Below are 72,089 nucleotides of genomic sequence, written 5' to 3'. Positions count from 1 at the left end.
TGTTGGGCATTGTGCTTGAGGCTTTCCACATGTTTCATTTCTCCCTCTCTGCAGATGACGAATGTGAGGTCAGCAGAGGTTAAGTGACTAAGGACATTCAAAACAGAATGACAGAATTACCCTAAATCCTCTTATCAGACTAATGGGTTATTTTCCACCAGACCACGCTGCTTTTGCTGCCATGCATAGATGACAGTCTTGGCTAATTCCCCTGTTCCATCTCTCACTCTATCTTCCCGTTTCAGCAGCTGAGGAGGCACTCGGCTGGTTGCCCGTTCTACATCCTGATACAGGGATGGAGTTGGGTGTCTGCACCCCTCTTGCCTTTGCTGAGGCCCCCTTACCACGATGGAGGAAGGGTAGCTCCAGGAGGAGCAAGGAGAAAGAGTCATACTGACCACCAGGAGGGGGTTAGTGCAAATACTTTTCACTCCAACACCTGTCCAATCTGTTCCAGAGCAAACATATCGTGTCTAATATAACTTATTACCAGCGCATATTAAGTGTTTGATATAAATTATTACCAGAATGCATTATTGCATTCTGTTGCCCACCATGCTGTGTGCATCACTTTCACTGTTGCCATCCCTGCAGGTCCCACCAGAACTATAACACCTGGAGGATTTAGGTAAAGATAGGTGATCGATAGCACTGCTTCAGGGAATAGCATCTGACCTTCTCCCCTGACAGGGTCTTCTCAGAGTCTGGGCACGGGAACCCCTGTTTTCTTCATTGTAAGTATGATTCTTCCTTCCTACTTCTAAGTAACAACCACATTTTCCTTCTTCCACCGCCCTTCCCATCGCCTTTTCTGGGACCACATATATGCCTCAAACTGCAAATGAGCTTTCTACAATTGCTGTTGTTTTCAATTTCCATGTCATCTGCTATTGACATGGTTACTGTTTTTGAGTTATTGATTAAACTTATATCCTCATCTTCCCTCTCCTTTCTTCTAGATAGAAAACCACTTAACATTATGAAAATATTAACTTCATATAGTCAACATTCAAATACTAAGACAATTATTTTATGTGTAAAGCTGTTCATAGCCCACTAATTTGCAATGGGACTTGAGGCTGCCTACAAAGAAACGTGAGTGAAGGAGGAAAATATGCAAACTGATGTACAAATGAGTAGAAAAGATACAATTTGAGGTTCATATCTTCCACTCATAGAATAAGGTCTTGGTTGCATTTCCTAACCACTGTTAAATACGGTTTGGGGCATCCTGATAGCCTACTCAAAAAGAGAAACATCAGTTATGTGACACATAGTATCCATAAAACCATGTTTCTCACAGAACACACTGCCCTCCGCCACTGGTTGGTTGAGAGAGGTTAATCCCTTTGGTCTTCACAAAAAGTATACCTTGGGTTATGTGGGAAATACTCAAGTTAATTTTTGTAATAATACTAGAGGCCTTGGGCACGAAACTCATGCACGGGTAGGGTCCCTAGGCCTGGCCAGCGACCAGGGCCAATCTGTGGGGCGACCGGCAGGGCAAATGAGGGCCCCACTAACACCTGCTTTGGCTGGCCTGGTGCCACCGGTGCATCAGCCCCGCCACTCACCACCACTGTCGCCTCCCTCTGCAGGGAGACCAGGGGGGCCCCAATGGCACCCACCTTGGCTGGCCTGGGGCCTGTGGGCTGGGGGCAGCTCCTGTGTTGAGCATCTGCCCCCTGGTGGTCAGTGCACTTCATAGCAACCAGTCGTTCCACTGGTCGTTCCACCGTTCAGTCGATTTGCATATTGGGCATTTATTATATAGGATGTGGTAAGGATTTCAATAGCATAGCTTATTATTTTGTTAAATAGATATGTAGGCTTCACTTAAACACAAAATATAGGGGGGACTGATCAGACAATTTCTTGCAGCATTTCTTCACTCAGTTTCCTCCACAACTGAACTTTTGAGAAGGATTTGGGAAGGTGTTCAATTACTGTGTGTTTCTGGGACAGCCTGCTTCTTGCCTCCCATTGCTGCCAGTCTATAGTCTGTATATCTCTCTGCCCAAAAGGAATGGAGTTAAAGATAACTGGGAGTTATGCATGACCAGCATATCAATAATCTAGTGCAAGTAATAAAATCAACATTTGACTAATGTTCAAATTAGATGGAAGGGAACGAACTATGGCAATAATGGTTGGTGGCAATGTTACAATTGCCAGGACTATGCAAACACGAGAAGCGATTCATTTTGGATTCCCTCTCTTGGAAATACATGTTCACTGGCAGCCACGGCTGATCCAGCCCTGTATGATTCAGTAACTCTAACCAGATCATTAATTCTCTTCTTTGCTCTCACTGTTTTACAGATTCAGAAGCTATCTCTAAATGTTTAGAATACTCCCTTCTATATTCTGGCATTGAGAAGATAAAGTTTAAGTGAAAACTAAAAGAAAAATCTTAGGGAATGATAAATCATAAGCAATGGTTAATGCCTCTTAATTGAACCAGTTAATCTAATTTTGCTAACTTTAAATTATTGGACACTTAGCCAAAGAGGATGCAGTTTTGTGAGTGTGAACGACTAACTGGTGGAAATAACAATGATTTATTGCCTAATAAGGAAAAATTAGAAACAACCAAAATACTTAAGAATAGGGGCTAGTTTAAAATTTCAAGGAATCCATGCAATGGATTTTTATAAAACTACTCAGAACATTCGATTCCATATACTACAGCACACACATAAAGAGGCTCGCAATCTACTATGGCAGCCAGTGTTGTGTGCTGTGAACATAGGTTTTTGACTGCCTGGGGTTCAACTCTGGGCTCTGCCACCCAGGACTGTCACAGGACCTTGAACAAGTTATCTCACCTTCCTAAGCCTGATTTTATCGTCTATAAATGGGGGTAATAAAACAATTAAGTGAAATAATGCTGTTTCACCAAAACATTAAAAATAATGCTAACAATGGCGATGATGATACACACACACATATTTAGATATTGACACGTATATAGAAAACATCCAGATGTAAACTATCGATATTATCCAGATATCAAAGTACTGATATTAAAAGCATTTGTAATGTATATTATTTATTTCTATTTTCTATGTTTTCCAAAAGGATATACATATTTGTTTAAAGGGAGTTAATAAAAGTAGGTAATAAAACATGCATCCTTCTGAAATGTGTTTTAAAATAATTCCAGTAAATTTGATTTGTAAGAATGTATTTTAAATTAAAAGGCAGTATGGTGACTTGCAAAGAACAGACCTGCAAGAGAGAAAAACCACCTTTTCAGCATGCACGCTTCCCTAAGGATTTGTCATAAATCTCAGATCTCCTTTTTTCCCCCATTTCATTACAATCCTCGAAGTTCATCAGCTTTTTAGAGTTACTGATATAATTACAAATGATATAAAAGATGCAAAAGCCTTTCCCTACTCTTGAGTTTTAAGCTATCATATATACTAAGCCATCTTAGAGGAATTAGCTTTCTGAACATTCATTTTCATAATTTTAAAGAACTGTTTTCACTTAGGAGCTTCTCAGCTATAATAATGAAAAGGCAATGTTTCCTTTTATTTTTCAAAAAGCCCTTATATCCCTAACCAGTTTTGCTCAGTGGATAGAGCATCAGCCCCACAGACTGAAGGGTCCCGGATTCGATTCTGGTCATGGGCATGTACCTTAGTTTCAGGCTTGATCCCCAGTAGGGGTTGTACAGCAGGCAGCTGATTGATGCTTCTCTCTCATCGATATTACTAACTCTCTATCCCTCTCTCTTCCTCTCTGTAAAAATCAATAAATTTTAAAAAATAAAAAGCCCCCTATAGCTTTTGATTTATATTTGCCTTTGGCATATAGTCTATAATGTGCCTAGTAGGGTGTTCAGTAAATACTGCATCTGCAAATGACTTTGCCTACTTTTTAATTTGAAAACTATAATTATTAACTCTAACCTAATGTAAGTGCCCTACTCTCAAGATTTTGTGTTTTGATTTTTGGTTTTGTTTTGTATAGTTTCCTATCCCTTCCTTCATTTTCCTCTCTCCCTTACTGTTTCTTCTTTCTCAAAAAAAAGTCTCCTTGCTCCTTTTTGGTACTAACTTCTCTACATACACCTTGAATTTAATTCACTATAATTTCTTCTAGGTCCTTATGTTAACAATTACTTTCTCCCCTTTCTCTTCCTCTTTAACTTGAAAATGTTGGTAATACATGAGGAAGTTAATTTTGTGAGACATGACCCTCTCATTCGGCACATATCCACAATTCTTGTTGCACAGATATAGGAATTATTATCTAATTAAAGTGGAACTATTTTGAAGACAACACCATCATTTTAGGTGATAGAACATAAAATTTGTTTCAGAAAATCTAGACTTAATAATAGAGGAATATGCAAATTGTTTGGGATGTCCTCACGCAACAACTGACCAGCAGGCTGCGTGGGGTGACCAGGCTGGCAGGGGGCAGGGAGGGTGACCAAACAACCAAGTCGCAGGTTGTGTGGGGTGACCAGGCCAGCAGTGGTGGCAGTGAGGGGAGACCAGGCTGGCAGGGGGGTGGGGGGGCGGTAGTTAAGAGCGACCAGGACAGCAGGGAAGGCAGCAGTTATAGGCTATCAGGCCAGCAGGCAAAGGCAGTTAGGGGTGATCAGGCAGACAGGTGAGCAGTTAGGAGCCAGCAGTCCCAAACTGTGAGAGGGATGTCCTAGATCGGGCCTAAACCAATAGTCAGACATCCCCTGAGGTGTCCCAAATTGGAGAGGGTGCAGGCTGGGCTGAGGGCACCCCCCCCCTCATGAATTTTGTGCACTGGGCCTCTAGTATTCTAATAACTACATATGGTGTCAGATGGGCAAGAGATTTATCAGGATGGTCACTTAGTAAGTTACAGAATGTCTGATCACTGGGGTATACAGTTGAAACTCACATGATAATGTATGTCAACTGAAATTGAAAAATATTAAATGCTTTTTAAAAAAGAAAGCATAATGGGCTTTGTCCCAACTCAAAATATTCTGGGAATATTCAAGTAATATCATTCTAGTGTAAAATTCACACTAAGTCTTGGGTTTGTCAAATGCAAAAAAAAAAACAACAAAAAAAAAAACACAACTGCCTAATGAGGAAACAAATTCACTATTATGTTAGGGAAAGACCTGAAACGTGGTAGGGTGAAGGCTGTAGGGTTAAATACTCTGACTTTACCACTTAGTAGCCTTGTGTTTTGTTCCAGGGCAAGCCACTTAAACGTGCTATACACTCATTTTGATATTTAATATATTTATATAGTATATGATATTTAATATAGAGTTTTTAGAAAATATCTGGCACATAGTCACAACCCAATGGATGCCATACTTGTATTTTATTATAACTATAAATATTGATAACAATCTTATGTTGAGAAGTAGAAAGTGAGCTACCAGCCTTTTAATAAACTCACATCAAACATTAGAAAATAGCTTTTTTAAGTTCATATATCCAAATCACTGACAACATTTGATTTATATGAATATGAACAAGTTTACTTGAAATTTAGCTATCTTTTGTTCCTAATTTCTCAGTAGGTTCTCCTCACCATGAGATCTCAGCACCTTTTTCTTACTCCTCCACTCTCTTTAATTCCATTTAGTCATTCTCTTGTGATCTGAATCGTGAAAGTTCATTTCTCTTCCTTTTAAGGAGAAGACTACCACCTGGACCTTCAGCAATTTCTCTAAGTCAATCTCACTGACTAGGGTGATTGACATTCTTGCCCAAGCCCCACCTCAACCTCCCTTCAGGCAGGAAAGTCCATGGCCAGGGAAAAATGTGGCTTTCAAATCATGTCCCCTTTTGTGAAGAAGTGTCTCCGACAGCCCTTACCCAGCTCTCTCAGTTTCCCATCCCTTGGACGGCTGTGGAGTCCTGCGGGTGGTGCAGGTCAATCACTGAATGAAGTACACTTATGAGTTTCCATTCACTAAAGGTCCATTGACCCATGAGCCTCCCATGTCAGCACAAATGAGGCGGTCCTGCCGCAATGCAGCAGATGGAAATAGAAATCATATACTCTGGTAACACTGACTTCATTACAGCTAAACGATTTGCATATTAATAGATGGGAGTTCTTACAAAAGCTAAAGAGAAACAGCCCAGCTGGTGTGGCGCAGTGATGAGCATGGAGCCAGGAACCAGGAGGTCACAGGTTTGATTCCTGGTCAGGGCACATGCCCTGGTTGTGGTCTCAATCCCCCGTAGATGGGTGGAGGAGGCAGCTGATGGATGTTTCTCTCTCATTGATGTTTCTATCTCTCTATCCCTCCCCCTTCCTTTCTCTCTGAAAAAAAAATCAATTAACAGATTAAAAAGAAAACTAAAGGGAAAGAAAGAGTACTGGCTATTACTTAGGTGCAGGTGCCAGCTACCAGTAAGGTAATTGCAAGCCCTGGTGCCAATCATTGAACCCGCCTGAGCCTCAGTGTCCCTTAACTGTAGCATTTGTACGACATCAATGCCTGTTTGAGTTCACGCCTTCCTAGGACTGTTGCCCGAACTGAATGACATAACAGACATGAAAGCACTTCTCAAATTAGAGTATTTCATAAATACAATAATAATCTACTACATGTATAACCCCTACACGCTTTTCTGTCTCCATCCTCATCTCGGCCTCTAAGTTCCCATCATAACCAATAGCTCCGAGATCCTTTCTTCAGATGAAAATGAGTGTGATTTAACCCATAAGCAGTGATGTAGCGGGTTTCAGAAAGATTCTTAAATATGTTTTAACATTTTACATGTAAATCGATGACAAATAAATTCTAGTTTCCGTTTCTGTTCGCTTCTTCTGGGACAGAATCTATAAAGGGATGCTGTGTAATCGTATTGAGAAGAGATTAGGCAACAAAAACAGTTTGTTAACCTCAGCTTTTTGTGGTTTGTGTCATTTGTACACAGCTTTTCAATAAGCCAGTTTGTCTTCTTGTCTACATCGGCTGTGCTAGAGCCATTTCAAGTTCAAAATTACTGCAAAAAAAGTAATTGATCCTCTATCTCAATATCCCTGCTGTTTCACGAGCTCTCTCACAATTCCGAAGGAATCTATTTCTCACTGATGCTGAAAAACATAATAAGGCCACAGCGGGGAAGCTCTAGCTTCATTAAAGAACATTGTTATACGAAGAAAATGATCGAGGGCAAATTGTTTTTGTCCTTGTGGTACCGCTTCTGCAGAGTCCCATAAATCTGGGTGCTTAAAGCTACCACAAATGTGTGATCTTCTCTTTGTCATTCACTTCCCTCTGGTAGCCCCTAGTGGTAGAAGGAGATGTCAATCCCTTGCCTTCCAGGAGATTCCTCCCCCCACCCCCCGCCCCTCAGTCTGTTGAATAAGAAGGAAATAAGCCTCTCTGGAAATAAGAGCTGCAAGCCTGTCAATAACTAAGTTTATTTCTGCTTTTAAAATATCACAGAGAATGCTGGTGTCCGGCAAATTTAGATGCCAGGATTACCGAAAAAGTGACTGAGCAGGGAAATGAATTGAAATTTTGACCCACTCAGGCTTCCATCTATCATGAGAGCCTATACTAGGGGAAGGAGGGAGAAGGATTTAAGATAGAGAATCGGCAATTGCTCTATTAATCTAGTTTAACTGATACTAAAACCTGACAGAGCGCATTACAAGTTGCAGGCTGAAGGGCTTCGCAATTCATTATTACTTTCAAGGCTCTCCCTCCCTTGCTTTCCTTTCGCCTTCGCTCCTGGCAAAGGACAGCTTTCTCCAGTTCAATTTCTCAGTTTATTTTCTGACGGCTTTTAATTAAATGTGATGGCCTGCTCCGGCACCACTGAAGTCACTGGAGTTGAAAAGCATTTGCTGTGATAATGACAGCTCCCTGATGTCTGTTCATTATTAACTGCTTTTCAAAAGTGCTGCTCTCAACTCTCATTTCATAAATATTTAAATAACTGAATTTCTATAACAAATATCTGCACGCCGGAGATAGGGATTCTATTGCCTGTTTAATAGGTTACACGCAGCAAAATAAGATCCCCCCTTTTTTGGGTAAAGTTTTTATTACAATATTAATTGGATGTGTCCTTAAATCATCCTGTACATAAGTTCTCACACCAATGGCAATGTCTCAAAATAATAGTCCATGACCTAAGCAGAGGTTATGAGATTTCACACATATACTTCTAAATAAAGTATCTTGGAAAACAGAATGAGTGTTTTTTTCATGTAGATAAATAAAACCCTGAAATTAACCTGGGTGTTTTAAAAATTATTATTGTTTGTTCTCAAGATGAAATTAAGGAGTATGCCAAAAAGAGAATGTATTAATTACACAAAAATGTGATTGTCCAGGAAAGGAAATTGGCAGGGGAACGAGAAGAATAAAATTAAAAGCCTTAATAATTTTTATTTTTTTAAAAAACGGATGATTTGGCCACCGGTATTAATCTCTTCTCTTTCCCCAAACCTCAGGCAAATGACAGCAAAATAATTTTTTAAAAAAATCAACTTATAAAGGCTTAGAATTGAAAGTGGAAATGCGAGTGAAAGAGAGATGACAACAACAGCAAAGTTGACAAGCAGCCAACGGTATGTCAGGCACTGTTCTAACTCATCTAGTGTTTGTAACATCCCTATCATTATCTCCATTTTACAGATGAGGCAATGGAGGCACAGAACCACTAAGCAACTTGCAAATCATTCCAATTTCAGTAAGTGGTAAAGCTACGATTAGAACCCTGGCAGTCTGGTTTCAGAGCCATACTCTCAATCGGGGTGCTACGTCCCATGAATTGTGGAGAGTAAGAAGGAGAGAAATGATGAGTGACGTAGCAGAGCTGAGAAAGGACTGCCCGTGTGCCCACAGGGTGATGTCCACACTAGAAGTGAGGCAGTCACCACAGAAGAGTCCAAGCAGCCCAGTACATACTTGGAAGAACTAAAAGCTTCAGAAGACAGGGGTGAGGTGCAGTCCTGAAATGGGAAAAATTCATAAAATTCTGACGTGGTTGCTCTCTCAGCCCCCACAGCTAGCAAATTACCTCTCCACTTCCTATCACCTCCCACCCCGAACACGGTATTTTAAGTCTTTTTTTCTCTGGAGAAAATAAACCTGGTACACTTTAGACTCTGGACAGAGCTATTACATGACGTTGGCATACTTCACCAAGGAACATGTAACCCCCTCCCCCTGCGTGGTTTCCAGAACACCAGCAGGCAATTAAATTACCCGGCTCCTCCTCTAAAACCCCACTATGACAGACAAATGGGGAACAAATGATCAGTTATTTGATCAAAACTGCAACATGACTGAGACCTGTAGCTAAGACCTACAATAACAACCTAAGATAAAATACAGAAAATTAAAGAACAACAACAAAAACATTGGGATATGTGCTATGATTATAAGACAAAAACAGCGTGCTGTAATAACACAAATGTTACTGGAAATTAAAAGTAGGATAAATAAAATTTAAAACCCAATAGAACATATTAGATAGAGTGAAGAGAGAATCTACCCAGCCCCCAAATATGTCACTTTGGCATATTGATTATTTTGAATTAAAACTGCATGAGAGACAGCTAGTGCAAAAACACTCTGACCACCCCACTCTCCCATGTGAAAGCACCCTCCCTATGCCAATACTGAGTAGTACTACCTCTGACTCTAGAAAAAAATATTTATAAGTGTTGTACTTGTGACGTTCTTGGGGTCCAGCACAATGTGAAGTCTACAGATCAGTGGAGGAGGATCCTGAAATAAAGAGCAAACTCCTTGGGCAAATATGCAAGATCACCAAAATCAATCTCCACCCCTTTCTCTTCATCACTACTACCCTTTCCTAAAGCAGAATCCCTAGCTGTTCTGTTCTGTCTCCTCACATTTGAAGTCATTTTTCTATACATATTGTTTCCTCCATCCACAATGCCACCCCCAACCTGCACATCATTTCTGTTGAATTGACATTAAATTCTGCTTCATTTAAGAGGCCTTTTCCATTGTTTTAACACAAATGAAGTGTTGTCTGTCTTTTGGAAAACAATTTGCTCTTGATCTCCCTTTATTTTCTGGCATCCAACACTAATAAGTAGTTATCTGAATATACATATGAATATATGTATATACATATGAGATATTCATATATGTATATCAGATATACATATATGCATAAAATACTATGCCAGTACTACTTAATAGTACTATTTAATATACCATCTCTCTATACAGCATATCTCCTCTTGTAGATGATAATTACTCAAAGATAGAAATACTTTATTAATATATATATTCCTACAGGTCCAGGGATATTTCTATAGGTATGTAGAAAATGCTTAAATTTTTTGAATGATTGCATCTTTTAGTTATTGAATACCATACTTCTGAAAGTCAGTCTCATTTTATTTTATTTATTTACTTATTTATTTTAGCTCTGGTCACTTTTCATGTCACTGGAATGAAATGTAAATCAAGAACAGAAAACACACACACACACACACACATAAAACAGCTGAGCGTTTGGATTGGTGATGATCTAATTTTCCAGATTTTACTACATATTATTTGGAACTCAGTGCGACCAGTATGAAATATATTTTTATTTATTCTAGGCACACATTTTCAAATGACTACTGAATACTGATTTGTATGAACAAATTCTCATCTTTTATAATTTCCAATATTTTATTATAGTTTGCAATATATCCTCATTATAGTAATTCAAGTACATGTAAATTCAATTGTTAAATTCAATTATTACTAGAGTTGTTGGCAATCTTAAATTATTTTTGTTGTGTGATATAGCTGCAGCTTAAATTTCAGGTCACGAGTGTTATTAATATTATATGGTTAGAAATAGTTTTCAGATCAATGAATCAATGCCACCTTAATATTCTGTCTTAATTTTCATACCACATTTAGTTTGTGAGTGGACTTTTCATAAAAGGAAGCGGCTCTGTGTTGCCAAGCTCATTATCTTGGGATTTTGTCCAGAGTTGAATTCCCTTTGTGATCAAAGGGCAGAGAGAACACCTCCAGGACTATTGACCCAGGCCGATTTGATGGGCAAGCCCCATACATTAAAGTGAAAAGGCGGTGGTTTTCTCTACAAGTACTTGAGCATTCGTTACTAAAAAGCAAAAGTGATTTCATTACAGGAACAACTACTTCCACTTTTAGTATAAACAGTCTCTCTCTAGATGCATACACACGCATATACGCACACATGTGTGGTTTGGTAAGTCGTGTGTATTATTTATGGTCAGTCACACCAGTCACTACTCACAACTGCAAAGTGCTTAAACATTTCCAAAAGGCTTCCACAAACATTTGTATTAGTTGACTTATAGAATCGGGACAACTTGGAACTAGTAATTAAGCCTGAGGCTTGAAAAGAATAGTATGCTCTGAGCTTCTTAACTCATTCATGGCAGGATAAATATTTGAGCCCAACTCTTCCCACCCACACCCATGTTGGCATGCTGACACCTCTAAACTACCATTGTACACACTGTTTTCTGCCATGCTTCTAGTTTCCACTTCACGTTAGCTCACACAATTATAAGGTACATACTGGGATGGAAAATGCAAGAAGAAGAATTACGAAGAATATATAGTAAGACTAAAAAGGGCAAAAGATGGACTTAGAAGCTCACAGTTGATGGGGAAGATAGATACCAAGAAATTAAGAGTCATTTCTTCTATGATTTTCAGATAAGTAAATGTACAACATATTCATGTATCACTAAAGTCAGAAAAATTTAAAATTGCAGAATGTGGAAATGAAGCATAAGTAATTTCAAAGATTTGATGAATATTTTCTTATTGCAATTACTTACACAATGATGTAATTTTTGTTTTAAATGCAGCAATATTTACAAAGAGTAAGTGTATAATAAAAGATAGCACTTAGTATATCAAATTGATTTAGTTTAAGCTTTAAAGAAGTACAATAATATTCAAATTTCTGCAATGTGTAGCACTTATGCTATGACTGTCTACAAAATGAAAAGTAGAACGACGTAAGTGAGCATAATATGTACGTTTATCCACCTCAACAGATCAACATTGGTTATTATCCATAAAAGTGAAAGCCCATTTCTGTATATTTAGCCTTCAAAACCTTACTCAAATGCCATTCTTTCTTTGGGGCCTTTATACACTTACTAAACAGAAATATCTCCACTCTCCCAAACTCTCATTTACTTAAACAAAAGTTTTATATTTTTCCTTATAAATAAAAACTACATAAATATGCTTTTACTTTTACACACATACAGGGCTTTACTCCAATTCTATTTTATAACCTTACTAGAGGCCCGATGCACAAAATTCATGCAAGAGTAGGCCTTCCTTCCCCCAGCTGCCGGGACTAGCTTCTCTCTGGCACCTGGGACCTGGGCTTCCCTCGCAGCCCCAGCTTCATCCAGAAGGTCGTCTGGAAGGACGTCCCATCTAATTAACATATTATGCTTTTATTATTATAGATTTGTCTATAACCTTTTTATCTTATAAATATTAATTATTTAATGTTCACAATTAAGTTTTATTTTATTCTGATTATAGTAAAATACTTATTGAAAAATATCAGGGAAAAACAGAAAGTTAAAAGTAAAAATGGTAAAAACCATCATGTACGTTTCTTTCCTTCTAGGTTCTCTATAAACATATCAATGTTGTCCTATAAACATACTTTTCACCCTGCTATTTTAAATTAAGAAATGTGGCCCAGCCAGTGTGGCTCAGTGGTTGAGTATCAATCTATGAACCAGGAGGACACTGTTCAATTCCAGATCAGAGCAAGTGCCCGCATTGCCAGCTCTATCCCCAGTGGGGAGCATGCAGGAGGCCATTCATCGATGATTCTCCCATCACTGATGTTTCTATCTCTCTCTCTCCCCCCATCTCCCTTCTGCTCTGAAATCAATAAAAATATATTTTTAAAAAATGTGCCTACTCCTTTTTCCATGTCATAAGTATTATTCTAAAGCATCTGTTTTGATAGTTCTATAGAAATTTACTATTTGAAAAATAGATATATATTCATATTCTACACAATTAAATATTTGGGCTGATTATCATTTCCACCACTATTAAAACAGGCTATGAGAAACATCTTTTGTTTAAATCTTTTTAGACACCCTAATGATTGTCTTACATTAAATCACTACATATAGAATTGCTGTGTCAAAGGAGGGATTAACATATTTGATAAATAGACTAAAACTCATTGCACGTTCCGTGTATCTTTTTATAGCACTTGACCTATTTGTCTTGATCAGCTTTCCTTCTCTATTAATCTTTGAAACTATGTGAATTGCAATGACATGCATGTAGACCTATGTAAGCCTTGCAAAGTATAAAAAATGATTTTTAAAAAGTTGTATAACTATCTTTCATTTCCTAAACCTATAGCCTATTACTCTCTTCAGCCCAAGAAGTTTCATATTAATGTCCCTAGTGATACATACATTCTGACAACAGATTCCTGAAGGAACAAACTCAAGAAGGATCATAATCAGAATCTGTGCAGCAAAGGATATATTTGGCCATTACTTCTGATCTCTTATAATTTGAAAACCATAAATCAAAGAGTCTTTTGAGTTATGGAATTATCTGTCTGCTCTAATTGTGTAACTCAGTGATGAAGTTTTAGGTCCTCAAGAGAAACAGCCCGCAGTGCCTGCTGTTAAAAAGACTGTGAGCCCGGCCTGTGTGCTTCAGTGGTTGAGTGTCAACCCATGAACCAGGAGGTCACTGGTTCAATTCCCGGTCAGGGTATGTGCTCAGGTTTGGGGCTTGATCCCCAGTGTGCAGCATGCGGGAGGCAGCTGACCGATGTTTCTCTTTCATCGATGTTTCTATCTATCCCTTCCCTTCCTCTCTCTCTCAAATCAATAAAAACATATTTTTAAAAAAGATATTTAAAAGGCTATGAAACAATCTATAATTTCAAAATCCTAATGACGCTGGGTTCCTCTAGGGAGCGGCTATAGGGTTAAGCCTCTGACTGACCTGTTGGCAAAACCACAAACAAGTCCCAGCTTAGAGGGCACAGTCCTCTTAGCATAATTAGGCTTGACCTTATGACACTCCCTAGATCTTATCTGGTAACTAATGGGCTGTGGGAGGTGCAGCAAGTGCTGCCAAAGCAAGTGAAACTCACAAGAACAATGTAACTATAGTGACCACTACCTTGTTTACCTCTGGCTATAAAATAAAGGATCAGCTTGCTGTCTGGATTTCTCTCTGTGGCCTCAGCCAGGCACAGGAGATCCACCTATCCAGCTTATTCTCTCTGTCTGTCTTTTCTACATTCTTCGCCACCCCCCCCCCCCCCTCCTGAGGCTCACCTAACCTTTGGCTGAGCTGCCCCACCACAGGTTCCCACTCTGGTCCCTTCTATAAATAGCCTTCCCTCATTACCCCCAAATAACTGTGTGATGTTTTATCTTTCACTCTACTTGCAGTTCAGGCATAGGAAACTCGGTCATAGTTACCTGTTCGCACTTAAAGTCAAAAGCAGAAAGAAGAGAATACGCGTTGACTTTAAAGCACCATAGAATTGAAAGAAACCTACAATCTTTTAAAAAATGCAGAAGCCTGATATTTTAAAAGGGTGGAAGGCTGGATGGAGATACTTTATGAGCTCTGTGGGTAAGGGTTCTCTCAGCACCTGCTGTGTCTGGGAGAACTGAACTCACCTGGAGCTGAAGCCCATCGCGTCCCTTGATGCTGGTGCCAACATGCTGTCAGCCAGACACCCTCAACTGGAGTATGGCAGGCCAGGGACTTCTGCCTTTTTATTCTCCCTGGAACAGAATACAGCGTCAGGATTTTATTTTTTCATGTTCCTTCAAGCACAATAAGATATTCATTATGTTATCTTTCCCTGTCACATTAGACACTCATTTATCAGAATGCTCAACACAAAGGAAAGAAGCGTAAACTCTTCACCTCTATAATTTACACCCCAATGATTAATATAGCACCTGTATAAGTCAAAGAAGCCATCTATATTTTATCTCCTATAAAGTGTTCCTTATAAAAGTTATTTATTATTTCAGTGCAATCATTCTTATCCATAAGTAATTGATGTGTTAATTTAAGAAGTCATTTTCTATGTATGGACTCTAGAGACTGTAAGTCTAAATATATTTTTAAACCCTAGAAAGAAGCCAATGTTGAATATATTTCATTTTCTGAACTCCCCCCACCTTTTATTTTATTTTTTTTATCATGAAAAGGAATCTCATAGGAAATGGAATTTAATAATGTAATGCCATTGGTTTTATGCCTGCCCTGTTTTACGTCCCACAACTTGAGAGACACACATGAAGATAGCAGAGTTTCCTTAAACGCACCAGAATGCTGCTGCTTTGGAACATAAGGGGGAATAGACATGTTGGCCACATGATGAAAGCATAGGCGTGGCAGAAACTCACAGCTGGCTGCCTGTGTGGATGGATGTGTTAGGGACTCTCACTCCCTGCAGTTAGAGCCACCTGACCTTCAGTGCTCTCAGCCTTGCTCCAGGCTGCTGCACAGCGGGGTGGTTTAGGCAAACATTCCAGAGATGCAGCAACATGCCAGCTTGTCATTTGTCCCGCCAGCACCTCTTTTGCCTTTGCCTCTGTCCTCTTCCAGAACCTGGAGTTGGACTCTGAACTGAACTCCAAAGCAGGGATCCTGCTAGTTGCTGCCATTCTTCCTGAGGCCGACTGCCTCCCTGAGCCCCCCCCCCCCAGGCTGACTGCCTCCCTGAGCGCCCCCCCCAGGCTGACTGCCTCCCTGAGCCCCCACCCCCCCAGGCCGACTGCCTCCCTGAGCCCCCACCCCCCCGGCTGACTGCCTCCCTGAGCGCCCCCCCCCCAGGCCGACTGCCTCCCTGAGCCCCCCCACCCAGGCTGACTGCCTCCCTGAGCCCCCACCCCCCCAGGCTGACTGCCTCCCTGAGCGCCCCCCCCCCAGGCCGACTGCCTCCCTGAGCGCCCCCCCCCCCAGGCCGACTGCCTCCCTGAGCCCCCCCCCCCAGGCTGACTGCCTCCCTGAGCCCCCACCCCCCCAGGCTGACTGCCTCCCTGAGCCCCCCCCCCAAGGCTGACTGCCTCCCTGAGCGCCCCCCCCCACCCCCCAGGCCGACTGCCTCCCTGAGCCCCCCCCCAGGCTGACTGCCTCCCTGAGCGCCCCCCCCCCACCCCCCAGGCCGACTGCCTCCCTGAGCCCCCCCCCCAGGCTGACTGCCTCCCTGAGCGCCCCCCCCCAGGCTGACTGCCTCCCTGAGCGCCCCCCCCCAGGCTGACTGCCTCCCTGAGCCCCCCCCCCCCCAGGCCGACTGCCTCCCTGAGCCCCCCCCCCCCAGGCCGACTGCCTCCCTGAGCCCCCCCCCCCCCAGGCTGACTGCCTCCCTGAGCCCCCCCCCCAGGCCGACTGCCTCCCTGAGCCGCCCCCCCCAGGCTGACTGCCTCCCTGAGCGCCCCCCCCCAGGCCGACTGCCTCCCTGAGCCCCCCCCCCCCCCAGGCTGACTGCCTTCCTGAGCCCCCACCCCCACCCCCCAGGCTGACTGCCTTCCTGAGCCCCCACCCCCACCCCCCAGGCTGACTGCCTCCCTGAATCCTCAGAACGAAGAAGATGGGGCAGGCTGATACACCCCACTGCATGAGCCACCTGCCAGGATATGCTCTTACTTCTTGTCATAACTACTTGATATTCATCACGTGTTGATGAATCACCATCAGATACTTGGCACCAACTCCCCTCCCCACCTCCATGAATGAGTAATGTGCTCCATGTACATCGACGTATGTAGACCTTAACTGTGTTTTAATGTCGGTTGGGAACTATTGTAATAATGTGAATAATTTAGTCTGTTTTCCTCTGTGCAGTATAATGTGAAAGGTGCAATGTAGGTCCACTTGAACTCCTTTACAGAACTGAAACCTTAGGAATATTTTTCTTGCCCTGGTTGATGGCTCAGTTGGCTGGAGTGTTCTCCCGTACACCAAAAGGCTGCAGGTTCAGTTCCTGGTCATGGCACATGCAGGAGGTAACCCAATTGATGTTCCTCTCTCACATCATTGTTTCTTTCTTTCTCTCTCTCTCTCTCTCTCTCTCTCTCTCTCTCTCTCTCTCTCTCTCTCTCTCTCCAAACAAACAAAAAACCGACAATAAAAAATATCCTTGTGTGAGGAATTAAAATAAAAAAGAATACTGAAGAATATTGTTCTTTCCTTGTAGCTCTCTCCTATAATTCGGATTCCTCTCATCATTTTGGGATCCAATTTATCCCCTTCATTTCTGTGTCACACTCAACTTTCATCAACTCTCACTTAGATAATAACAATGATGATTTCTTAAATACTGATCCAGTGCCAACTCAAGTCAGATGGTGCTTTCAAATAAAGATAAATTGAAAAAGGTGTAATAAAGAGCCTATTTATAAAATGGTGGGATGTATGTTAGGGAAATCACAAGGGAAGGTATAGTAGAGACGTTATCACCCTTATGCCTGCGAGGACAAGGACAGGAAGCAGAGGCTGCCTTCCAGGACTCAGGTTGACAGGCCTAGAGATTAGCAGGGGTCCATGCATGGGAGTCCCAGGCAGCACTAGATGACAGGATGGAAGGAAGCCCAGGACCTGACACTCCAATCTCCTCCTTTCCCTCTGCCTGCACTACCTCTGGGACAAACCACACTGGAATCCCAGGTGCAAGGGAGACTGTTGATGAGCTACATCCAGGCTCAAGTCCAGTGTTAGAGATTAGGATAGAGAAAGGTAAAATATGAATCTGAAAGGAGCACAGAAGCGACATAGCAAACACTCTCATTCACACTTTGGAGCACAGGGTTGGAAATCAGATGTTAATCTGAGTGCTAGCTCTACCTCTATGTGCAACTCTAGACAAATCACTTAACTTTTCTATTTCTCAGTATCATTATCTCCACCATGGAGATAACAATAAGTACTTCCATTCTATTGTTATGATTAAATAGCATAATGTACCTAGAACACATACTACTAGGAAGTACTTAATTATAGTAGCAATAAAGGCAGTAATTCCTCTCAAAATGCAAAAGTAAGTCAACAAACATACACTAGTCACACTAAACTCTCCAGCACTTTTTCTAATGGGCCATGTTTCTTTTTTTTCCAAATCTCTGACTTCTGTGTTTTTCCCCTCTGCTTAAGAATAATTCGCCCCTCCCCCCATCCCAACCTGTTTCCTTAGATAATTCCTACTCATCTTTTAAAATCTATGAAATGGTTCCATCTTCACCCTCTCTCGGGAAAAGGAGAGCATCCCCTGGTTGGCTTTCCAAGGCAAACATCACTGTTCCAAGCAATTACACGCTGCCATCTTCCCATCTGACTGTGAGCTCTTTGAAGGCGGGAAAGGTTATGTCTGAGAGATTTGTATCCTCCGCAGGTGGTTCAGTGCCAGATTCATAGTGGACACTCAATAATTATTACGTGAAGAAATGAATATGTATTACTAGAATACCTTCATTACTAAGTAAGGGAAAAGTTCAATAACTTATTTCCTCTTTGCCCAAAGGGCAGATCAAGCTGTGGTAAACAGTATGAGGTGGGAAATAAGACTATCATGGACAGTCAAGATGCTGAAAAAGAAAAAGAGGTCCCAGAGGAAAATCTAGGCACCCCTGCAACTTTTCCCGGGGACAACCTGGCTGGAGAAGTCACCCGATTCACTTCAAGGCTGCCAGGACTCCTCCTAATTGATTTCAAGCAATTGGGAACTTTCGAACTAACTTGGTAACGATGACTACAACCCCCTTTCTATAACTGATGCATTTGAATGATACACCAGATGATTGCCAATATTTTCTCAAGGACTAACCAAAAGTTTTCCCCGTGGAAATTTCTATCTATGTAGTTTTGTGAATAGGTAATGAACTTGCATGAATCTATGCCTCACAAAATGGCATATAGGATAAAGTCTTACTCTCTCCATTTGTCACCCTCAATAAGACCACATTTACTGGCATCTGTGTGTCCTGGTAAAACTTCTGCATAGACAAATATATAATTATCCTTTACTCCTAAAACATAATTAAAAAGAGAGAGAGAGATGGCGTGTTTTGTCCATTATTATGGGCCTTTCTTTTATTCACCTAAAGTAATTTAAAGGACTTTTTATATTAGTAAATAAACAGCATCTTGTTTATATTCCGCTTCCTGTTTTTCTATTGTTCTGATATACCATGAGTTATTTAACCAGACTCCCCCAACATTTATATTTTCAAACTTTAGCTATTATTAAGATGCTTTAATGAAAAACAAAAACAAAACGACAACAACCCCTTGCTTACGTAACCTAGTATGTAAGCGGTACATCAGTGAGGTGCATTCTTTTGACTATGAGGGAAGTCGAAGGTAAATGAACTTACAACTTTCAAATATATTACCAAATTTCCCTCCTTGAGAATCAAACCAAATTAGTGCTCCTCCCAACAATCTGTAAGACTGCTTGGACAGGCAGAGTTTTAGATTCTTAAAAACATGATAGGTGAAAAATTGTATCTCAGAGTCATTTTTATGAGCAGTTTCAAAATCATGAGGCAGGGTTAGTATATTTGCATGACACTTAAAGGATATTGTGTATCTTTTACCTGTGAAATTTCAATTGATATCCTTTGCGATTTTTTATTCCAAATACAACACATCCTTTCTTACCCTATGTATTTTCAAAGTAAAGTAAAATTATTAACATCAGCAAACTATTCCTCCATGTTTAGGTTTTTTAAAACTTGTCCCCAAGCCTCTTTCAAGCCTACATTGGGAAGCTAATCACAAAGAGGTATCACAGTGCCCTCTGGTGGCTGTCTGCTCCATCGCATCTTTCCTGCATTACTCTTGGAGTACTATAGGTAGATACAGCTTGGTATTCGAGGCTTTCTTAGCTTCCAAGCCTACCCCAAGTCTCCTTACCCGTCAGAAAATATGGAGCTACACCCACCCTGAAAACAAAGACATCAGAGCTACTTCACCCTCAAGCAACCAGGTTTATTCCTGCAAGTTGGTGGGTATTCTAGTAGGATGCATTGCTTTTCCAGGATTTTGTTTCCTAGTTGCTGTGAAAGATGGCCTTCGAGTATCTTGTCAGTGGGCTGCAGTGCAGGCTTGTTCCAGGTAGCCAGGCTCTGCTTCGCCCTTCCCTGTGCATCAGTGAAATCAAAAAGGTTATCACCAGATAACCTTAGTAGAAATCTTAGTAGTATCACAAAGTCAGCTCAGTCAGAAGCCTGGAATTCATTTGTTCGTTCATTCATTCATTCATTCATTCATTCATCCCACAAGTATTTGGAAACTCTGTGTAGTGTCCTAGGTGCTCATGAATTTTTCAGGGAACAAAAGAGACAAAGACGTCTGTCCTCCGGGAGTATATCTACTAGTTGGAGGAGACAGGCAATACATGGTGAATGAATCATTAAACAAATGGTATATTACACGGGTCTGTGAGTAAATGTGGGGGGGGCATATTTTAATTTAAAATAGATAACGGGCAGGCTTCTTGGAGAAGCTGGAAGATGAGTAAGGTTTTGGAGAAGCTACTGGGACTGTGTGGTTTAAGGAGGAAGAGCCTTCTAGGAAGTGGCCACAGCATACTGGGCAAGTGCAGTGGGCACCTGAAAGATGCCCTTTCGGGATTAAGAAAGCTTTTCACCCAGCTGCTGGGAGTGTTAGTGAAGTTGCCCTAAGCTGGTCATGCTGCCTCACCAAGGTCTCACACTCAAGGGCAGCCTGCACCCGGTGGCTGGTGGGTGTAGAGTATGAAGCTACAGTCTCCTAGTCACCCTGCAAAACAGTTTACCATGCTGCTGACTGGGATCTTCGTTGAGATGGCAACTGCAACCCATCTTCGATTTGCCCATCCCTGCTTTCTCCCCTCGTCTTCTACAGAGGTGGAGCCCCACAACACTGCCTAGAGCCCCCCACATGCTGATCTGTCTCATTCTGCTTGAGGAGCAGCAAGTTATCCAAGGCATCCAGCAACTAGCTAGAGCACTCATTCATTCATTATTTTCATAAGTATTTAGTGAGTGCCTACTACATGCTAGGACTAGTTTGGTGCTTAGAAAACAAAACTAAAATTCCCACAAAATGTTCCTGTTGATACGGAGATTATGGTAGAGACAAAAGTTAAAAATTATATTAACAAAATGCATTTTATATAGAAAAACAGTAACGGCTAAGCTTAAAATTAACACAAATCAGCAAAGGAGTGTAAGAAACGTCTGGGAGGAGTTGCACATTAGGATATGTGCATGAGACACATCTGATTAAAGGAACATTTGAGGAGAGAGCTGAAGGAAATGAAGGAGTCACATTTCATGGATCACTGGGGGGAAAGCATGCCAGGTACAGGTGACCTGAATGGCAAACCTACTGAGAGACAAGATTATTTATAAAACAGCAAGAGGTCTGGGTTTTTTGTGGTTTTATTTGTTTTTGTTGTGTGTGTGTTTTAGTGTGGGGGGTAGGGAGGTGGACTGAAAGTGCATTAGGAAAGGAGGTCAGAGAGTCATGAGAAGAATAGTGTTATTCTATGAGTTGGAGACATGGCTTTGACTCCAAATGAGATGGGAAGTGAATATAGAATTACTGACTAGAAAACTGACAGGACCACCCTGACTAAATGTTGAAAAGGGACTGAGGGGGTTCAAGTCAGAAGCAGGGGAAACAATTAGAAAGGTTATTGCAACAACCTAGAAAACAGTTGACTATGCATTGAACTAGAGTAGAAGCCATGGAGGTGGCAAAAAATGGTGAGAATGTGGATATATTTGAAGGTAGAAGATACAGGAGTTGCAAACAGGTTATTAGAACATAGGTGGTACTAAAAAGCCCCAAGATCAGATGACGAAGGAGTGAATGCAGTTAGAAAATATAAAAAGTCCAAGGACTGAGGCCTCGGCACTTCAACTATTAGAGATTAGGGGATGAAAAGAAGTGAGCAGAGAATGAGAGGAGCTGCTAGTGGGCCATGAAGTTAGAGTGGGGTCCAAGAAACCGAATGAAAGCAGCGGTTCAAAGAGGGGACAACGTTGCACTGTCCCTGGTAAGTCATACCAGATGGAGACAAAATTGTGCATTGCACGTGCAATGTAGATATGGTGGGTGACAAGATGTATTTTAATGAAGTTTGGAGGAGGACGCCAGAATAGAAGAATCAAGACACATTTGGAGGGCAGACATTGGGGAACATATCCATAACATTTTTGTACGCAAGTTTATTGTGTCAAAAAGGAAGTCTTCATAAATTTTGAGTGACTTAAATCCTACAGAGCAGGTTCTCTCACTACATGGAAATGAGTTGAAATTCAGGAACAAAATGATGAACACAGAGAAATAACAACCTATCCATGTGGAAACTAAAAAAAAACCACAAACAAACTAAAAAAAAACCCCACTGATTTGTAAATAAAGAAATTTTATTTTAAATTAAAGATAATACAGATTGAGTGATAATAGAACTGCTACATATTAAAACTTAAGAAGCCTTTTGGATCCTTACATTCCCATTTTGTTCCTCTGTCATAGCTGAATACTGCTTCTAGGGAAGAACTTACAAATTTTGCTATGCAAACAAAATCACCAGCGTGTTCCCTATTTCTAAGAATTTGACTCTGTACTCAGCTCTCTCACTAGATTGTGGGCAATTCAAACACAGTCCTTACTCAGCGTGATCATTTTTAGCACTTGGCAAAATACCTAGAAAGTGGGTGCCCCATGCATACGTATTTAATGAATGGATGAGAATTAATGGTATTGAAACTTGGTAAGTACAGAGCAAGGTTGTATGACTGAAAACACCTAGATCCGTGGTCGGCAAACCATGGCTCGTGAGCCACACGCGGCTCTTTGGCCCCTTGAGTGTGGCTCTTCCACAAAATACCGACTTCTGCGCATGGGCCACGAAGTTTCAATCGCACTGTATGTGCGCGCCCGCACGTGGTATTTTGTGGAAGAGCCACACTCAAGGGGCTAAAGAGCCGCATGTGGCTCGCGAGCTGCGGTTTGCCGAGCCGCAGTTTGCTGACCACTGATCCTAGATTATTAAGTGGCATGTAGTATATTATCAGTTAAACTGTGTGAGTCTGTTTTTGTTTTTTTAAATCATTCTTCAAATTACCTACAAAAATAAACTTACAGCAAGAATTCTGGGTGCAAAGGCAGCTTTTGAGTCCCCATAAGGTTTGCTGTGATCTTTTGCCTGGATCACTCCCTTATTGTAAAAAGAGAACACACTTTTCCGTATCAGAGGTCTCCAAGCCACTGCACCCTGAAGCCCCCAGACTCCTGCACAGAACTGGCTCCCTGGAGTGCAGTTTGGCCAGTGGAAAGGCTGGAAAGGTTCTCACAAAAACGTAAACCCACTACTGCAGCAGCAGACATCTCACTCTCAAGCCACCGATGCCCTGCTTTCCTCAGCCCATGCCTAGGACAGAGAGCGGTCTTCACAATAACGTAAGAAGCGAACAGTCACAGGAGTTCCACTGCAACTTAATGAGCTTGAATTGAGGCCAAACGTTCTGTGGAGCAGAACCATGGCGATGGGCTGAGACTATCACTTTTAGAATGCGAATGACAGAATGAATTATGATTACATGTAGCACTGAAATCCTGATTTTGGAAGTCATGCATTGGATTCTATTTGCTTGTGAAAAATGTCTGAAAAACGAAGTGAGAGTTTTAGCTCAGGAGCCCCAAAATAACACAAAATAAGTAGCTTTTTTTATTTTTTAAAAAATGACTTGGATAAGCTGAGAAGTTGACCCTTCTCTTTATCATGTATCTCTCCATGTAGAAGAGGCTTACTCAGAATGGTGAATAGTTCTGAGTTATAGGACTACCTCATTAACTTTCAACAAAGTACCTTAAATTGTATTCTAAGTGTACAAATCGTTTGCCAGTTACATTTAACCTGTGCTCTAAAAATGACAATAAAATTAAAAATACTATGACATGTAGGTAGTAAGAGGCCAAGTTAGATTGTCATTCTGATTTTTTGTTCTAAAGATCTTTAAGGTAACACTGTAGTAAATATTTCATCGTTCAAGAGATCTTTTCTTCCCATAACATTTGTGACACCAAATAAACAAGTTCTTGGTACATAAAGAGATTTGAATAACATACTTGTCAAGGGTGTTTTATTGAATTGGTCATCCCTGTGAGGGAATATACCTCTACAGAGAACAAAGCAAGGGAGCATTAGAGAAGAAGACCCTTAGGGGACTTCATTAAGCCATCAGGCATCTCTGAGTTTCCTTTCTAGAAGAGGTTCCTGCTTGTAAAATACAATTATTTTCCTTCTTGACTTTATCAAGAAAGGGGACAGATGGAGAAAAAAAGCAAAAAAAAAAAAAATACCTTAGCAGTGGTCGGCAAACTCATTAGTCAACAGAGCCAAATATCAACAGTACAATGATTGAAATTTCTTTTGAGAGCCAAATTTTTTAAACTTAAACTATATAGGTAGGTACATTGTTATTAACTTAATTAGGGTACTCCTAAGGCTTAGGAAGAGCCACACTCAAGGGGCCAAAGAACCGCATGTGGCTCGCGAGCCACAGTTTGCTGACCACGGCCTTAGAGCATGAGGAGTGGCCAAGATGTTTAGCAATTATCCTAAAACTAGAGGCCCGGTGCATGAAAATTCATGCACTCAGGGAGCGGGGAGGTCCCTTAGCTGAGCCTGCACCCTCTCACAATCAGGGTCCCTAGGCCTGGCCTGAGATCAAGGCCTATTGGGGCCTTCCTTCTCCCGGCTGCAGGCAGCTGGCCCCACCCCTGCCGCTGCCACTGCTTGCCATCTGTGCAGCGCTGCACTCCCCCTCCCCTGCCACCAGTGGCCTCCCTCTGCAGGCTACAGGCATGGGGTGTAATGGCTTGGCTGGCCTGGGCCTCCTTCTTCCTTTGCTGGGGAGTGGGGCCAGCCCTGCAAGGGGCCGTCTACCTACCTAATCACCCCTAACCACTCTGCCTGTCTCTCTGATCACCCCTAACTGCTTGCTGCGGGGTGGGGCCAGCCCTGCAAGGGGCTGTCTGCCTAACTGATCGCCCCTAACCACTTTCCCGCCTACCTGATCACCCCTAACTGCTGGTCTGCCTGCCTGACCGCCCTTAACCACTTGCTTGGTGGTGGAGCCAGCCCAGGGAGGGACCGTCTGTCTACCTGATTGCCCCTAACCACTGGCCTGCTACCTGATCACTCCTAACCACTGGCCTGCCTACCTGATCACCCCTAACTGCTGGTTTGCCTACCTGATCACCCCTAAATACTCTGCCTGCCTGATCGCCCCTCACGGAGGGGCCATGGTGGTTCTGGTCTCTGGTTCTGCTTATGGTGGCTGGCCTTTTATTATATAGGGTGAGTTATAGTGGTCCTCATCATTGAAGACCCTATTCCGAGTTGCATTCTTTATGAAGATGAGGTTATATCCCTCAAAACACAGTTGTTTCATTTAATATACTTATAAACTGCACTGGCATTCTCTAGCAATGCTACTCCTACTGTAATATATATATATATATATATATATATATATATATATATATATATATATATATATATATATATATTCCAAGAAGGGACATTCCCCCTTTATTCCTGCCACTCTTCTTCCCCTGTCTGCCCTCATCCCACTCTATTTCTAGTGCTTAACATTATGCCTAGAAATAGTAAGTCCTGTTGAATGTTTATTGAAAAAATGACAGACTGAAGAAAATGTGAAAAAATGTAAAAGGTCTAAAGGCCAATAAGAGTAAAATTTAGAGATAAGTTAGAAGCCATGCACTTTTAGCCTCTCCTCTTTGGTGATTGGCGTATGTATCTGATGATAAACAATACTCTGCTCCCTTGAGGAAAAGTGTCCAATAATTTTGAATATTAAGGAAAAGTGTCACCAATTTATTTTCATAATTTAGTTGGGGAGGTACAGAAATGTGAAGAGATGGCAGGTTCTCTACTCAAGTATGCAGAATTTGTGAAAAATATTCCAAGTGAAGTGCAAAAATCTAAAAGCTTTGCAGTTTAAAAGGCTCATCAGAAACCCCGATGTGAACTTGGATCAATTTATGTTTTGAGATGAAAACAATCACAGTGGAAGAACTCAGGGAAGAACAATTTATATGTCCCAAAGTCCCAAACAAGGTGAACCCAAACAGACCCACACCAAGACACATCATAATTACCATGGCAAATGTTCAGGACAAAGAGAGAATCTTAAAGGGTGAAAGAAAGAGACGGAAAGTTACATACAAGGGATCTCCCATTAGATTATCAAATGATTTCTCAACAGAAACACATCAGGCCAGAAAAGAATGGACGGAAATTTACAAAGTGATGCAAAGCAAAGGAATGAATCCAAGAATACTCTATCCAGCAAGGCTATCATTCAAAATTGAAGGGGAAATAAGAAGCTTCTCAGGCAAAAAAAAAAGGCTAAGGGAGTTTATCACCACCAAGCCAGCAATGCAAGAAATGCTAAAGGGACTGGTGTAAAAAGAAATAAAAAGCTAAGAAAGAAAAGGGGCACAATATTTTATTCACACTTTCAACTATAATTTACATTTAGTTTCATGAAGAAACACAGGGATCTTACACTAAAATGAAAATTTCAAGCTTACTTGCTTGAAATTAATTTCCTAAATATACTTACCCATAATTCTTATGTTATTTCTATATGGAAATGACATATTTTATAAATTAACAGGACCTCTGGGTTGGAGTAATGGATATTACAATAATCTAAACATTATACAATAATATTAAACAAAATATTGTTTTCAAACATTCTTTACACACACACACACACTAAAATTGTTACCTTAATTTTGTCCACTCCTTTCAAACTTATATTTATACATATTTTACAGATAATTGTAGAACCTCTTCCCTTTGTATATTGTTTAGATCTTCTAGACCAGGGGTGGGCAAACTTTTTGACTCGAGGGCCACAATGGGTTCTTAAACTGGACCGGAGGGCCGGAACAAAAGCATGGATGGAGTGTTTGTGTGAACTAATATAAATTCAAAGTAAACATCATTACATAAAAGGGTACGGTCTTTTTTTTTTTTTAGTTTTATTCATTTCAAACGGGCCGGATTCGGCCCGCGGGCCGTAGTTTGCCCACGGCTGTTCTAGACATATTATTATAAAGGCAATTATGCTCTTTATTAAACATTTCTGACTCTTGACTCATAGGCTTATAGTAACATGAGAGGCCCAGTGCATGAAATTCATGCACTGGTGACGGGGGGGGCAGGGGGACCCTCAGCCAGGCCTGTGCCCTCTTGCAGTCCAGGACCCCTCAGGGTATGTCCACCTGCAGCATCCCTCTCACAGTCTGGGACCCCTTGCTCCCTACTGCCTGCCTGCTCGCTGCTCCATAGCGCTGCCACAGAGGTGAGAGAAGCTCCCGCCACCGCCGCTGCACTTGCCAGCCGTGAGTCCAGCTCTGGCTAAGTGCGCTCCCCCTGTGGGAGCGCATTGACCACCAGGGGGAAACTCCTGCGTTGAGCATCTGCCCCCTGGCGGTCAGTGCGCATCATAGTGACCAGTCATTCTGCTGGTCATTCTGCCGTATGGTCGTTTTGCATATTAGGATTTTATTATATAGGATTGCACCTGCTTGCCTACAGTGAGCAGAACAAATATGTGGTACTTGGCACTGAGAAATGAAAGTAATAAACCCTAAAATGCCAGTCTTCTCCATATAATCAATGTACATGTTATTCTTTTCACATGTGTAAGATATGGAGCTAGAAAAATGATGTTTAGTAACCACAAGTCTAAGTCTTTCAGTTTCTCTCAAGTGTCCAGCAAGAGGCCCTGGCTTGAATATGGCTCACCTCATTCCAAATACAACCTGTCTGATAGTTTTAATCAAAGCATTTTCCCTAAATAGCTAGCTCCTAAGAACTTGTGGGCATGCCTGCTGCTCCTGCTGGCACCAGGGGTCATGCTAACACAGCTGTGTCAATTAGCCACTGTAATTAAAGATGAAGGTAATTAGTGTATAATTCTGAGCCATTCAAGTTTAAATTCTTATACTATTATCTCATTCAATGAGGTATTGTGTGTGATGACTAAAAAGTGAATGGATGCAAAGTATACAGTTAATTTGTTCAACTTGACTAACAAATGGTTTCAGAAAAGGAAAATATTCAATTACCTATATATATAAAAGCCTAAGCAACCTTTAAGATGGAATGACCAGAACAACCAGTGGCTATGACACGTACTGGCCACTAGGGGGCAGACGCTCAATGCAGGAGCTGTGCCCTGGAGGTCAGTGTGCTCCCACAGGGAGAGCACTGCTCAGCCAGAAGCCGGACTTACAGCTGGCGAGGGCAGCTGTGAAAGTGGGACCCTCTCCTGACTCCACGGCAGCACTACTGAGCAGTGGCAGCAGGCAGGGATGAGCGTGAGCAGCGTGGAGCCTGGCCCCAGTTTGGGCTCCTCACTGGCCTCCTGCTGCTTGATGAACTGCTACATCCCCCAAGGGGCCCAGGATTGCGAGAGGGCGCAGGCCAGGCTGAGGGACACCCCTCCCCCCACCCCCGTGCAAGAATTTCATGCACTGGGACTCTAGTTTTATATTTACATTATATATATATAATTTCAGAGAGGAAGAAAGAGGGAGGAAGAGATAGAGACATCAATGATGAGAGAGAACCATTTATTGGCTACCTCCTGCATGCCCCACACTGGGGATTGAGCCCCAACCCAGGCATGTGCCCTGACCAGGAATCCAACCATGACTTCTGGTTCCTAGGTCGTCGCTCAACCATTGTACCACACCGGCTGGACAGTGCTGTACTTTTTTATTAGCATACTTTTACTTTAATCACCAAGTATAAGGGGAGGAAAAAACAAATTGTTTATGTGCTCACATTTCAAATGAAATGCAGTTTAGTTAAATCAGACCTTGGAATACATATTACATTTACTGGTTTAAACACAATGCCTGTAATTCTCATTTTGATGCTACATAAACTAAGCCTTTATTGTTCAATATATTCTTAAAATGTTTTACTTTTGAACAGTTACAAGCAATGCTGCTTGACTGTTTTTTTTTTTTTTTAAAAGAAATGTTAATATAATCTTAGCTTGTTATGCACAGTTTGAAAAGACTTAGGAACTAAAAAAAAAAAGAAAAAGAACTATAAAACTTGTAAAAAACAAAATCCTTTTTTAAGGTTCTTCTGGAAAACCAGGTTTACTCTACTCCTAACCTCCATCAAGAGAATTTACTCAAATGTCCATTATGAATCATGATTAAGGTGAGAGGTTCTCCTTTTTCCTGTTAAGAAAATAATCACTATCCCTGCTGAGCACTATTAAGTTTTACTCTACATCCTAAATAGTTTGTGGAATTATCCAGAAAGAAGATGTTCTCATTCCATCCCCTTGGGCTTCTATTTCTAAATCATGAGCAGAGTATTGGCACCTAAAGTCAGTTTTAAACTATCTATAAGAGGTAGGCCTGGGAATTGCAAATACCTGTGCTATATTCTCTTCCGGAATTTACACATAAAGAATGCATGTCATTAACTCTAATGGCTTTTGAGTTGTTGACCAGATAGAGGGAGATCACCTTACATCAACAATTTTGCTTGCACACCTGGAGAAAATCTGTGAGGACCTAAGTCTATCTTTAGCAAGACTAAGAGAGGTCTATTCTCAACACCTAATTATTAAGAAAATGCATATTCTAGAGACTTGTCCAAGTTCATATAGCCAGACGCAGTTGCTAAATTCGCAATTCACCAGTTATTCTTCAGGCTTTCTAGACCTATAGATTTTTGGTATATTTACTCTGTGTGGGAAAGGTGCCTATCAGCTTTTGCTAGATGTATCAAGGTGTCAGCTTGCCATTCTTTAAAATGTAAATTTTACTTAAACTGTTTCAAGGAGGCCTGTATAGTATCAGCAAGGGGGGGGGGGAGGGCTTAAGAGTAAAAGATTTTGCTCCTAGTGTAGCATGAAGGGGGTTTAAATGTGAAAAATAATTCTCCATAAAAGCCTGAACTATAAGATAATGCTCTCCATAAAGAGATTATCATTAACAAAAACAGATAGGCCCTGCTTAGTATCTGAATTCACTTCAGTATATTGTAATCGCATTGTGCTGTGCACACCGTTATAGAAAAATTGTGACTGGGGAGGAGGGGTTTTATGGGGAATGATGGTTATTTGGGTTGCAGGCTCCTTGGGTAAGTGGTAACTGCTCCTGAGCATCACAGGAAGGAAAAAGACTCACTTTCCCCCCAAATCCATGAATGCTTTAGAGAGGGCTTAGGAGCAGAGGAGAAAGGACAGTGAACAGAAATAGCTAACTTTTATTCCCCAATTATACTGTACAAAGCACTTTAATATGCCGCCACAATACAATTTTTATAAATGCTTCTCTCATTTTACAGATGTATTATAACCGAGTCTTAGAGATACCTAGAGACCAAAATCACAGAGAGGAACTGGCAACATCAGGATTTGGCCCCCGGTCGCCTGTCTCCAAAGGCTGAGCTCCACCGTGTTGGCTGTGGAAGCAGGCTGGTGTTTCCTCCAGCTCCCTGGACAGAGCACCGGGGCCCATGGCTTAGTACTCAGAACCTCTTGGACAAATGTCTTAGCTGCCCTTTGCCTTGGTTTTATAATCTATAAATTGCAGATGTTAATAATCCTCTCAGAGTTGTTGTCAGGATACATGGACTGCACCGAGTATGACTCTCATTATCATCAGTAGTGATATTATGGCATTAGGTTGACAAATGGATAGAAATAAACGCCCTTAACAATTAGAATGCAATATATGCCAAGTTGAAGTTATCCTCGGAGGAAAATAATGGGGATCAGTTTCTAGATCTCTAAGCCATTATGTAGCATTTGTCAGTCAAAAACAAGACTGTGATTCACAAGAAAATGATCAAAGGTATGCTGACATGTTCAGAAGTTTTGCCAATTTCTTTGTTCCACCTTAAACAGTAAACATTCTGTTTCAAGTGTACATTTGCTCCTCACTTCTCTTGCAAGGAGTGAGACCTCACCCCTTTTAGAGCAAATTTGGGATGGGTCACAAATTCAGTCAACTCTCTGATCACTGATCATAAACAATGTTGCACTAATATGTTGAAGATGGTGTAGGAGCAGAGGTTGAAAGGGAAAAGGGCTAAAATATTTACCAAGAGGCAATTATGTATTAGTACCCATTGCATAATTTAATCATCAGAGATCCTAAGATGAGATATCTGATCCAGGTTCACAAAATGAGACTTCTAAAGTCATAAGGAGACCTAACCGGTTTGGCTCAGTGGATAGAACGTCGGCCTGCAGACTGAAAGGTCCCAGGTTTGATTCCAGTCAAGGGCATGTACCTTGGTTTCGGGCACATCCCCAGCAGGAGGTGTACAGGAGGCAGCTGATCAATGTTTCTCTCTCCTCGATGTTTCTAACTCTCTATCCCTCTCCCTCCCTCTCTGTAAAAAATCAATAAAATATATTTAAAAAAATAAAGTCATAAGGAATTAAAAGTTTATCAGATTTGGTATTCAAAAGGAGAAATTAAGTAATATGGAGAACAATAGTGTGGTTAACAACAAAATAACTGGAAAAAACACTAAAAATAAGTATCAAGAGAAGACTGAAGTTTCTTTAAAGAAGGAATTCTTAGTCCTGGCTGATCATCAGAATCAGCTGAAGAGTTTTGAAGCAATTAGACTGAACACAATTCAATAGGTCTAGACTGGAAACCAGGTATCTCGGGGGTTGGGTCTCGTTAGGAAGGGGGGTGCTACATGAAACAAGATAGACCCCCAGCAGGAAGGTGTTCACGCTGAACACTGCAGTATCACAGCACTCTATACTTTTGTATGCGTTTTGAATTTTCCATAAAAGGTTTTCATAAAAGCAACAGCTGAAAACGTCTCCATTCTGATAATTTCAGATTTTTAAACAAAAGAGTTACCTTATAACATAGGGTTTAATTAATTTGCATGGAATCCTGTAAAAAATATGAGAAACTGCTTTTTGGTTTCTGTCTATGAAAAGCACTCAACATCCTTTGATAGGAATCCTTGCACTGGTTTGTTGGCTGTGCAGATAGCACCACCAAGCTGCTATCACGATTCATTACGAAGAGGTAATCTATGATTCACAGAGAATAAACTAATTTTTTTTAAAATTTAAGTTTTATCCTATATTGCCTTGTGTACTTAGGTTTAAACAGTGTAAATAGCACTTTTAGAGCTAGTTTGGGATGGGTCACAAATTCAGTTACTAATTTGTATTAAAATGTTTTATTTCATAAATAAAAATACCTTTAGAAACGTTGGTACAGTAACATACTAGAACTTCCACTTTCATAATAAAATTGCTTAATAAACGAATAGGCTCTAAGAAGCCTACTGAATCCGTCCCTCAAGTTACAAGTTTGTTTCATCTGAAGGAGCTGCATTTCTTCCAGCAATACGGACGAGCCACATTCGCAGCCTTTGAAAACAGGCAGACTCGTGCTGGAAGTTACTTAATTATGTAGGATTTGTCGGTCAAAACCATGACTCCGAGTTTTGATGTGATCCACGAGAAAACCATCAAAGGTATGCTGACACTTTCAGAAGTTCTGCCAATTTCTTTGTTCCACATTAACCAGTAAACATTCGGTGTTTAAAGTGCACATTTGTTCCTTACTTCTCTCGCAAGGAGTGAAACCTCACCCCTATTTTCATATCCCTCAAGAGGGATTAACTGAGAACTTAATGGGAGGTTTGGAGCGTCCCTTCGGACATTTTTGTTTCCTTTCCATGATTACGGTGATAGTTATAGTAGTTAGGCTACGGTGAAAGTTATTGCTATTCCCATGCTACTTTTATATTAGGTTTTTGACTTTACATTCATTCTTTCACTTCATTTAATACACATTACTTGAATAACTGTGCGCTATCCATTTGTATTAGCTCCCTATTACTGCTATAACAAGTTAACACCAACTTGGTGACTTAAAATAACATTGTTTTATTACCTTACTGCTGGAGCTAAGAAATCCCCAATCAGCCTTGATGTGTTCAAGTCCAAGCGTCAGCAGGGCTGGCTCTGGCGGCTCTGAGGGACCGTTCCTTTCCTTGCCTTTCTCAGCTCCTGGAGGCTGTGACTCCTGCCTCTCGCTTCTTCCCCACATCTCCTGCTACTAATGTTGACCCTCCCCCTCCCTTATAAGGATCCTAGTGATTACACTGGGCCCACCTGGGAACTCACGTACTTGCCCCATCGTTAGATCTGTAATTAATTACATCTGCCATGGACCCTTTTGCAATGTCAGACAACATATCCATAGGTTCTAGAATTAAGGCGGGGACATCCTTTGGGGGCCATAACGCAGCCGACGCCAAAGAGTAAAAGGGGACCCCCTCAAAACCGGTATGGAGAGTAGCTGAGAACCTTCTCATAAGACTAGCGAACAGCTACACTCATCAGAAGGGAAGCCCTCGCACACCACCTGGTTGAATATTTTGAACAGTAAGTTAAACATTGGTAGGTGTTTTGTTGACAACTGGAGACCGACTGACTGGGTCTGAATTACTCAGAAAATTGCCTCAACCCCCTCACTCACTCTTATCATTGGAGACCTGACTTTCCTGGCTCAGAAATGAAGTAGCTTCATTCCACTGCTCGGAGACCAAGTGCGTGGAGCACCCACGTTGAGTCAAAGGCTAGGTATGGTCTGTGGCAATTTCAGGTGCACGCCTTTCACCTTGAGTTACGGCGGGATATACTGACGTGAGAATGTTCCTGGGTACAAAGTAAAGGGCTTTTTAAATTTTTCTTTTCTTTTTGGGGGCATTTTCTGGTTGACCACTCAGTGCAAATGTGCTTTAATATAATAAAAACGTCAGGGCAACCACCAAATATTTAGAGGTAACCACAGAGCCCCACACCTCTGAAACTGCGTTGATGTTTATAAAGAGGGAGAGCACAGATTCCAATGTTCTAGGAATAGATTTTTCTACATCATAGGAATTTAGAAATAGTGACCCGGGGACAATGTACTCCCAATATATTATGAAGCAGCTTTCGCTCCAGGCAGCTGGGAAAAGTAGGCTAGCCCAATATCTTTAACCTGAAGGGAAAATAGAGAAGTCACCCTCATTAGCTCTGTTCTTTATATCAGAGATGTGTTTGTCTTGTTTTATTTTGTATCGTCTACAGCCAATATGTACCGACTCCATAGATTTAATGTACAATTTTTAAACCAGTTAGGCCTCCAAAGGGGTTTAAATATAAAACTGCCAATTAAAAACATTTTGCTTTCCTACAGAAGTATGCACAGGTGGCCTATATTTAATGATGCCAAAACATTTACCAATTAAAATTCTCCTTTGCTATTAAAAGGTGTCTGACAAGCTCATGTGAACAGTGAATGAAATTCACTGAACAAGAAGAGTTTCATAGAGGTGTTTTGACGCAGAGTTCCACATCTCTTGGGTGGAGAAGGTCACCAGGTTTAGAGAAATTTGATTTTTTTCAATAGCCGTTTGAAGATGACACATTTAAGTGAGCCTACACTTTGTATTTGAGCCCACACCTACTTGTGCTGTTAATTTGAGGGTAATTTCCTAGGCCGGGTGCTTTTCTCTGGAGTCGCTGGCATCCGTTCAAAGCCTCTTCAAAGCACTTACATACATTCTTAGAGAAAGTACATGCTTACTCCCCCCTCTTCCCTAACTAGACTGTCAGCTCTCTCAGGATAGGAATTGTGTCTCACACCTTTAATTGTCTATCACACTGTTGGACCTAAAAAATATTTGTTGGCACAATAAATGTTTTAACACAGCACACAGTGAATAAGACCTTGAGGCATTTTTTTCGTTCGGTAGGAAGCACTGAGAAGATTTCCCTGGTCTCATGTTTGAGATGTTCGTAGTTTGTTTGGGGGTAGAAAGAAGCAAAACTGGAGAAATATCTCGAAATGTTACATACAATTGAAAAGCGATCATAGTTCATTCTCTGTGCCTGTGATGCTCCAGGAATAGGGGAAGCTACATCAGAATCACCTGGGCAGGTTTCTTCAGCCGGCGTGTTCCCCTCCTAACTCACTCTCCCATTAGCACCAGCTTTCTGCCTTGTCCCCACAGCTGAGAGTGTAGCACCCCCTGGCACAGCCACAGTGAGGAATTCAGTCTTACCGTCTGCATCAACTCCCCTCCCTTTTTTTTTTTTTTTTTCTAGCTCCTGAGATAAGTTTTAAGACAAATCTTCTGGCTTCCTCCTTCTGACCAATCCCTCATTCAAAATTCTGGAGCTTCTATGGCCATAAGTAAGTTGAAATAAAATACTTTTTTAATATATATTTTTATTGATTTCAGAGAGGAAGGGAGAGGGAGAGAGAGAAAGAAACATCAATGACGAGAATCATTGATTGGCTGCCTCCTGCATGCCCCTACAGGGGATTGACCGGCAACCCAGGCGTGTGCCCTTGACTGGAATCAAACCCGGGACTCCTCAGTCCACAGGCCGATGCTCTATCCACTGAGCAATCTGGCTAGGGTGAAATAAAGTAAAATTTAGAAAACGAGACATCAAAATTTAACTGAGTTTCCTGTTACCCAGAATATCCTTTGAAAGCTTTACAAAATCCAGTTCCTGGGCTCTCTCCCCGACCCCAGATTCCAGAAGTGGACAAAGCATTAGGTGATTTTTCTGTGCCTTTAGGATTAAGAACCATAGAGCCTCTCAGAGTGGGGCCCTAGGACTAGCAACACTGCCTCACCTGGGACTCGTCAGACACACAGAATCTCAGACCTTGCAGAAAACCTCCTGAAACAAAACCTGCATTTTAACAAAATTCTCTACATGATTCACACATGCATTAAACTCTGAGTTGAATTTCTGTACATAATATCGACCTACTAAAATACAAAGCAAGGGAGATAATTCCACTGAGGTGATCAGGAAAGGCCCTTGACAAAGGCACTATAGCCTGTGGTCATCTGGTTTCCAGCACTTATTAGGTGTGCTACCTCGATCAGGTTACTCATTATGCCTAAACTTCAGTTTACTATAGTAAATGGAGAGGATGATAATACCAAATCCATAAGGTAGCCTCGAGTCATATAATATTGATTGGCACTTAGTAAGCCCTCAGTAAAAGGTGTTCTTGTCTGTAGTATTAAGCAATATAGGTCTAAAATAGGTGGAAGGCTTTCTCTTTGGGTCATTATCAGCTCTGGAGTAAACTCAAACCACAGCTTTCCAGTGGTGTACACTAACTCCTAAAGGTAGCCCTAGCTGGTTTGGCTCAGTGGATAGAGCGTTGGCCTGTGGACTGAAGGGTCCTGGGTTCAACTCCGGTTAAGGGCTCATGCCCAGGTTGTGGGCTCGATTCCCTAGTAAGGGGCATGCAGAAGGCAGCCGATCAATTATTCTCTCTCATCATTGATGTTTCTATCTCTGCCTCTCACTTCCTCCCTGAAATAAAAAAATATATATATTAAAATAAATAAATAAATAACAGAGTATCTAATCTAATAAAAGAGACATGCAAATTAAGCATACCTTTGCTACACCCAAGCCACGCCCACCAGCCAATCAGAGTGACTATATGCAAATTAACCCAACCAAGATGGCGGCTGGCAGCCACGGAGCTGGAGCAAGCAGGAGGCTTGCTTGCCCCGGTGATGGAGGAAACCAAGCTTCCCTCCTGCCCTGGACGGCTATGGCCTCCGCTAAAGGCAACAATGTTTCAATTATAGAAGATAAATAAATCCCAGATACCTGCTTCCAGCCAGCCTCCACTGGGAGCTTGGGTGGCTGGGGGCTGTGGCCACCCTGCAAACAGCCATCAGCCCCTCACCCAGGCTGGCCAGGCACCCCAGTGGGGATCCCCACCCTGAAGGGGCTGTGTCCAGCCTGCAAACAGCCCTCAGCCCCTCACCCAGGCTAGCCACACCCTCAAGGGGTGAGGGTCCCTGCTGGGGGGCTTGACCAGCCTGCAAACAGCCCTTAGTCCCTCACCCAGACTGGCCAGGCACCCCAGCAGGACCCCCACCCTTAAGGGCAAACCAGCCAGCCCCCACCCATGCACCAGGCATATAATAAAAGGGTAACATGCAAATTGACTCTAAAAGCAGAACAACTGGGAATAACTGGTCACTATGACACACACTGACCATCAGGGGGCAGACGCTCAATGCAGGAGCTGCCCCCTAGTGGTCAGTGCGCTCCCACAGGGGGAGCTCTGCTCAGCCACAAGCCAGGTTGATAGCTGCCAGCACAGCAATGATGGTGGGAGCTTCTCCTGCCTCCTCAGCAGCACTAAGGATGTCCGACTACAGCTTAGGCCTGGTCCCCACTGGCAAGTGGACATCCCCCAAGGGCTCCTGGGCTGCCAGAGGGATGTCTGACTGCCAGCTTCCTCCGGGGAGCGGGACTAAGTCAGCAGGTGGACATCCCTCGAGGGGTCCCAGACTGTGAGAGGGCACAGGCCGGGCTGAGGGCCTCTAATATACTATAATGGTTTTAAATATACCTGCAATTCTTTAACACCCCCCTTTTAGAAAGTAAAGACTAATTTCTTTCCCCTTATATGTGAGCCAGAATTAGTAATTCACTTGCAAGGAATAGACTATGATGCAGGAGCTATTATTTGACATCTGAGACCAAGTTATAAAAAATAATGACTTCCACAGAGTTCTCTCATGTATCTACTCAGGAAGAAGCCAGCTGCCATGTTCTGAAGACACCAATCATCCTGTGAAGAAGTCCACATGGGGAGGAAGTACCCTTCTGCCAACAGTCATCGCCAACTTGCCAGCAATAAGAATCAGCTACCTTGGAAGTTCATCCTCCAGCCCCAGTCAAGACTTCAGATACAGCAGCCCTGGTTGACATGCTGACTACTCCTTCATGAAACTCTAAGCCAAAACCACCCTGCTAAGCCACTCTGCCGAAATAATACAAAAAAATAAACATTTGTGACTGTTTTAAAATACTGAATTTGAGAGTAATTTGCTTTCCAACAATAGATAATGAATATATATATTCATTTGTGTATACATATATACACAAATACATATATGTATATATGTATATATTTGCTTTACAATGCAACAGTAAATATATAAATTACATGGAAATTAACATAATGAAAAATGTTCAAGACTGTTACAAACAAAAATTAAAGCAAAATGCAGAATGTGTCCACATATTACCATGTGGTGATGCTTTGAGAGAGTAACTATATTGTCACTAAACAATAGATCATCTCAAAGCTATTTAAAATATTCTCTAGATACAATGAGGAAAAGTTTCCAATATTTAAAATAATTTGAATATCATTTTATGCCAAAATGCCAGATAAATTACAGATCATTTGCCACTATATGAGTGTGAAAATCATGAATAAATTAGCAAAGAGGATCCAGCTACTATTATAAGAAAATAAATCCCTATTCCAAGTGGATTTATTCCAAGACTGAAAGGATGATTCAATAATGGGGATTTATTATTATAATTAATCATATTACAAGATTTAAATAAACATGTTATCTTGATGGATACTGGCAGGATATTTGACAAATTTTATCTCCGCTCTTCTTTATTAATACTCCTAAGAAATTAAGAATAGATGTAAGCTTCCAAATATAAACATATATCTCACTCCCAAAGCCAACATCAAGCTTACTGAAAACACTACAGAAGTAATTGCACAATAAAAAGATATAAGACTGCTTAAAATAACATTATTATTTCACAAATTTTTTGTCTATTTGCAGGTATTAACGACTGCAAATAGACAAAAGGAAAGAAATTAAGGTATAAAACTAATAAAGGGGGGGAAATTATCACTATTTGTCTATCGCATAATTGTGTGGTTGACAAATGCAGGGAATGAAGAAAAAAGTACTATCAACAATGAAAGCATTCAATGAGGTGACCAAATATAAAATTGATATTCAGAAATGATTATATTTCGTATATTCAAACAATAAGCCATTATAACAGGGGTTGGCACACTGTCCTGTTTTGAAGGTTGTATCAGACACACCCACCCTCATGCATGGAAGATGACTCTGGGTGTTTTTCTACTATAAGGGCAACAAAGGCTGTCTGGTTCCCAAAGCCTAAAATATTTACTAAGTGGTCTTTCACAGAAATGGGATCCTCCAAAAATTAATTGGCACACAAACCCAATAATAATATTAATATGATGTTAAAAATATTATATCATCCAACAACTAAAGTGTATATCCTTTAGAAAGATAACACCCATATCCAATAGTGGTAGTTGCCAATAAGGATGGAAGAGAAGAATGAGGAAACATTTTAATGGATATACTTTTTCTTTTCCTTTTGAATTTTGTTTAATCTTTACCTATTTAGAAAATATAAAGATAAAAATTTAATTAGAAACGTAAATGAAGTTATTTATAACTTCAAGGTTGGAATCATAACATATAAGTAAAAAAATTATCCCAAATCAATTTGCAAATTCAAAGCAATCTCCATCAAAATTTTACCTGATTTTTTTAAGAATTCAAAAAAATCTCTATAAAACATAAACATGGAATAACTTATAGCCTATGATAACTCTACAAGCTCTGACTTACAGTGCACATTTGCCCAAAAAGATTTTAAGGCCTATTACCCCAAAAAATAATATTTAAAAGAATATAGATTAATGGGGGTGGGGACCTCAGATAACTCAGAAATAAATCTTTATACAGTATTAAGAAAGTTTGCTAATGGAATTAAGAAAAGTAAGAGTGGATTCTGAGCATAATGTACTCTGGTTGTGTTTATAACCTAAATGTGAAAGGAGGATTTATATACCAAAAATAAGTACAAATAGGAAAATAAATTGTAAAACACTAATGTGAAAAGACATTCAATAAGAACTAAAAAGGATAAGTCATAAGGTTAAAAAATCAGTACCTGTATTACAAAATTAAGCATTCTGGTTAAAAAGGTTAACAGACAGATGAAAAAAAAAATCCACTATTCCGGTAAGTAAACATTAACACAGATTACAGAACTAAGATATTTTTTTAAAATGAAAAAAAAAGTTATTATTACATGCATTCTCAGTTGGGGACAAACTGTCTGAAAGGTAATAAATATTTTACTAGTAACCATATTTTACTTTTTAATATATAAAACACAGATATTTTGAAATACATAAACAGATAAAATACATCTGTGTCATTAAAATTTCATGGGTGAAGGCTGTTAGAAAAAAAATATCTAAAAAAAGCTCTTTAGGAAGAGTGATAATAGAAAAAAGAAAGAAAAATACTGATTATAAGATATATGAAGAATTATTTTTAATTTTTGTTAATCCTCACCTGAGGACATTTTTCCCATGGCTTTTCAGAGAGAGTAGAAAGAAGGATAGAAAGAAGGAAAGGAAATGAGGAGGGAGGTGGGCAGGGAGGGAGGGAAAGAGAGAGAAAAATTTGTTGCCTTAGGCACGCACCACTACCAGGTGCCTGGACCAGGAATCCAACCCGTGACCCTTGGGTGTGCCTGCGGATGCTCTAACCACTGAGTCACACAGGCAAAAAATTTTCATAAATCAGCAAGAGAAAAAACAGCAGGAAAACCAATAGATAACTATGCAAATAATATTAATAGGAAACTGACGGAATGGGAGGTCTGAAAGTTCAAACTCAAAATTTAAAAATGCTAATTAAAACCATTGTATACCCATTGAAGTGGCAAGTTGCAAAGAGCATAATGGTGAGGGTATGCATCGATATAACCACTCTGAAAAGCAATTTCATGCCATTTACTAAAATTGAATCTCTTTATGCTGAGCAATCTCATTCCTAGAAATATATCCTAAAAGAGTTCTTAGAAAGTTGGCAAATGGACCTACTAAGTACATCATGTTGTTATTTATGTAACTGGGAATTGTTAGATGTCTATTATTAGGGAAATGCACACATAAAATGCAGTGGATGCGTGCTATTCAAAACTATGCAGCAGTTAGAAGCAAATAAGTGAATATATGTAGAGCAAGATGGATAAAATTCAAACATATTTAGTTTTAAAACTGTGAAGAGCTGAACTAAATTTAGGGCCAACAACAGTGAGGTAAATTAGAAACACATAAAACAATACTACATAATTTATATGGATACATGCATATTAAAATTTGTGCTAATGAGGGAAGGATAGTAGAAGTTTGAATCTGGAGTAAAGGGAAAAAAATAAGAGGAGTCTTTATGACCTACACCAATACTTTATTCTCTATTTTCATAATGACCATCACCTTCTAATATATTTAATTTGCTTATTTTCATTACTATTTAAAATCTGTCTTTCATGCTAGAATATAAGGTCCATAAAGAGATTTTTTTTTTTTTTGGTCAAGGTCTCAAACACTAATATATTTTAAAATACAACCATGTTTGACACACAATAGATGCTAACATTTATATGTTGAATTATCAGTAACTTAATGATGATAATTTGCCCAAGATTTCCTTTAGCAGATCATTTCCTCTGAGCATGCTCAGTTGAAATGCATGCCTCCCCTCGGTGGACTGCTTCCTAGATGAACATATGGTGAAGCGTGGCTCTTAGGTTTCCTGTGATCCATAGTGCATTGCCAAAATGTTGATTTCTGCCAGGAAAACTCTGGCTTCCTAAGCTTGACAAGGCTTTTGAAGATTGTAGCCAGGAGCCTTTATATCCACTTTTGGCCATACCCCTGACTAGAATGATACTGTCCAAACAACCTCCAGATCATCACCATGGAACACATTATCCTAAAGCTAAAATAGCATTTTTTTTGTAACATATTATTCATGGTGCTAGCTATAGATGCTATACACATTATTAGCCAATAAATGAGAGCAAAAATCACTTTCATCTCCATATACAGAGGTAGGAAAAAGTAGGTTTACAGTTGTGTCTCTTACAGTATTCATTATATATTATTTATTATATTATTACTAGAGGGCCGGTGCACAAAATTCATGCACGGGTAGGGTCCCTAGGCCTGGCCAGCAATCAGAGCTGATTGGGGCGTTCCTTCCCCTGGCTGCCATCCAGGTCCTTCCTTCCTTCCACACCACCCCCTGGGGTCAGCGCACATCATAGTGAGTGGTCGAACTCCCAGTTGGTCGAACTTCCGAGCGGACATTTTGCATATTAGCCTTTTATTATATAGGATTATTATTAACCTACTTTTGCCCACCCTAAATATATAAATATGAATAAAGGCATGAATTATTGCCTTCATTATAATCATAAAAAAGTGACATTTTTAAGTAAGTCTTTTCTCTAAGGTAAAAATCAGCACTCACATTTGTAATTTTGGAGGTTTTATAAGAATATAAAACCAGATCTAGGCTTTTCTAAGATTAGTTTTGTTTTGTTTTTTTGTTTGTTTTGGTTTTGTGACTGCTTAGGATCTCAGAGGAAAGATCCTAAAAATAAAAAGGAGTAAGTCATAATATTCTAAGGAGGGTACATTTTTACTTCTTGGTTGTAACTTTTTCTTTACAGTGCTTTTATTTTTTAGATTCAGGTTCCTCACAAATCAAGCTTAGTGCTGATTCATGTACTAAATAAATGTTGTTCTAGAAAGATGGCATCTGTGTGGCTGTTGGAGCCAAGTAAACTTGTCTAGTGGGAAAGCAAGGGGATATAGTAGACAAGTCATTTTTGCCTAAAATCTGCTGAATGTTCCACATTTTGGTAGATATGTGTAAATCCTTCTAATATGTCATACAAAACCTTTATTCCTGAACCTCATTTGTTTGGAGAAATGGATACAAAAACATGAAATAGTAAAAGTATTTAAAGTTAAACCTCAAAAGACATGTACATTTTTTTACTTTTTATTGCAACCAATAATAAAATATAAGTAAAGCACTTAGTGCTTGCTCTAGAATAAGCCCAGTATTAATGGTGAATATTACTTTAAATACATTTCACATTGGAACCCAAACATACACTTACCCCATGTATGTACATATGCATATATAAATTGAAAAAAATTATGAAATAATTGTTATCCTTACTATTCTTTCATTCAATTATTTTAAAACACCAACAAAAGATTGCAACACACTAAAGGGTCTACAGTTTAAAGGCCATACAGAATTAAAACATATTAATAGCCCTACTGAAAACTAGGATATTTGAGTTATAATCTGAACTCTTAGAGGCTAATGACAGAGGTAGAATTAATTAATGCACTCATTCGTTCATGTCTTCAAGCAAGCTAGATTTAACATGACTATTCCCTTTCAATAGAGTCAACCTTTAACAGAAGAATATCCAACCAACTAAGACAAAGCATTGACAAGCATGGCACAGTAATTAAAAAAAGGAATATTTTTATTTTTTAGTTCATATTATTATTTTCTTATTACAAAGATAACCCATGATAATTAGAGAACGTATTGAAAGTAAAGATTTAAAAAGTACAATAGAAATCATTCATTAAACCACAAGCTAGAAATAACTACATTCAGTAGTTGGTGTCCAGTTATGAGAAAGAAACCACACAGTGATTTGATCAGGGGAAGTTTAATATAAACATTACTAAGTTCTGATACAGGAGTAATTATAGGGTATAATTATATCCCAGCTACCCTTAGGTGTTGAAAAAGTAGCCTAGGAAGGATTAACTTAGAAGGGGACTTCCCTCCTGAGGTTTAGAGTTCATACCTCATTAGAGAAAATGTGCTGCAACTCCCTGGATGACAGAGAAGTCTGCTGGTGCTCTGTATTCATGGGACAAGCAGAACGCAATCCTCCGAAGTACAAATGAGCCATCGCAGGCAGCTAAGTGTGTGGATGTACAGAGGGTTTAGGGACACAGATGGAGTCAGGAAAGCTATAGAGGATGGGCATTCAAGGGGAATGGGGAACAGATATAACAGGAGGACTAGAGCATGAAGTATCTCTGTTTTGGGGGCCATAGTATTAGGAGATCTTGGTGGACAACCTTGTGTGGGAGGTGAAGAGTGAGCCGAGAAAATCAGGCAGGGCCCTGGTGAGGGCAGGAGACTAGAGTGCCTGGCATCCATGACAAGAGGGAATAGTTCTGGGTGCATGGCTAGGCAGAGCATCACTGGATATCCTCACTCCCATACTGCTGACTCGCCATGCACCATCCAGAGACCACAGGAGAGCCCTTCCTCCAGCAATGTCTCCAGTGTCCTCTACTGGGAAACTTAACATTGTACTTAGTGTAAAGGAGGATGCTTAGAGACATTTTATTATTGCAGAACATATATTGAGGGGTTAATATGGAAGCGAGAGACAATAAATAATATAGCAATACACACTACAGTTAAAATTAGTGTATATACCTTTCCTTACTTTGATCTATAGCCATTAGCACTCTACTAGATACGCTGTTTTAAACTATTCTGTTAACAACACATGTGATCATTTCCCATAATCCTTTTGTGGAAAATTACTTTTACAAGAAATATCCAAATGCCTACGTAAATGCTGTGTCAGGAATAGAGATACTGGTAAAAATGATGAGCCCACATTTAAAGGCTTATTCACAATTCAAATAACTGATTTATAATGAGGGGGACTTCATTTATTAATACTCTTGGAAAGAAAGGGAGACTCTATAGGCACACCATCTTTAGTTATTTTATTGAACTTTGTTTTTAAATTGTGATACCTCAGAATGTTCACCCAAAACAAGGGGCTTCTGCTATAAATAAGAAATGAATAATCATGTTCAAAGCCAAAAAAAAGGAAAAGACAATTATAATTGAGAGACATTAATAAATATATATATCAAGTTCTTAATAGGAATACCAAATATTATAAAAATGTTAATTCTCCCATATTCTTTTATGGATTTAGTGCCATCCAAATAAAAATTCGTATTCTTTTGGTCAAATTTGACAGTCTTATTCTTTAATGTATAAAGTAGTGAAAGGAGTCTGAATAGCCAAGGCATTTATAAATAAAAACAAGGTAGGAAGAAAAGAATGCATTAACATATATCAAGGCTTATTATAAAAACTAGAGGCCCGGTGCATGGATTCGTGCACTGGTAGGGTCCCTTGGCCTGGCCTGTGGGGATTGGGTGGAAACCGGCAGTTTGACATCTCCTGAGGGGTCTCGGATTGTGAGAGGGTGCAGGCCAGGCCTAGGGACCCCACTGGTGCACAAATCCATGCACCAGGCCTCTAGTATGCATATAAGATCTTTGCTTAATCTCTTCCCACCCTCGCTGCTCCCCCTTCCCCCTTCCCCTCTGAGATTCCTCAGTAGATATAGATATATATAGATATAGAGATAGAGAGAGATAGAGATAGAGATAGAGATAGAGATAGAGATAGAGATAGAGATAGAGATAGAGATAGAGATATAATAATTGGGACAGTATGGTGATAGCCCTAAGCTAGACAAATAGACAAAAAAAATATAAAGGAAAGCCAAGAAACTGAACCACACAAATATGGACACAATATATGAGAAAAATGGCATTTCAAATCAGTGAGAAAGGACAGTTTTCTGTAAATGTCCTGGAGAATTGTGTGTACACATGGAAGAAGAATGAAATTAAATATTTGCTTCACACTCAACATAAAAAACAGTTCTATGGATTAAAGACCTAAATGTGAATGACACATCATGATTTAAACAGTCATAAAAATTGGTGGCCATACAAGGATGTGTCTTCAGAAATTAGCCAACAGATTGTCCATCACCAATCAAGAGCCCTGCAAATTTCCCAAATGCAGATAGATAAAGCTAAAAAGATCAGTTAAAAAGACAACTGAGGAAAGTACTCATAACTTTTGAAAATGTGTACCCAAGAGATTCCTGAAGAGACTTATAGAACTTATTCTGAGGACAGATTTACTGAGTTTATGCCCACCCCCATCCTCTAGAATCTTTCTTAGAGATTTGCAATATAAATTGTCAAGGACTGACAAAACAAGCAGTCATATTTGTAGTCACAAGGTAAATTTCAACTAAGAATGAGAAATTTCAAATCTGACCAGAAAACCAAGATTCCTTAAAGGCATTCTATTTTCTGGGGTGAAAAATAAACGTAACATTTGAAGCTCAAAGAAATGAAATCTGTGCCTGTGTCTACTGAGACCAGCTTGCTTGGAGAGAGCCCTGAGTCAGAGGTGCATCCAGTGAAGCCACTATTTCTGAGTCAAGGCTTTTGGATGAAAGTACAGAGGAAGTCTTAATGGATCTCAGTGGGATTCCCCAAAGTTCCCTGAGCTTGATGAACTCCCCAAAGTATCACCAGACAACCTGCTAATAAAAAAAAGGCTAAACTTACTAGAAGTCACCACAGTAAGGGAAAACACCACCTTAGTAAGCAAAATCTCAGCAATGACTCAGAAGGTAGAACTCAGAAGTGGGATATTATAGCATCAGAGTCTTGGCACAGTGGCTTTAATGTAAGTCTTTTAAGTCAGGGGACTAATTAAAACTGTAAAAAGTCTGTGACATATGACCTCCAGATTGGTAGACATAACAAAGTGAAGATCTTGAATTGCAAACAGTTGTCTCATAAATTTTTTGTATGTATTTTCTGAAGCAAGCAGTAATTTTATTTATTTATAGTTTTATCTTTCCTGAGCAAAAATTTCCTGGGAACAGCTGTCATGTTGACAATATGTAGACTCAATTCTCAGTCTTAATAGGTTTCATGTAGGTGGATGCAGGTCTCATCCCAAAATATTGAAAAGAGTTGAAAATTACTTTTCAAAAATATTATATCTACATGATATAAATATAATAAATGATCTGAAAAAATTAGCAATATATCATTTACTATATTAATTTGTGATTGTAAGACAAATATATAATTATTTTTATTTATTAATAATGGTTTATTTGGAAAAATATAATAATATTTTATAATTCATACTTATATTTCCCCCTATCCTAATTCCTATAGACAGAACAAGCTATGTAATTGTTTGTCATAGTGAAAAATAATGTGTAGGTAGAGTATAAGTGCACACACTAAAAACTCTAACAATAACTGTAAATATTTCACCTTGTTCCCTAGAAGATTAGTTAATTTGGGGGCGGGGGGCAGAGAGTGGGAGATCAGCAATAGGAACCACAAGTTTTATAATTGAAAATTATTTTCAATTTCAAAATTTTTACTAATTTCTAAATTTTTACTAATTAATAGTTGGTTCATTAGGTAGAGATTACAAAGAATGAACATATACAGTGTTAGCCCCTTTTGAGGAAAACAAACTCCCTCTTAAATTGCTAAGAAATACAAACCAGTACCAAATATGACAGAGCATTTTTTCAGAGTTTCAAAGCTTTAAAATTTGATATATCTCTGAACCAGATAGCCTACATCCAAAAAATAATTAGAAAAGTGTGAAAAGGTATAAACATCAGCTTTTGTTTGGTAGTATCAGTACAACAGGGATAAATGGATATAGATTAAATGCTTATCAATAGGAAATTGAATTACAGGTCATTAAACTGATTTTGTAGAACAATGATTTGGGTTTGAACAGTTGCTGGTGATATAAGAATAAAAATTAGAATTATAATGTAATCTTATTGCTATAAACAGAATTTATGCACAGAATAAGCACAATAACCTCAAAGAATAATCTCAAAAGGATAAACAAGTTTTTATTACAGGTTGGGGCTATGTCAGCCTATTCTTATCTTTTTAATGTGTTTATATTATCTAAATTGTTGAATTGACATGTGTTACTTTTGTAATTTAATAAAAGCCCAGTTTTATGTTAAGGAAGAAAGCATTCACACACACGGGTTAACACATGTACTTTCAAAATGTTACCAATTACAAAAGCATCCTTTCTGGTTTGTGATTAAAATGATTCCTAGACTTGCTGTCCCATGGAAAAGTTCTGGAGATCTGTTGTACAACAGTACACATGAAGTTAACAATACTGTATATACATTTAAATTGTCAATCAGGTCAATTTTATGTGTTTTGTCATGAAAAACATCCCCTAAGATTCTGAAAAAGTTACATGTGCCCCTATTGCTATAAAGCAATGACATCTAACTGAAGCGGGATTTAAGCAAAGGGGATTTTAATCTAGGAGAGTAGTTTGGGAAGAAGAGAGGGGGGGATATACGTATGTATACACAGTGGGATGGTGGGAATGCTGAGAAAGTTATGTAACTCAAGGGACTTCTGCAATCTTTACTCAAATGAACAAGCTTTTCTCTGGGTAGGCTGAATATTAATAGAACTCATAAGTATAATGAACCTCCAACCCAAGCCTTAAATATTTAATACTGAATATTAACGTTAAATGAATAACTTCATAGATTAGGTTTTATAATGTTAAACTCGTTATACCTATTATTTCTTCATGAAGCGGAAACCAAAATAAGGCCTATTATTTTCCGCGCTGATACCTACGCCATGCAGCCGCTCTCAGTCTCCTTCCCCTACATCAGATGGTCCCTTTCCAGGAAATGTCACTCTAAACCTACAGATGGGGCTCAAGCTATTTCTTCCTTACTTTTGGGGGCAATGAATAACCCCACACAGCCACACCTGAGGAACTGTTCTAGCTAGTGCCTATGTCCTCTGCCAAAATGAAAAAGTTCAATTCAGGGCCTACATTTTCACCCACATTTTTTTCACATTTTAGTATATGGAAAATGTAACTGATATAGAAAACAATACAGGAAATATATTCTAAATGGAACTATTGACCGAGACTACATTATCTTCTATCATTAAAGCAATTATATTTTAGTGGCAAACAGTATTATTTGAAACTTTATTCCTAGAGATAGAAATGGCATATATAAAAAATAGTGTATACAGTCAAACAGAACCATAGGGTACATTGGAAAGAGCATGACAGTATGATGCCTGGAGTCAGATCAGAGTTTGAGTCCAATCCTACAAGCTGGATGACTGTAGATTAGGTATTAAAACAGCTTCTCCATCTGTAAAACTGGGGAAATAGTTGCACAGGTTGCAGTAATACGGGGTATAATGACCATGAGGATTAAATGAGGTAATGTATGGAAGCCAGTCACAAAACTTAGTGAAGAGTAAGCTATTAATACGTTATTTCATTTCTAGGATGACAAAAGAAAAGAAGCTGCATATGAATCATGTATGTAGTGGAAATGATAGTTTAAAAAGGTATATATATATATATATACTAGAGGCCCAATGCACAAAATTCATGCAAGGGGGCTTGGCCCTCATCCCTCGCAGCCGCGGCTTCATCCTGAAGGGGTTCGGCTGTCCAGTCTAATTAGCATATTAGGCTTTTATATATATACTAGAGGCCCAGTGCATAAAAATTGGTGCACTGGGGGGGGGGGGGGTCCCTCAGCCCGGCCTGTGCCCTCTCACAGTCTGGGAACCCTTGGGGGATGACCACCTGCTGGCTTAGGCCTGCTCTCCAGGGCATTGGGCCTAAGCTGGCAATCAGACATCCCTCTGGCAGCCCAGCAGCCCTCGGGGGATGTCCACTTGCCAGCGGGGAGCAGACCTAAGCTGCAGTCGGACATTAGCGCTGCTGAGGAGGCAGGAGAGTCTCCCACCACCACCACTGTACTGGCAGCCATCAGCCTGGCTTGTGGCTGAGCAGAGCTCCCCGCTGTGAGAGCACACTGACCACCAGAGGGAAGCTCCTGCATTGAGCGTCTGTCCCCTCGTGGTCAGTGTGTGTCATAGTGACCAGTCATTCCCAGTCTTTCTGCTGTTAGGGTCAGTTTGCATATTACCCTGTTACTATATAGGATAGAGGCCTGGTGCATGGGTGGGGGCTGGCTAGTTTGCCCTGAAGGGTGTCCCGGATCAGGGTGGGGTCCCGCTTGGGTGCCCTGCCAGCCTGGGTGAGGGGCTGATGGCTGTTTTCACCTGGTCACACCCCCTTCAGGGTGGGGGCCCTTTTCAGGCTGGTCTGCAACTGAAGCTCCCAGCCTCTCCTTTTTTTCTTTTTCTTTTTATTCTGGGATTTATTTACCTTCTATAATTGAAACTTTGTTGCCATCCTGCTCGCTCCAGCTCTGAGGCCGTGGCTGGCTGAAAGCAGGTATCTGGGGTTTGTTTGGCTTATATAATTGAAATTTTGTTCCTATTGGAGATGTTGCTTTTGGAGTTTAGAGCTGGCCACGGCAGGCGGGGAACCTTGGCTTCCTCTATCACTGGAGCAAGCAAACCTCCTGGCCAGCCTGGATGAGGGGCTGATGGCTGTTTTCAGGCTGCCCGCACCCCCCTTTAGGGTGAGGGTCCCTACTGGGGTGCCTGGCCAGCCTAGGTGAGGGGCTGAGGGCTGTTTTCAGGCTGGCCAATCCGGCGACGGAAGCTCCCAGCCTCTCCTTTTTATCTTTTTCTTTTTATTCTGGGATTTATTTACCTTCTATAATTGAAACTTTGTTGCTGCTCCAGGTCCAAGGCCAGGGTCTGCTGAAAGCAGGTATCTGGGATTTGTTTAGCTTCTATAATTGCAACTTTGTTGTTTAGAGTGGAGCTCAGAGTCCGGCTGCAGCAGGGAGGAAGCTTGGCTTCCTCCATCACTGGAGCAAGCAAGCCTCCTGCTCACTTCAGCTGCATGGCTGCCGGCCGCCATCTTGGTTGGGTTAATTTGCATATTCTGCTGATTAGCCAATGGGAAGCGTAGCGGAGGTATGGTCAATTACCATGTTTGTCTATTATTAGATTAGATTAGATTAGTATATATGTCATTAAAAAGCAGCAAACTAGCAGTTTAACAGAACCCCTGCTTTAGAAGGACATATATATGCCAGTGATGGTGAACATTTTGAGCTCGGCGTGTCAGCATTTTGAAAATCCCTAACTTAACTCAGGTGCCGTGTCACATATAGAAATTTTGTGATATTTGCAACCATAGTAAAACAAAGACTTATATTTTTGTTATTTATTTTATATATTTAAATGCCATTTAACAAAGAAAAATCAACCAAAAAAATGAGTTCATGTGTCACCTCTGACACATGTGTCATAGGTTTGCCATCACTGACATAAGCATACTCACTGCCCCTAAAGTTCTGTTATTAATTTTGTTTTGATTTCAAATTTATCTAAAACACACACACACACACACACACACACACACACACACATACACACAAAAATGCCCTAGCTAGTTTTGCTCAGTGGATAGTGTTGGCCTGTGGACTGAAGGATCAGGGGTTCGATTCTGGTCAAGGGCACATGCCTGGGTTGTGGACTCAATCCCCAGTAGGGGGCATGCAGGAGGCAGCCCATCAATGATTCTCTCTCACATAGACAAATGCACTGACATCTTTCCCACTCCTTCCCTTTCCCTCTCTCTAAAAATCAATGGAAAAATATTTCAGGTGAGGATTAACAAACAAATGAATATTAATAAACAGCCCAATTAAAGCATTTTTTAGATTTGTCAAATGGACACATCTCAGTTTGTGGACTGTATATTTTAATGAGGGTAGATTCATAGTTGAAATGTTTCTTGGGGCACGTATTTTTTGTTTTTTTTTTCTTCTGCAACAGAGATACCTACATGGGAATTAGTAATTATGTCTATTGGGTCATTGTTTTGGATTTATTTCTTATAAGAGTATTATGAAAAGTTTCTTATCATTAAATTTCACAGAATTTCTCCTACAATACAAGCTGAGCTAGTCAAAGTACTTCTTCATTTGCTGCCTTGCATACCTGAGAGGGAGAAGTATTGGAATGGAGAACTTAATCCATACACTATACGAAGATTTGAATAAAACTGGTATGGATATCAAACTCAAACCACATAAAATCAAGATGAGAAATAAAAGGAATTGGCAGTTTTTAATTCACTTTGTTGTTTTTTTTAAGGTTAATGTTTGCATAATCTTTTGCGTATAAATAAGTAAAAACTACACTTGGACTTATGTTTTAGAATTATTTTAGTGTAATGTTTGCCACAAAGCCATTTCAATTACAAAGTCAATTATAATAAGTTTCAACATGGAATTGTATATCTGTAGAATTATGAATGTTGTCTATTATCTTCATTTTATTATCATGATAACTTTGTGTCCCTATGTCAAGCACTATTTATTTTCCTTTTCATAGAACCAATAATCAGAGTAAAAATTTTGCTGAATTAAGCAGAAATTCCTCTATGTTTCCTACCATTCATCCCCAGTATAGCTCCATCCTGTCCAAAAAATACATCATACTTCTTAAAGACTTGCTAATATTCTCCTATGCTACCAACTGATCTAATAGCTTATAAAATAAATAAAAAAAGAATTTTTCATTGTCAAAGGTTGCATTTTGTTTTTTGTGGTAATTATTTATTTCTAAATTATTTTCCAAAATAATGATATTATTGCTGATATATTAGGTATAATAGCAACACTTTTGATATAATAAATACCCACAATATACTAGCTATTGTTTTTAATCTTCTCAACATTATTCTAAGGTAGAGGTAATCATTTCTGTTTTTAAATATTGAAATTCAAGGAGTTTAACTTATTTAAAGACTTATAGTCAGACAAAATCTGGTCTAAGATTCAAATGCAGGTTTGTCTGGCCTTAAAATCCATATTTCTGCCTCAAATATACAAACTTTTAATGCACTGTCATCAAACACATCAGCTTACTTTATTTGTACTATTATTATCCTTTTAGCTTATATTCTTGGAAAAATAGAAGAAAATTGGAAGAAAGACATGGATTATGCTTTTTAAATATAAAAAATGATAGATGCATTATTTTCTCTATCTCTATGGAAGATAATCTTAAAGAAAAATGACAAATTAGAACAAAAGCAGTATTGAGGAAGAGCCAACAATTTTCTGATGATTTTAATAGTGAGGATAGGCTACCAAGGATTGTTCTGAATTATTTGTCCTTGGCGACCAGTTAAGTGAGACAGAAGGCCATCTGTTTGGGCAGTTTGGGCATTCATTTGTATTGCATTAGAGCTGAAACATATAATCACATGAATTGCTTCTGGTCATAGGGCTCCATTCCAGTGATATTCATCTCTTCCATGTCTAAAATGCTTTTTCAAGAGAAGTATATGACACAGACAAAAATTTTCTTAGTAAGCCATCTAAATGGCCATGGATATAAAAAATGTTTTGGCTAAAATAGCAAATAAAGTTATAGAGATTTTCATTATATAATTTGATATTTAAGATCTTAGCTCTCTGTCCAGATTAAAAATTGGTTAGAAAGTCTGTACACAATCTGAGCATTACAACCAAAGTTTATTTGTTAGCCGGTATTTACTGTACCAAAATTTGGTTGATATTTTAAGATTAATGCCATGTTAAGAAAAAATATGTTTTTTTCATCATAATAATTACATATTTTAGTTATAAGATTCACAAATCCTAGTAAGTCTACAAGGAAAGTAGTAAATTAGCGATATTGTGAAAAACACTCTTATTGCAATACCAAAAATCTGGGGAGGATAGTATTAGGAATTTGATAAAAGATTAATTTGAAATTAACCAGTAATTTTACATGACAAATTCATAAAAAAAACAAAATGAAGATGGCTCATGCCCCTGTTAAAAAATATTGTGATTGCAAACAAATATGTGAATAAACTCTCTACAAGTAATAAACAACAATATTTAAAAATCAATATTAACCAATAGAACACAATGGATAGTTGATTTCATTTTTATGCTTTCTTCTCCAATTACCAATTGACAAACCAAACCTTTTCTCTAAGAATAAAGCATAGATGAGGGCTTTAAACTTATTTAGTGAAAAATTGCTTTAAAAAGATCAATTATCTAATAGCATATAAAAATAAGTAAATGAAGTTCTATTAACATTGAGGGACTTTGGAGTCTTAAACATTTTGTTTGGTACTTGAAATATCCTATGTATTTAATCTTTAGAACAATCTAATCCATTTGTATTATTATCTTCATTTTATGCTGAGAAATCCAACTTAAGAAATAAACCTGCCCATATTCACACAACTAGAAATTGGAAAAAAACAGCATTTGAACTGTAATCCATGAGTATTCAAATATCATGACCACCTCCAAAATAAAAGAGACTGAACATGGATTTTGAATTATTTTAAAATGCAATATATTTGCCTAGTAATTTTCTCAAGAATATACATAGATGACGTGTCCTTAATTATTCTGTAATGTTCATATAATGCCCACTTTGCCCCTCAAATATTCAGTAATGGCTCTGTGGCTCATGTGAAAGTTTGGAGTTGTTTGTTCAGAGGTTTCATGGTGGAGAATGAGGGAAGGGATGAGTTCCACGCCTGGCTCAGTGTGATGTACCACCTCGCTGGCACGCACAGGAATGAGCAATTCACATGCTGTACTGGATATCCATATGCAGGGCAACTGGATTTTCCAGCCAGAGGTGATCATTAAGGACCCACTGCTCCCTCTCATACAAACACACATAAATGTAAAACTATTGGGAAAGCAATGAAACAAAAAGATTGATTTTTTAGATTTACTCATCTAGATCATTATCATCATGGGAGACCAAAGAAAATGTTATGAAACTTCTGCATTGAAACTAATAGGACACTAATAATATTTTCATATTCGAGAGTTATTGTGTATGTCACTGCATAAAAACCAATGCAATAATTGTTCTAATCAAAAGAAAATTCTAATATAGGTTCCCATTTTTAATACTCCAGATTTACCAGGGAAATTATATCCTAAAGTGATATAGATAAGAAACCTATAACAAAATATTTTATTTGGTTAGCACATGGAATGCACTGCACATTTTGAAAATTCTATAAATATTTTATTTAAACAATTATAAATAAATGAATAAATCAACCCTTGCAATAAGAGAAAATTATTCTCCTCAATCCCTCCATCAGTCCCTTATAACTTTGGAAAGCAATTATTTAAAAAAAAAAAAAAAGAAATCACACATATTAGGTTATATTTTCTGGATTAGAAGATTTAGTGGACCCTTGTCAGTGTTCCAATCTGTTAACTTTTATTTCACATATTAAAACCTAAAACTCCCATCATTAAAAGTGTATTTCAGTAGTTCCCCCCAGTGGGTGCCTGAAACCTTGCATAGTACCAAACCGTACATATAGTATATCTTTTCCTACACATACTTACCGATGATAAAGTTTAATTTATAAATTAGGCACAGTAAACCATTAACAAAAACTGTAATAATAAACTAGAACAATTATAATAAGACAGTGTGATAAAATGTATGTGAATGCGGCATTATTAAATGAAATAATAGTTACCGGAACACCAGCATTCCAGTACCATGACAGTTGATCTGATAACCAAGAATGCTATTAAGTAACTAATAGGTGGGTAGTGTATCCAGACAACATGGATACGCTGGGCAAAATATGATGAGGAGATTTCTTCAATTCTCAGCAGTCTGATGCCATTATTACTATTATTACTATTATTATTATTATTATCATTATTATTATTATTTTATCAGCTATATTAAAGTTCACTGACCTAAAGTATTATATCCAAACACAGGAAATAATAAGTGACCAAAACATGATTTGAATTTTAGTTATACAAATTTAAAGCCAATGTTATTTCTACAACATTATGTTGTCATGATGTTAAAATAAGTCTTTATAGTTATCATTTTGTTAAAAAAAAAAAAAAAAGACACACAGAAGTTTTTTACTGATTTCTACAAGATTGTAGGAGGAGCACAGAAAAGCTTTAGACTCTAACCTCTAGCTTAAAGCGCCATCTCATTGGTTTTCTTTTTTTGTTTTGTTTTGTTTTGTTTTTTAAATTGGGTACAGCTCTCAAAAGTTAGATTTTGCACCTTTCTGCTTAATAGCATGGAGAGAAACAAAGGACAAAAATATAATTCAAACCATGTATACTTACTTTATTCTCTAGTCCAAAATTATCTTCAAAGTATTCAGAGTTTCTGAGTCAATAAATCTTCACATAAATCACCTCTTTTATTATAGACTAGGGCCCGGTGCATGAAATTCATGCACTGGCGGCGGGGGCGGGGCGGGGGGGGGTCCCTCAGCCCAGCCTGCCCCCTCTCACATACTGGATACTGGGAGCCCTCACGGGTTGTCCTACTGACAGCTTAGGCCCGCTCCCTGCTCCCCTTGGGGATAAGGCCTAAGCCGCAGTCTGGCCTCCCTTTGTGGGAGGCAACCGGGCTGATCAGGGGAAGGCAGCAGCCCTATTACCCCGCTGCTTCAGCCACTGCCAGTCACCACAGTCACCAAGGTTTTTTCATCATCACGGACTCCAGTACCTTCACCATGAAAAAATGACAACTTTCTTTAGGCATTTTCAAGATCTGTCTTTCATAGGATATGACATTCTTTAGTATTTTTTTTTTATCCTCACCTGAGGATATATTTCCATTGATTTTTAGAGAATGTGGAAGAGAAAGGGAAAGACAGAGAGAAACATCAAAGTGACAGGAACACTTTGATTGGTTGCCTTCTGCATGAGCCCTGACCTGGGCCCCAGCCAGGGAGGAGCCTGCAACCTAGGTACATGCCCTTAGTCAGAATTGAACCCAGACCCTGTGGTCGGTAGGCTGAGGCTCTAGCCACTGAGCAAAATCGGCTAGGGCAGGATATGACATTTCTTAGCCCCCAGCAGCGGACCTTCGTTTTTTTTTTTGCAGGAGAGTGGTGAAAAACCCTAGATCATCTTTTTGGAATCTTATTACCCAAGTTACTAAGAATATTACCAGTGGCATACAGGGAGCTTAGCCAATGAACGTCAGAAAAGGTGTTTTCTCTGTAGTTCACACCGATCCCAGCTCGGACCCCTGCCTTGGCCAGAGGCGTTGACCCCCATCACCATCCGATAGTAGGATTGGCCCCTTGCCCAGGGCTGACACCTCTGGCCGAGGTGTCAGGCCTGGGCAGGGGTCCCCCATCTCCCTCCGATTGCTGGATCAGCCCCTTCCTCAGGCCTGACGCCTCTGGCTGAGGCATCAGGCCTGGGCAGGGGACCCCCAGATCACTCTGATCGCCAGCTCCGCCCCTCGCCCATGGTGACGCCTCAGCTAGAGGCATCGATCCCAATCACCCTCTGATCACCGTTCTGCCCCCCGCCCAGGCCTGATGCCTCTGGCCAAGGCTTTAGGCTTGGGCAGGGGCTTCCCTGCAGCTCTGATGGCTGGCTCTGCCCCTGCCCAGGAGCCCCCGGCTCAGGCCCTTCCTATGCTGCTCAGGGCCCACATGGGGCTTACCTCAGAGTGACCTGGGTGCCGATGATGTTCCTGGGACCCAGGCCGCTGGGTGCCTATGTATTCAAATTAAGCACCATCTTTGTTGGGTTAATTTGCATACTCATCTGATTGGCTGGTGAGCATAGCGGAGTGACCTAATTTGCATGTTTCTCTTTTATTTGTGTAGATTAGAGGCCCGGTGCATGAAAATTCATGCACTCGGGGGAGTCCCTCAGACTGGCCTGAGCCCTCTCGCAGTCTGGGACTCCTTGGGGGATGTCCACCTGCAAGCTTAGGTCTGCTCCCCACAGGCAGCAGGCCTAAGCCACAGTTGGACATCCTTAATGCTGTAGAGGAGGTAGGAGAGGCTCCCGTCACTGCCGCTGCACTAACAGCCATCAGCTCGGCTTGTGGCTGAGTGGAGCTCCCCCTGTGGGAGCGCACTGACCTCTAGGGGGAAGCTCTTGCATTGAGCATCAGCCCTTTGGTGGTCAGTGCGCATCATAGCAACTGGTTGTTCCGCTATTAGGGTCAGTTTGCATATTACCCCCTTATTATATAGAATTTTAAATTGCCAACTGGAAATATATATATATTTATATATAAATATAAATATAAATTATAAATATAAATATAAATATAAATATAAATATAAATATAAATATAAATAAATAAAAGGCTAATATGCTAAGTGTTCAACCGGCCGGGCAGTTGCTATGATGCGCACAGACCACCAGGGGGCAGACACTCAACACAGGAGCTGCCAAACTGAAGTGACTTAGCAGAGGCAGTTCTTGGGTGACACACCCCGAAACCAGAGAGGAGGGAGCCCGATTGCTCCTGGGGCCATGCGATTTTACCTTCCAAGAAGACTAAATTTGCTCAGTAGTAGCATTGGGAATTTTAAAGAATTACATTTGAACTTTATTTAATAATGTAGCTTCTTAAATATACAATCTTAATTTACAAATACATAGTAAGTAAATCAAAAGTAAAATACTCATGTAGAATTTATGGTATACTAACTGGTAAAGTAAAATACATAATTATTTTTTTTAAATCTGTACTTGGTGGTATAATACATAGTTTATTTTTAAAATCTGTGTTTGATTTAGAAGGAAGATAAGTGAGGGAAGCAAGAGAAGTTCCTATCTGCCCATGCGTGGTTTACCATGGCCTACTGTGTGACAGCACAATGTTAGAGGTTTTAAATACAGTGGGGCCTTGACTTACGAGTGTCCCGACTAACGAGTTTTTTGAGATACCAGCCGTCTCTGGGCCAATTTTTTGCTTTGAGGTGCGAGCTAAAATTCGGGTTACGAGCCAGCTTCAGATACCGCACCACTAGTTGGCGCAGCTAACGTCACAGTGAACGCCACATCAGCCCATGTGTCTCACTCGTTCACTTTATGATTTGACATACGAGTAATTTGAGTTACGAGCTCCATCACGGAACGAATTAAACTCGTAAGTCAAGGCCCCTCTCTATATCAAATTTGAACCTTTCAGTAACTCTATGAGGGGCACTCATTGTTATTATTCATGTTTTACAGTTGATTAGAAGATGGCTTAGACCAGTGGTCGGCAAACTGCGGCTCGCGAGCCACATGCGGCTCTTTGGCCCCTTGAGAGTGGCCACGAAGTTTCAATCGCACTGTACGTGCGTGATTTGTGGAAGAGCCACACTCAAGGGGCTGCAGTTTGCCGACCACTGGCTTAGACTAAGTAATTTGCTAATGCACAGTTGCATACATTCAGAGACCCATTCCCTAAAACTATAATTTTAAAAACAAATCACACACAAAAAAATTTGAAGTTCATATCAAGGTCTGCACCTCAAAGTCTCTCATCCTGAAACACTTGGAAAGGGAAAAACATTTGTTCAAAGAGGTTCGGTGATTATTTTCTGCAAGTGTAGTTTCCAACGGTAAAAATAAATAAATAATTCTACTGTGAAAGGTCTGTGTCATTTCGAGATGAATGATCCTCAGTGGCCATGAATTCTAAACCCATGCTCTCACCACGAAGGAAATCAGCTTGTGCGGAAGAGAATTAAGGCCTTAGTTAAGGTCAGAAGAGGCTAGCATGAGCATAGTCCAGGTCACGAACCAGATATTTTGCTTGTCAATTCTATTATTTCATTTGTAGAACTCATTTCATCGGCATCTAAATATCATTCTGCTTTGGAGAATTGTTGTCCACCATTACCTATTCCCTTCTCTGCATGATGAATAAATCTCTTTGTTAAATACACATCTTACCTATATTCTTTTCTTCCTCGAGTACTAGCAGATCTTTTTGGTACCCCGATGACATCTACCCAATTGCCTAATACATAATAGGTATCAATATTTTTTAATTAATGACTCAATAAATGGAAACCTTATGAATGTATGACAGGAAATTCCCAAGTCTGTTATTTCTCAACTTATCAGAATATGCATGATTATCTTAACTTTTCTCCTTTATTTGAGGTTATCTTATTTTGTCATTTTTGAATTAGAAATTTTAATTTTAAACATTTTCATGATGCTTTGGGAAATATATGGAATATTTTTTATCAATTAAAGGACATAAACAAAAAAAATCTACTGTGTAACAACTTACATGTGTTAAACAATGTTTAAACAATGAGTAGATTATTGATAGGGTACTCTAAAGTAATGAAAAATTTGCTACAGAAATATATTTAATAACATTGAAATTATCTACCATATGTCTTAAGGGTAAACTTATTTTCTAAAAGTATGTCCAATTTTTTAAAGAAAGATATAATAGAAAAGTATGCATCAAAAACACATAAGTCTTTAACATTAGAGTATGTGTGATGTCTACTTTCTTCTGTACGCTATTCTTTGTTTTAAAATGTTCTATGGTGATCAGATACTACTTTTGGTAATTAAAAATTGCTGATTGTTATTTAAACTCTAAAATTTGTTTGCATTTTATTTTGAATAGTCATGCTCACACAGGGTCACAACCCACTACCTAAAGCTTGCCTTTGATATTTAACTGATTAATTCTATATATAGAAAATACTGTCTCTATTTTGGCATTATTAGATGTCATTTTTCTATAGATAACTGTTCATCTAGTTGGTTTACATTGTAATTCAAGTCTTCTATGCCCTTGTTGATTTTCTTCCCAGTTGCTTTTTCTGTTATTGGAAATATAGTATTGACAGCTTTAATTATTAATATTGAAAGGTTTATTTTTCCCTTCAATTTTGTCAGCTTTTGCTTTATGCATTTTGGTGTTCTGTTGTTATGCACATATAACTGGTAGTTGCTATATTTTCCCTAAGGATTTATCCCTTCATCATTATAAAATGGTGTTCCTACTTCACAGGTAAGGAAATTAAGACTCAGAGAGGCTAAGTAATTTCCCAAGGCTGAAATTCCCATCAGGTGATTAGGTTGCAAAGCCCATTGATTTTTCACTTTTCCTTTTTTTTCCAGAAGGAATTCTACATTCACTTTTCACACTTCCAATGCAAACTGTTGTATACCAAATCCAGTCACAAAAATCATCCTAAGTTAGCTTTAACTGTTAGAGTTAATCATGTATTTAGACCTTTATTTTCTAAAGACTTAGAAGTATAATACAATATTATTTTCTCTAGAAATAATACATTGTGTTATGACATTAAATATTTTTTATATGCCCTCTGCATTATTTCAGTATATTCCACTTAAAAAGGGACAGCTTCAACAAATCATAAATATCAAAAGGAATCTGACTTTACAGATGAGAAATAAGAGATGAAATATGTTGATAAAGATGGAACAAAGGAAATAAAATTTGATTTAATAAATTTTAAAATAAATTTTTAATCCTCAATTAGAGTAATATGATATAGAATTGTTCTCTAATAATTGATTGATTTTCACATCAATCTTTATTGTAACAGAAAACATCCGTTGTGATTAAAGTACATAGTTATTTCTATATTTGTGTTATTTTCCCGTTATAATTCAAGAGACTTGCTACCCATTTTATGGGTGCATTTAAAAACTGCTTCAGCTAGTACTTCACCTCATTAGATTGTTTGGGATTGATTAATTCAAATGTCTTTGTGATATGGAGTCTATAAATGATAATGGCCACATAACAGTTACTAGAGCAGTCCTATTGTAGGTAATCTGGTTGAAGTAATTTCTGTAGACAAGTGTCTTGCTCACATGTATGGAACTCTCAGGACCTACTTGGGCAGCTTTTCTATAATTTAGTTTTATTGCTTTCAGTTTCAATTGGATTTCATAAGCTTAATGGCTTGGGAAATGATTATGAGTAACAATAATTCAGAATTGACCTTTCAGAATTAGCTGTTTTTGATTGTTTTTGCTGGCAATGCATCTAATTGAATTTGTCAGAAACAAAAATGTGTTCTAATAGCTTCTGACTTACATGTTATAATTATTGTTGTGTTAGGTAAATATTTAAGTAGTTAAGAAAACCGTGGCAATAGGACAAAGTCATGCACAGTAACACAAAATCAAAGTATCTATGTAAAAATATTTCATACATTAATCATGTGGAAAAAAATCATTTGAGGACTGTTAAAATTGCAATCAACTGACAATTAAGCTCTGAAGTTTCACAGGACATAGTATAAATATAAAGGGGATTAGATTTTTTTATATAGAAAATAAAGTAAATCCTAGTTACAACCCTAAAATGAGGATCATTGTATAATTTCTATACATTATAATACCAGGTACTTTACATACATTGTCTTTTAATGCTCACAAAATTCTATAGGGTATATACTACTATTAGTTCATTTTACAGATGAGAAATTGATACAAAGAAAGGTGAGATTATTGCGCAGATTCACACTGACAGTAAGTAGAGGAAAGCTTCGTTTGTTTGTTTGTGTATATGTGGGTTTGCCTTGGGCATTTGATTCGAGAGTCAAATACCTTAATTAAACATCACACTAGAATAATGACATATACTCAATAATTGTAAGCTTTTGGCTCTCTTCTCTTTTCTAGCAATATTTAGTGATAAGTTTTCAGAAGAGGGGACTTTCTGGAAGAAAAAGGAAGGTTCCACAGAAGAAGGGGTATAAAGCTTGATCTAAAGAGCAGATATGATTTGGATAGGCAGATGGAGAAATGAACATTATCCTATATAATAAAAGCCTAGGTGGTGTCATGCACGACATCATCACAAGATGGCCACTACAAGATGGCCACCCTCATGTCATTACAAGATGGCCACCACAAAATGGCCAACAGGGAAGGGCAGTTGGGGGCGACCAGGCCTGCAGGGGAAGGCAGCTGGGGGCGACCAGGCCAGCACTGGAACAGTTAGTGGGTAATCAGGCAGGCAGGCAGGCAGGCAAGCGATTGGGAGCCAGCAGTCCCGGATTGTGAGAGGGATGTCCTACTTCCAGTTTAGGCCCGATCCCACAAAGATTGGGCCCAAACTGGAATTCAGACATCCCCCAAGGGGTCCCAGATTGGAGAGGGTGAGGGCCGGGCTGAGGGACACCCCCCCATGCACAAATTTCATGCACCAGGCCTCTAGTTATAGATAAGAAAGAATATATGGTGATAGAAGATTTTGAGGAAGGACTAAGCTCATCTTGCTTATAAGAGATAGAGGAGAATGAAATTAGGAAAGTTTGAAGTGAGATGTAGGAGATAAAACTGAAAAGAGAGACAAGCCCAGTGGACAAATGTCTTGAAAAGCGAAGCAGACTATATGAGCTCTGACTTGGGGAAAGACAGATATCTGAGACCAGAGTGTCATGTGGTTAGAATAAAGGTAATAAATTAATGGAAGGCAAACATTTTATTAGACATTTAACCTTTTTTAAATGTCACTTGTTCTCAACTGTAAAATGGTAAAAAATAATAGGTATCTCAAAAATAGGTATCTCAAAAATAATAGGTATCAAAGGATTATTATAAGCATTAAATTGTAGATGAAAAACAGGGTTTTATGGAAAGCAACCTCTCAGAGTGGTGTGATCTGATACATGACTAACTGAGCAGGTCGTGGTGGTTAGTCACGACCCAGGCATATACTTTTTTTTAAATTTTGTTTTATAACTTAACGTATTACAAAGAGTATTACATATGTCTCCTTTTTTGTTCTCCCCTTGACCTTCCCCTGGCCCCCCCTACCCCCTAGTGTCTTGTGTCCATTGGTTATGTTTATATGCATGCATATAAGTCCTTCGGTTGATCTCTTAACCTCCGCCCCCAATCCTCCCCAGCCTTCCAGCTATAGTTTGACAGTCTATTCAATGTTGCTCTGCCTCTGTATCTATTTTTGTTCATCAGTTTATAATGGTCTTAATTATCCATAAATGAGTGAGATCATGTGGTATTTTTCTTTCATTGACTGGCTTATTTCACTTAGCATAATGCTCTCCAGTTCCATCCATGCCGTTGCAAATGGTAAGAATTCCTTCTTTTTTACAGCAGCATAGTATTCCATTGTGTAGATGTACCATAGCTTTCTAATCCATTCATCTGCTGATGGGAACTTAGGCTGTTTCCAGATCTTAGCTATGGTAAATTGTGCTGCTATGAACATAGGGGTGCATATATCCTTTCTGATTGGTGTTTCTGTTTTCTTCGGATATATTCCTAGAAGTGGGGTCACTGGGTCAAATGGGAGTTCCATTTTTAACTTTTTGAGGAAGAAACCATCAACAAAACAACAAGAAAGCCCACTGCATGGGAGAACATATTTGCCTATGTTATCACCAATAAGGGTTTAATCTCCAACATTTATAGGGAACTCATACAACTTAACAAAAGGAAGACAAACAATCCAATCAAAAAATGGGCAAAGGACCAAAATAGACACTTTTCAAAAGAGGACACTCAGAAAGCCAAGAGACATATGAAAACATGCTCAAAGTCACTAATCATCCGAGAGATGCAAATCAAAACAACAATGAGGTACCATCTCACACCTGTCAGAATGGCTATCATCAACAAATCAACAAACGACAAGTGCTGGAGAGGATGCGGAGAAAAGGAACACTCGTGCACTGCTGATGGGAATGCAGACTGGTGCAGCCACCATGGAAGGCATACACTTTTTAGTAAAATGTTTATCTTTGCCTTGAAGAAACTCTGCCCATTGCTTCTGTGGAACTAGGTTAACACACCTTTGACATAAGCCATAACCATCCTCAAGAAAGCATATTATCTTGTTAACTATCTTGTAATCCAATTCCCATCTTGCTCTCTCCCACCTTCATGTAATCTTCCTTACATTCCCTCCTTAATTTCAAATGCATAAATGAAGCTGCAAGACTGTTATTCTCCAGAGTACTTGAGATTTTGCTCCCTGGTATATGTCATCAGTTTTGCTCAAGTAAACTCATAAAAATCCTCTACAGGGTTAGACATTTCTTACATCAACAAAATGAAATAATAAGGAAAAGCACATAGTACAGTGTCTGAAGCACCAAGTGGTTCATATGAGGCATCGGCTAAAATTATTATTTTAATAGTAGGAGTAATAGGAGAAGAAAGAGGAGGAGGAATGGGGAAGAATAACAGGTAAAGGAAGAGGAGGAGAGGCGTAACAGCAGCCCTGGCTGGGGAGCTCAGTTGGTTGGAGCATCATCCCATACAACAAAAGGTTGCAGGCTTAATTCCCGGTCATGGCACATACCTAGGTTTCAGGTTCGATCCCCAGTTGGGGCACGCATACAGGAGGCAACTGATTGATGTTCCTCTCCCTCTCTCTCTCCCTTCCTCTTCTCTAAAATCAATAAACACATCCTTGGGTGAGGATTTTAAAAATATGTGCACTGCCCTAAAATTCTCAATCTATTCTCTCCTCTCTCCTTCCTAACTCCTGGAAACCACTGATCTTTTCACTGCCTCCAAAGTTTTGCCTTTGCTGGAATGTTACATAGTTGAAATCATATAGTATATAGCCTTCTCAGATTGGCTTCTTTTGCTTAGTAATATGAACTTAAGTTCACATCATGTCTGTTTATCACTTAAGAGATGGTTTTTTGTGCTGAAAAATATTCTATTGCCTGGCTATACCACTGTTTCTTTATCCATTCTCCACTGAGGGACATCTAGGTGCTTTCAAGTTTTGGCTATTATAAAGAAAGATGCTATAAATATCCTCATATAGGGTTTTTTTTCTTTTTTTTTAATTGAATCTTTATTGTTCAGATTATTACATTTGTTCCTCTTTTTCCCCCCCCATAACTCTCCTCCTCCCAGTTCCCGCCCCACCCTCCGCCCTCACTCCCCACCCACTGTCCTCATCCATAGGTGCGCGATTTTTGTCCAGTCTCTTCCCACATCCCCCACACCCCTTTGACCCCCAAGAATAGTCAGTCCATTCCCTTTCTATGTCCCTGATTCTATTATAATCAACAGTTCATTCTGTTCATCAGATTATTTATTCACTTGATTCTTAGATTCACTTGTTGATAGATGCATGTTTGTTGTTCATAATTTGTATCTTTACCTTTTTCTTCCTCTTCCTCTTCTTAAAGGATACCTTTCAGCATTTCATATAATCCTGGTTTGGTGGTGATGAACTCCTTTAGCTTTTCCTTATCTGTGAAGCTCTTTATCTGACCTTCACTTCTGAATGATAGCTTTGCTGGATAAAGTAATCTTGGTTGTAGGTTCTTGGTATTCATCACTTTGAATATTTCTTGCCACTCCCTTCTGGCCTGCAAAGTTTCTGTTGAGAAATCAGCTGACAGTCGTATGGGTATTCCCTTGTAGGTAACTGAGTTTCTTTCTCTTGCTGTTTTTAAGATTCTCTCTTTATCTTTTGCTCTTGGCATTTTAATGATGATGTGTCTTGGTGTGGTCCTCTTTGGATTCCTTTTGTTTGGGGTTCTCCGCGCTTCTTGGACCTGTAAGTCCATTTCTTTCACCAGGTGGGGGAAGTTTTCTGTCATTATTTCTTCAAATAGGTTTTCAATATCTTGCTCTCTCTCATCTTCTGGTACCCCTATAATTCTGATGTTGGTACGCTTGAAGCTGTCCCAGAGGCTCCTTACACTATCCTCGCATTTTTGGATTCTTTTTTCATTTTGCTTTTCCGGTTGGATGTTTTTTGCTTCCTCGCATTTCAAATCATTGACTTGATTCTTGCGCTCCTCTGGTCTGCTGTCGGGCGTCTGTATAATATTCGTTATTTCAGTCCGTGTATGCTTAATTTCTAGTTGGTTCCCCAATATAAGATCGAGGGTCTTATTAGTTTTCGTGTAGATCTCATTAAGTTTATCGGCAGCTTCTAAACAGTTCTTGAGAGACCTTAAAAATGTGGTTCTGAACTCTATGTCTTCCTTTGACAATTTTGTCCTGTTTCTTTGTCTCCGCATTTTGTTATGCTTCCTTGGTGCACCCCCTAGTGGTCTTTGTTCGCAGTCTTATAGTTAAATCTTGATTGTTGTAGCTAATTCCAGGGAGGGTTTGACCTCCAGGCCAAGTGGCTATGAGAATCAGCTGTGTCAGCAGTGAGAGAACTTCTGTCCTCTAGGGAGGTGCTAATCTAGCCTTTGCCTGAGGCTATCCGGCAAATGCCTCTGTGCAGGGCTTGGGCGGGGCGGGTCGCACAAGATCAACAGGGTGGGCCGGAGAGAGCAGTTATGGCGGCTCTCAGTCCTGTCCCCAGGGGCTCTGCCTCTCTGAGTCCCAGCACCCGCTGCAAAGCTCGGAGAGAAAGCTGCACTCGCTCTGACCGAAGCCAGACAGTCCCGCTTCTCCCGTTTGAGTCTGGGTCCCTAAAGACTCGCCCGGATCTGGTGCTCAGAGTCTGTGACTCCCTCCAGATTGAAAACAACAACCTCGCCCTCCGTCGCCAGCCCGCTCAGCGCACTCCGCACCTCAGAATTTGACTTCAGCACTGCGCCTCCTCTGAGTGTCCGTGTGCGTTTCTCTTTCCTCCTAGTTGTAGGACTTCCACTCAGCCAGCGTTCCTGTGGTTCTGGGTGATGTCCCTTCCGTGTTTTTGTTTCACTTTTGAAGTAGTTGTTCAAAACAGCAAACTCCGGCGTTAACCTATGCCGCCATCTTGGTTCTTCCTCATATAGGTTTTTGTGTAGATATAAGTCTTTAAGTTTTCAACTCCTTTGGGCAAACACCAAGTGGTATGACTGTTGGATCATATAAGAGTATGATTGTTTTTGTAAGAAAATGCCAAACTGTCTTGCAAAGTGGCCTGCACCATTTTTCAATCTCACCAGCAATGAATTAGCATTTCTGTTGCTCACATAACTAAAATATCAGACAAGTGTTTATATTTCTAAGTTTTTGAAAATAATTATTACAAATACTACTAGCCTGAGAAAATAACTGTTTCAAGAATTGTATATCCAATGTATACATGGTTAGTATACAAATCCCTTTAGGGACATAATTTATATTAAAAATTTATTTTGAATATATTGGAGTGGCACTGGTCAATAAAACTGTACACGTTTCAGGGGCACAGCTTTAACACCTCTTCTTCCTACTACCTCTTGTCTCCAAAGTTTTGTCTTTGCTGGAATGTCATATAGTTGAAATCATATAGTATATAGCTTTTGCCTAAGTCAAGTCTCTTACCACCACCATTTATGCCCCTTTTGGCCTTTTCCACCTCCTCCCACCTTCCTTTCCCTCTGGCAGTCATCATACTGTTAGGGGCATTATTTTTACAAAAAATATTTAGCTGTATACACATTTTTAAAATATATTTCTTAATTGATTTCAGAGAGGAAGGGAGAAGGAGAGAGAGACAGAAACATCAATGATGAGAGAGAATCGTCGATGGGCTGCCTCCTGCATGCCCCCCACTGGGGATCAAGCCCCCAACCAAGGCATGTGCCCTTGCCTGGAATCGAACCTGGGACCCCTCAGTCTGCAGGCCGATGCGCTATCCACTGAGCCAAGTCGGCTAGGGCAATATACACATTTTTGCAGTATTAAATTCCCTAAAGGAAATACTATTTGAAATAATTTAGGCTATAAGGCCAGTTTTACTCCTAATCACAGATATCTCTCTCTATAGTTCCTAAGGGTTAAATTAAAAACTAAAAAATTTGCAAGTGCCCAATTACTGATAAGCCCTGCTTTGCAATTTCTAACCAGTATAATAGGAAAAAACTATAGTACCTTCTTAGTGTGACTAGTACATATGGAGGATTTTTAACAATGCTTCTCACAATAATTTCACTGTTTTTATATTGAGTTCAGTTTTAAATGTTCTATGTAAAGATTGAGGGTATAATCATCTTAATTTTGTGATCTGAAGAAGTTAAAGATTTATTATAAGATTAAATATTTCCTATTCTAAAAGAAGGAGCATTCTGTAATTTTTTTTAAATGTTCCTACTTTATGAGGGCTTTCTTCTTTCTCTGCTTAAAATGAAACAATGATTTTGGCCCAATCCCTCTAGCTTAGAAACGTATCTGTATTATTTTCACATTTATAATGCCACAATAATATTCTGAAAAATATATGAGAGTCACTAAATGTCAATATAAATGCAGAAGCCTATGATTTTTGTCATCCCTACCCACATATGAATCACTTGCTTTATCTGAAAATGTAATCATCCTTTCTATCAAAAATATTATTCCCTCTGTGAAGCCTTACTAAACTTATACACACCAATATTATTCTTATAAACTCTGTAAACACAGCAATCTGTTTATGCTTCTTGTATCAAACATTGATGGTTGCTCGTCTTGCAGCCATGCTCTTCCACATACACACACGTATTCTGACAGATGCGCCTCATATCATCTATAATAATAAAAGTGCAATATGCTAATTAGACTGGACAGTCAAATGTCCTTCCAGACATCATTCTGGATGTCCTTCCAGATGAAGCCGCGGCAGTGGGGGCCGAGGCAGAGGTGGTTAAGGGCGATCAGGCAGGCAGGCAAGCAGTACGGGATGATCAGGCAGGCAGGCAGAGTAGTTAGGAGCAATGAAGCAGGCAGGAAGAGTGGTTAGAGGTTATCAGGCAGGCAGACAGGCAAGCGGTTAGGAGCCAGTGGTCCCAGGTTGCAAGAAGGATGTCCCGGATTGCAAGAAGGTGCAGGCTGGGCTGAGGAACCTCCCACCCCTGTGCACGAATTTCTTGCACCAGGCCTCTAGTGGAATATAAAGATGCAAGGTGCTTTACCTTGCAATGCTGCTTTCCAAATGTGGTCAGGGTCACTTGACAGAGTCTACAGGGAGGTTTCTAGAGAAGGTGCCAGGCATTAGAACATCAGACATGCACAGATACGTCAACTTATATCCTTGAAGGAATGAACTTGAGAATGAAAGCCCGTGGACTCAAGAAGACAGAACTACAAGAAGGAACTTTCCTGTCTCTTCCATGACTTGTGTCACAGAATTCAACAAACCTAGAAATGTGCACTCCTTCCTTGTTGCTATGTGTGATGATAAACCCTTATTGTTTAATGCAACTTTGGTCTCATGTCTCATATTTAGCTCTGATATGCTACTCCTAAATCTAGCATTGGCATGTGTAGTGGACAAATAAGTATTTGTTGAATGAAAGCAATGGAGGATTATTTTCCCTTTCCTATCTGGGTGCTGCCTGACAAGAACACTGCTACCTACTTCAGGAAATAACTGGAAGGGAGTAAAGACACAGGCATGAGCATTGCACAGGTTAAACTACTTTGCATGAGTTTCACATGCTGGGCATTTAATTTTAAACCATAGGTAAAATCATTAAACTTATTTATTGCAGTTTATGCAGACTGCACAGCAGTTAAGGTTTATTTGACTAAGCTTTATTGTAGCCACTAGAATGAATAAAATAAAATAAACTAGAGCCAAATACCAAATTCTGATTTTAGAAGTGATTTCTTCCATTCATTGTTTTCCTGTTCTCAATAATTCACTATTATAGAGCAGAAGGCCCATTGAATTATAGGATTTTAATTAGGTTGTTCCTTTAACACAGCAGTTCTCAACCTGTGGGTCGCGACCCCTTTGGGAGTCGAACGACCCTTTCACAGGGGTCGCCTAAGACCATCGGAAAACACATATAAAATTACATATTTTTGTGTGATTAATCACTATGCTTTAATTATGTTCAATTTGTAACAATGAAAATACATCCTGCATATCAGATATTTACATTACAATTCATAACAGTAGCAAAATTACAGTTATGAAGTAGCAACAAAATTAATTTTATGGTTGGGGGTCACCACAACAAGAGGAACTGACCGCGGCATTAGGAAGGTTGAGAACCACTGCTTTAACATGTTTTATGCCTCAGTATTTTTTTATGCACACTCCCAATGTGATGCTGGCTTTATATAAAGCTGTCCTTGGATGGAATGGTGTTTTCTCTCAGAAAATAATATTGTTCCAGAAGTGTATACTTTGTCTAAAATGTAAAAGTTAAAAGAAAATCGAAATAATATTTAACCTATTTATTTATAGATGAAATTCCTACAGTAGTGGGAAAGAAACCCTAATTATATTTTTATAATTCACTAAAATATATGTAAATGCTTACTGTTATAACTAAGCTAGTTAAGCCTAATCATTTTAAATGTATAGCAAACAAAATATATAGTTCTAAAATTTTCTTCAGAGATCAGAAACCACAATGTTTCAAAAGCTCTTCATTACATTAAAAGTTTTGTTATTTTATTACAGAGTCAATACGCTACACACTGATCCCATAAAAAGAGATTCACAAACATTTCATCTCTTGGTTTCTGTGCAGAAGAAAAGCCAGACTTCACCTACCTCCCAGGCTCTCTGCAAACTTGTCCAGTAAAGGAGCCTCCAGGACGTCCCCTGAAAAAGAAGCCGGGGCCCCCTCCCTACCCCTGCTACCCCCAGCCCTGGCACAGGTGCCTGTGTCTGTGGACGGGGGTCATGCATTTAAAAATGAAAACTCTTGTTCCTTCTCAGGGGAGACAAAATCCAATGGCTCATAATTTCTACCATGCAGTTGAAGAAAAGAAAAGCACTATCTCTTTTCTAAATAAACCTAACTCGTATGTTTTTACCTCTGCATATTTCACAAACCTTCATATCCACTGCTGCTCTTCCTTACACCCTGTTCAGGTGACCCCTTGGGTATTTTATTGTCAGACCTCTAACTGAACATGTCTTCTTTTTTATGATAAACTATGAGTTGTTACAGAATTATCTATTATCTAAAATAATATTATTATTCTTATTATTTAAACCCTAATATTGCTTCATTAGCCACTGCCACTCAATTACATTTTGCATCGAAAGTTAGGTCGTAAGTAAAAATGCTAAAGATGTACTTAAGAGCTGAAAAGGAGGGGAGGAGTGTTAGCAATACCCATGCTCATTCCTCAGCAAACTATTGCTTTAGTTTTTTTATGCCACAAAGTAATACTGCAAAATAATGATCAGGAAATGTTTCAAATATACATTTTTCATAATGAGAGCTTTAATTTGTATGCTCTAATTATTGTGGTTTCAATTAAAATGTATATAATTTATTTCAGTCATGTATATTTTCTTTAATTTTATATTGATAACTCAATGTCTGTCTGAGCATCTTAAATTAATTTTCAAATGTTCTGTGAAAGTAACATTTGCTTTTCACTGTCATGAGATATAATTGATGAAAGATATTTTAGTAATATGTAATTAAATTGTAATAAGCATCTGTCATCATTGTTTAAAGTATTAATATTTATATTTAATTAATGCCTTTAAATTTTATTCCAGAGTCAGTTTGCACAAGATTTTATAAATAGAGGTTTGTATATTCTGTTTCCAAACCAGGAAGGCAGTTCCCCCCTGAAAAGTTCTGTTTGTTGTTTTATTATGTATTATTGCTCCCTGTGACTGCCTGGTGCCTTGAGAAAATAGAATCCTTTACAATTTAAGCCTTTTATGCCTCTAAACCCTCAACACTTTTATACTAATTGTGTAATTAACTCTCATAATGTAATACTTTAAAGAAATGATAAAATGTTGTATTATATTCAGC

This window comes from Myotis daubentonii, chromosome 11 (genome assembly GCF_963259705.1).
Source record: "Myotis daubentonii chromosome 11, mMyoDau2.1, whole genome shotgun sequence".
NCBI classification, from domain to species: domain Eukaryota; kingdom Metazoa; phylum Chordata; class Mammalia; order Chiroptera; family Vespertilionidae; genus Myotis; species Myotis daubentonii.
Note: the sequence above shows the minus strand (reverse complement) of the source record.